The 61,880-nt window shown below is 42.8% G+C and overlaps 1 protein-coding gene across 1 annotated transcript; it reads left to right on the top strand.

The window, feature by feature from the left end:
* Positions 1–1,256: 1,256 nt before the first annotated feature.
* Positions 1,257–49,160, top strand: BMP7 (bone morphogenetic protein 7). The gene is made up of 7 exons (XM_032993603.2): positions 1,257–1,773; positions 26,015–26,207; positions 37,161–37,309; positions 42,132–42,329; positions 44,159–44,235; positions 44,902–45,012; positions 46,314–49,160. Exons 1-7 carry the CDS (start codon positions 1,257–1,259, stop codon positions 46,461–46,463), a joined length of 1,395 nt encoding a protein of 464 aa, XP_032849494.2. The 3' UTR covers positions 46,464–49,160.
* The last annotated feature ends 12,720 nt before the right edge of the window (positions 49,161–61,880 follow it).

The following is a 61,880-nucleotide window of genomic DNA, read 5'->3' as shown; positions in this document are numbered from 1 at the left end:
TTGTGAAATTACCTCAGGGTGGATTCAGTGACCCCGATAAACCCTTCTGTCCTGCCTTTCCCTTGCTTTCCAAGTAAGATTTGGGAAGTAGTAGTATACATTTGTTATCGGAGGTTATTATTATTATTATTATTATTGTTGTTGTTATTATTACATACTGTTGCCATAGACATCTACCTGGACTAAGCAGGACTGGGGCTCCATTACTGTAGATGTTATACCCACTGAGTAAAAAAAAAAAAAAAAAAAAAAAAAAAAAAGTCACTGCTTTAAAAAGTCGACAATTCATCTCAATACAGTATTCCACAAAAGCATGTACCAGAGAGCAGAAGGGGAAGGTGAGAGAACAGGATAATGTAATGGCATAAACGACCCGTGTGCACAGGTTGATGGTTTCGATCCAAGTAAATGCTGCTGGTTTTACGACTCTTCTATGATAACTTCCCCCTCAGATTTCTAACGCTTCTCCATTAACTCTCCCTGCTGCCAGCTGGAAAAAGTGACCCGGGGCTCTATGCACACAGGCATACATGTCTACGTGTGTGAATATATAATCATCACATTTTAAATAATTTAGTGCTGTTGGTTTTGTCCTGGACAGTCTCTCCCCATCTGTACTTCTTCAAAAAAGAAGGGTGGAAGAGATGAATAAAAGCATGCCTGTGTATGCATGTTCGTGCAGACAGAGGATATACTTGCATCTATAAACTCCCTGGGAGTTTGGGCCCCTTCCTTATACATAAACCACCCTCCCTCCTGGGGTGTCTTCTCCTTAATTACGTTCACGTTAATTGAGGCACTTGGGACGGGCTCACCCTCTCCCCCAAGCCAGCAGCCTGCACAAACATCCTGCAAAGCAACCTGATCAGACGTTCCTCCTCTCGGCGCTCGCACGGATTTCTCTCTCCCAAGCGGTTTGGAGCGGGCGAGCGAGCGCGCTTGGGTTTTCCAGCCTGCTCCTCCCACCAGAGACAACCTCCCGCTGCCTCCCCGCCGCGCAGCGCTGCACACACGGCTCCGCCGCGGCGTGCGGGACGCGGGCACAGCGCGCCGCTCCCGCTGCCGCGGAAAGCGCCTCGGGCCGCCGCCGCCGCCGCTCCCGTCCATGGGCCGGGGCCGCTAAGGCAGCGCCCCCCCCCCCCCCCCCCCCCCGCCCCATGAGCGGGCTGCGGCTCCTCCGCGGGGGCTGCCGCCGGCCGCCGCAGTGAGCGAGCGCGGGGCCGCGCCGCCCCACTCCGCGCCGCTCCGCGCCGCGCATGCCGGCGGGGCGCGTCCCGCGGCGGGGCAGCCCCGCGCCCCCCGCGCCGCCCCTCCGCAGCCGCCGCCGCCGCCGCGCCGCGATGCCGGCGGCGGGGCGCGGGCAGCCCGCCTCCTGGCTCCTGGTGCTGGGCGCCGCCGCCCCCGCCCTCTGGCTGCGCTGCGTCCTCGCCGACTTCACGGTGGACAACGAGGTGCACTCCAGCTTCATCCACCGGCGGCTGCGCGGCCCCGAGCGCCGCGAGATGCAGCGGGAGATCCTCTCCATCCTCGGCCTGCCGCACCGCCCGCGGCCCCACCTCCACGGCAAGCACAACTCGGCCCCCATGTTCATGCTGGACCTCTACAATGCCATGTCCGTGGAGGAGGGGGCGGCGGGGGCCGCCGCTGAGGAGGGCGAGGGCTTCTCCTACCCCTACAAGCCCATCTTCAGCACCCAGGGGCCGCCCCTGGCCAGCCTGCAGGACAGCAACTTCCTCACCGAGGCTGACATGGTCATGAGCTTCGTCAACTTGGGTGAGTGCCTGCCCTCGGCCAGGCCCCGGGGCTGGAGCCGGGGTGCCCGGGGAAGAGGGTGGGGTGTCGCCTGGCCACCAGCGGGAGCGCCGGGGCCGGTGGTGCAGGTGGCCGCGGTGGCGAGCTCTTTCGGCAGCGGGTGGGATGGGTGGCAGCCTACTTGGGCGAGGAAGGGCAGGTAGCGGCCCATGGGAAGGTGGCTGCTTTGCGAGGCGGCGGTTAAACGGCAGCAAGGCGGAGAGGGCTCTGACTTTCCATCACAGCATTTGGACGGGCACAAGCTCTCGCCGCGCTCCACCCCGCACGCCGACGCACAGAGGTCTCTGTCGCCTTCTCCCTTTTGATAGTTCCTTGACACATCTCAGAAATTGGACTTGCAGGTAGGAGTTGGATGGGATGATGAGCAGGGCTGTTCCGCATCCCGCACGGCCAGGGAAGACACAAAGCCCAGGCAGGACCACGGGGCCCAGCACGGCTCCCGGTGCCACCAGCGCTGCCCAGACGGATGGTTCCCGGCGGCACCCCAGCGCCGCGCTCCCTCAGCCCAAGGGGCTGAGCAGCTCACACACGTTTTCCTAATGGCTTGAGAGGGATTCCACAGTAAATCCTTATTTACTCCTGCAGTTGTTTTTTTTTTTTTTCCATTGACCCCGGTTTATGCAGCTAACTTGCCTCCTTTCACAAGCACATGTGGATGGGTTTATGCAAATGATACGAAAGTTGGCATGCTTTGTATGCAGCTCACTAGGCCTCCCTAATTGGATGCCACAGCCCAATCTGATTTCTATTTGCTTGCTGTAGATTGCACACCCGTGTGGACTGACTTGGCCGGATTTGAGTAAAACATTGTCGGGATGAGCATTCTATTTTAAATAGATAATTATAGACCTGGTTCACTCTATCCATTTTTAGACCTCATCATGTGCAGCTCTGAAACCACCACACGTACAGATTGGGTGCCTGCAAGTTCAAGACAGAAGCTGCATAGTATTTCCAAAACAAGATCGACTCAAACTGTGTCCCAAACAAAGGGACACTCAAAGAGCAAGAGGAGCCCACCTCTGGCACGTAACCCGCTGGGGATTACAGACACCCCCACCGCCAGTAAATCCATTAACACCTTTATGGATGTCACTGTTCTGGACACTTCCACTGTCTGGAACTTCAGAGGCAACAAAGATTAAATCACCACCTAAATCAGCACCTCTCTAATCCCAGCGCTTTAACTAACTGAAAAAGATCGGTAGCTATAAAGGCTGTGTGACACAGGTTAATAATTATTAGACACGGTAGCTATCCCGGCACAATTCTTGCATGATAGGGAGACACGGGGACGCTGTGGGAGATCTCTAGTTTGCATGGGCTGCACCTCCTTATTAACTACCATAAGCTTCACAGTGGGAAGCTCTGAATTGCATCTGGCCCGGGGGCTGCGCTCTGTGAGAGTGCTGGTGCTTTCCATTTGGAATTACAGTGTTTGTCTAATTGCTGCTAGATACTTAAGCTGATCAGCAATGATACATTTAAAATCAAATATTTGAGCAGCCAAAAGTACCAATGGCAGTCAAATATTTGACTTGAGAGATAAGAGTGATCTTGCTAACATTGTTCTCTGTGGTTCTTGGGTCCTACGCCATGTACAACCAGAGCGCAGGGAGAGTCCCGAACAGAAGACACAGGATGTTGAAATAACGATAGCGAAATTCACACTTCTGTTTCCATTTCGGTAGAGAGGAGATAACCTTTATGAAACATGTAAGTACCTAATGGAAGGGAGTTCAGCTCTGGGGGAGCAGCTCTGCTCCTCGGGTGTTGTTATTTACTGCATACCTTTCACCAGTGAAACTGCAGCGCTCCCGCCCCGTGCGTCCTATGTAAGGAAAAGTCACTTTGCAGCCCATGGAAGTTTTACATGAAAGGAATCAATATAATCGGGTCCCCAATTATTTTGAATACAAAGGGTTGGAATCGATCCATAAGCTGTGAAATAAAAAATAGATTTTGGATATGTCTGTTTCTACGTAGGAACTTTTTATAGAGCAGGTTTTACCTGTGTAAACTGTACGTACTCAATAATTGATATCCTGCTGCGATGTGATGATTATAGTGGATATATTCATTCATTTTGACTGGCTGGGTTTTGTAGTTGGCATAGAAAACCAAAAGTGTGCTTTATGCAAAATAAAATTACCATTTCCTTTAATTGCTGTCAGCGTGGTCAGTGAGGAATAAGAGCTCAGGCAAAATCCAATTGTTTTAAGAAGGACATGTGGAATTATTACCAGCAAGGCACATTTTGGAGGTTTATCTGTACTGTTTTGTTCCCTTGTCAACAGTGCATGCCAGGACGAGTTTAAAAAGGACATAGATTTATAATAGCTTTCTTCATCACTGTGCACACCTTTCATCCCATTATAGTCATCCGTCTTTCATCTTTATAGGACAAAGACAGGTTTGTTTATGGACGTTTCAATGAATTAGATCAGCTACTCACTCCCGTATATAGTCAAATACAACACCTGCTTTGATATGTACAGTTTTCCTTACATTCAGGGAAAATTAGAAGATCTATTGTAAAACTGATATTTTTTTTGAGACTTTCTACAATGATCCCTTTTAAAGCAGATCTGAATTGTTAAATGTAGACTGTAGTAAACTGTGTCCTAGTTTTGTAAGAGATACTCTGTGAGCATTGCATTTCACAGGTAGGCTTTTATTACTATACTAGAGCCACCACAATGAGGAAGTGTCACAGAATAGTAAAGTTTCATCTTGGAATGGAGGAAGTAAAAGTGAGTAAAGAAATAATACTTTTCAATTTCAGTAAATAAAACATGTTGTTCCAGGCTTACAAATGCTAATCTACAAAAACACTTTTTTGCTTTATTCATAGTCTTCATCTGTCTAGTCATACAACTTCAGAGGAAAAAAAAACTAAAAAAGAAAAGAAAAAAAGATTTCTATTGCAAGATTTACTGGGCTACATAGTAAAAAAAAAAAAAAAAAACAACAACAAAACCCCCGCACATTGATTTCTATGGAGGTACTGTGTATATTTATTCCAGAGAATTTATGCTGGGTTTTGGTAGAGAGGAACCAGAATACAGGTGCTCCATTTCAGGGTTATGTTGCAGGGAGCTTTGTACTAAGCATGTAATGTTACAGTAAAATCTTGACAATTAATTAGATTTAGATTTATAACCACTTAATTCACAGGCTACATTTTGTCTTAGTTTACACCTGTGCTAAGATGGATGGGGAATGGATTTGTGTCAAGAATGAAGTTACATGTAAATTAAAAGAGAGTTTAGCCACAGTGGTCTGACTAAGTTAGTCAGTTAATTACTGGCTAATTTTATAAAATTTATTGCTATAATTTCAGTATTTGGAATTTAATTTCAGATTCTCTCCAAGTACAGTTTACAAACTGATCCATTTTAGGAACTGAAAAAAACGCAAAGCATTTTTTGCACAAGTTTAATTTCAAGTTTAGAAACAGCAACTAAGGAGTAAACATCCTCTAGATTACTTAGACCCGCTCTTCTAAAAATAATTGAGTTGTCCTTATGTGGGTAATCTTGCCTTGGTAAACAGACTTGCTTAGAATATTTTTTAAAAGAGTCGGCACAAGTGATATGCAATTTGTTTATTTGTCTGGTGGCTGATTATAAAATGAACAACATTGTTCAATCCTGGCAAAAAATAAGGGGGTTGGGGGGGGGAATTAGTCATTCTTGGAAGGAGCACATGAAAGTGGCTTTTGTTAATGTAAATCAAGAAGCTGAAGAGCCCCCAAGTTTCCTTTTATTTCATACCATCTGGCTATCCTTTTTGTTGACAAGTGTTTGGCATAGAGAACCATCTCTTTGCCCTTTAATAACAGGCTTTAACACTGTAGGGTATTAGAAAAAGATTCTATAACAGTTAAAAAATTTCCTTCGGGGAATACTTTATAAAGTGAGCACGGGCTGCAGGCATTTGCAGCTGTAACCTGGCTTGTGTTAAAATTTGGAAGGGGCTGCCTTGCATTCCAGCTCACTACAGGCCTTCATTGGTGTACAGCCAAAGGTTAATATAGATGTCACACAGTTTTTCTTTGGAGAGCCTCAGATATAAGAGTACGCGTACAGCTGTGTTTTTAGTAACCCTTTCATAATCACTTCTTTTAAACCTCATTTTCCTGCTTATATAAATCAAAGATTTTCAAGGATATTTGACCTGGATTTGAACTTACTTGATCTTCACATATTTCCCACTTGAAACAAAGCAGATTAAATGTTAGCCCTGGATGCCTGGTCATGATCACATGGTTTGTCCATACATTAGGCCAAGCCCTCAGCAAGTTTTGTTTTTTTTTTTTTTTTGTTTTTTTTTTGTTTTTTTTGTCTCCTCCACCTAGCGCTGTTATAAGCTCTCAAGCCTGAACAGGTACATCCTGTAATTGTTTTGGACAGTATGGATATATACAACAATTGGTGGTATAAGATTAGCTAAGGTAGGAGGCTTGCAGCAAACTACAGGTATGAAGTATGCTGACCATGTAGTAAGTATTCTTTGAATGTGCAGACCTAGAGATAAATCAATTAATTTTCTAGTTTTCAGATGCAAAATGGCAGGACAGAAACTATTTGCCTCTGCCGTATGGGTGCGGTGCTAGCAGAGGACAGAGCAGTCAGCCGAGGACAGATGTCCTCATGCAAGGAAAAAGGACACAGGAATTGTCCCCATCCGCTCGCACGCTTCTGCGCGGATTTATCCCAGAAGCAGGGTCTCTCCTCTGTTCCCACACTGGCTGTCCTGGGGAGGCGAAGCCCCCTCTGGGAACTGTCGTTTAAAAGCCAAAATACAGCAGCTTGTAAAGAGCTTTGAAGGAGACAAGCCTTGATGTCCAGATCTTGTGATGGCTGTAACAGGAGCTAGGCACAAGTGAAGCGTACAGGACCTGCTCCTGCCCGTGCCCCGCTTGCCCTCCGGTTTGTGCGGGTGTGTGCATCCCTCCCCCCCCCCCCCGTCACCCCTTTGGCAAAGGAGGTTACCAGGCGTAGGTTTTTATCTGTAAATAAGCTTGAAACACATTTTTTGGGCGTGGGGGGGGGAGAGATGTGTGAGAGAAGTTTACACAAGTGGTTGGAAACGTTAATTAAAAAAAAGATTATAACTATTAAAGACTAGTCAGGGCTGTTGACAGGTTCCTTTTAAATAGGACACTGCCATGTTTTAGTTTAATACATTCTGGCAGTGTCACCGGGGTTAAGGCTAATACTGGGATGTGTGGATCCTGTCATGTTATTGTCAGGAGGAATGCAGGGATTAGGTTTAAAAGTGGCGGTGGGTGAGTGGTGCAGCTGTGTACACTTATTAGAAAAGATTTAAGTCCCACTGGTAAAATCAATATATTAAATTGCAAGAGCCTCTGTTTTTAATTAGTTTAAATCAAATATACTGTTACTGCCATTATGGCTTCTATCCTTGGACCAAGTGAGGAAATGCTAATATTTATATGGAAACTGTTAATTTGTGGTTAAAATGATAACACATTTAGTTTTACGCATCTAATTTGTTCTAACTTGGTGAATACCAGTGAGAAGTTGCAATGGTGGATGAAATCATCTGAGCAAGAACACAAGTAAGCAAGTTTTGATAGCACACTAGGTAAAGAGACTACCTGTTGATACATAGCATTAAGAGACCACGATATTTTAAGCCCTTTCCAGCGTCTCCAGCAGTGTCCCTCTCCAGCAGTCCTCCTCTCTGGGGCCTGCGTCAAAATACTTACACAAATTAACTACATGTATGTATCTAAAATATATGTAAAAATATAAATATATATGTAAAAATAAAATGTGCTATTATAAGCATATATTTCTTCTCTAAAGGGAAAGAACTTCTAATGAAATGAGTGAGCTGCTTAAATTAGCTTCAGGATGAAGATTTTCATTCTACAACTGTTTGAAGTAAATGGGACTAATCACATCGATAAAGTTCTGCACACACATATGTTTGGAAAATGGAAACTCAGGAGAAAATTCTTGGCTAGGTCTTCATTGGTGTAAATTGTCAAATTTCTACTGAAGCTGGCCCTATGGTCTCATTTATACAACTGTACATCCAAAGTAATTCCCATAAACTCCTTCTTGATTTACACTAGCACAATTGAGAACAGAATTGGGCCAAATAAATGCCCCTGTGTTGAAATAATGAGCATGCAGTAGTTTCTGCTAGAGCTTCAAACAGTTTTCTCTCCTAATCTTGAAATTGTTTTTGAGGGAGGTTTCCTTTGCTGCAAATAATCAAAACATGAACTAGCTCCTATTAGTCACTGCTTATCATTATTAGCCCAATCCATGTTGTTGAACTACAGCTGAATTCTCATCTTTGCAACAAACAGAATTTAACAAATAATGTTTGACAAAAATGTGAAACTGATATTTCTTAATACAAGACATATTTCATATGGAGAAACTTCAGTGATGAAAGATTCCTGGTATCAAAATATCTGAATCACAGTACAAATAAACAGTGTGTTGTAAAGACTGTGGGGCCAAATTCCGTGCTGGAGTAATTCCACTAAAGTCAGTGGAGTTGTGCCAGAAGATAAACTGCCATCTGGATTTTTTTGGTGTACATGTGAAAAACCCACAAGTGTTTAAGATTTTGTCAGTAAACATATTTGCTAAGAGAAACTTTGCAGGTAGCAAAGTTTGAACCGATTTGAATTCAAACATCTCTTTCGGAAATCCTTACTTTGTTGATGAAAAATACAATGTTTGGTGGGATCTTCTTTATTTGGATATATGATGTATATTTCCATTATTTATACATAAATTTACCTGATTTACAGCAGCTAACGTAAGATGATCTTGGGTGTGATCTCATATGTGCAAGCCCCAAAATACCGTGCCTTGCACGTTCTTTTAAACATTTGTGTCGACTACATCTTGAAGTCAGTGAAAATCCTTTAGTGATCCAGATTGAGTGGATTGAATTAATGGCAACTTTGAGACTACAAGTTTTAGTGTAATTGCTTTATTGTTTTGGAACCAAGATGCTTACAATCCAGTTCCTGTGCAAACATGTTTAACGTGTGTTAATGTGTTTCAAAACCAGACCCTCTCCGCAAAATTCTGCTTTTCATTAATTGACATCAGTAGCATGGTACAGTATTTCAAAGCACTGGCCAAATATAAACTGTGTTTCTAATTTCCTTACTTTCCTGTGTTTGGAATGCCAATGTTAATTTGTTCCCATGGAAGAGTGAGAGCTGCCAACCACAGTTTTATATAAATGGCTTTACAGTGCAGGGCTGCCAACATTAAATGATACTTAGGAATTTTCATGACATTTTGTATTTAATGCTTGTGTATGTATGTGTGAGTGAAATAGAGAGAGATATATGGGATGTTGAACAGCACAGCCACTGATGATCAAGGCAGATGTTGGAAGAAATTTATCCTTTGAGTAGCTGTTACTTAATGTTTCTTCTCTTTTAAGATTTCTTAATAATATATCAGATACTACATAGCATATTCCTTCTGCCTAGAAAAAAACATTTTGTTTCTAACTGTCCAAACAGTTCTATGGTTCCCTACACCTCCCACAATTTTAGTTATTTATTAATAGATGAGCAGGACTTTTGTTTATGTTGTTATTCTGATCATTATGAACTAGATTGTAAGAATGTGATCTTACTCAGCATGAGAAAATGTAAAAGTAGAAAAAGCTGCCACAACTAAGGAATAGGGGGATTAACTGATTTCTATTACGACTGCCAACAGATAATTTTTCTTTAAAAGAACAGGAGTAGCTAGATAAAATCATTTGCTTTCTTAAAGAAATTCAAGCATAATCAGAGTTTCTTTAGTGGTATATGCTGTCTTTGTACATGAAACAAATGTGGAGTTCCCTTTAAACAAATTTATTTTAAACTGATGGTGGTGAAAACAAGGTCTGTTTATGTATTTCTCCTTTTATTCCTGGAGGATATTCAAAATACAAATTGTTCATGTTTCAGTAGATTCCTCTTAATGAGTGCTATGGTTTATCTCCCAATTTTCCTATTTTATTGGAACAGGTGCAGTGTCTGCCATCTGTGCCAGCCCTGCGTTATACCAACAAACAAAGTGTTGTTTTGGTTGACTGGATTTAAAAGTCTCCTGAGAGTAAAGAAATGAAAGAGAAAGAATTTAGAAAGTGCCTAGTGAAGGAAAGGCACTTCAAGTAATGTGCTTTGTCACTCAAGTCTTCCCGTAAATTACCTTAAACTATTTCTAAACTGTTTGAAAAATTTTATCCGTAGAGTATTAAGTTTCTGTTGCAACTCAGAGGTCCCACACTATTCTTTATCATCCTTATCCTACCGCAGTAGCTTCCAGATTAGACTCTTTTGTTGTCAGGTTGAATTAAATTTTACAGGACTAAAAATGCTTTTTTCTTTGCCTTAAAATAGAAGAATTGTAAAGTTTCAGTTTTTCACTGTTTCTGATTCCATCTCATTTTAAAGATACTGGAAATAGCCATCCCAGTTTAAACAAGATTATGTTGTAATTAGACAGACAAACTCATAATTATTTAAGGGCTAAACCAACAACAACAACCCTTTCAGGTTCATTTTGACAGTGTTTATCCAGTGTATCTGGAAAGGCTTACAATTAAAGTGCCTGAAGGGTGGGGATGAGATTTTTCAGTATGCAGTCAGTGCTGTCGGGTCCACCTGGCATGGGAAACTATGCAGGCTTTGTAGTAGAGAAAATCCTTTAACTTAGATCTTCATGGCAAGCTCTTAAAAGCTACCTTCCTTTTTTTTTTTTTTTTTTTAAAAAAAAAAAAAAAGGGAGGGGGAGAGGGAAGGCACAGCTTTCCTTAAATAATAATTAAAATGAGCAAGTGCCTTGTTACGCTCTTTATGATGAGGGAATATTGTCGCTGATCAGACCGATAATCTCTCAGTGGATCATTTTTTACAGTTTTGCCTGTTGTGCACAACTGTCTTTCAAATGAGCAAAAAGTTTCCTCTCGTTAGGCTGCAACCTCCCAACACGCGATGCTGGTCTGAATTACACCTCTGCGCAAACCCACTGATGTCACCAGGCAATATCCTCAGCTGGAGCAGCCTGGCACGGGGCCACCCCAGCAGTGAAGTCACCACGGTTGACACCATCTGAGGAGCTGGCACCGTGTCTGTACCAAGTTTGGGGAGCCGTAAATCAGGTCGAGCTTTGACACTGTTACTAGAGTCACGGGGCCAAATCCTGCCTTCAGTCACCTCGTTTTGCTGGCACCGGTGGGGCTGCCGTGGTTCTCTGATTTTACCAATTGTTCTTCCCACAGCACAGTGGCAGTAAAATTTTTTAAAAGAGACCAGAAGAACCCTGGGAGAACTACTAAAAAATGCTCATAAAATAATACAGCATCAGTAGTTGGGAGTTACAATTCCGACGGAGAGACAAGTTTCTTACTGAGTAAGGATTAGGAACAGGGCTGGTAGTATTTCACTGCTTGTGTACCTGAAATGCCCAGTGACTTTAACAAGTCCTTCTGCACCCTGAGGGGATGCAAGTTCAGGTTTATCGTTTAAATGGAAGATTAAAAATTACAGTAATTTATAAATCTGAATTCTGGTGCTTACAATTTAGTAGTGTTCAAATATCATTGTATCAATATTTTAACAATTTATTTACATAAGCCAAGTATCTATAATAACATGACTGATAATCATTCACTAACAGGAACCAGTTCCTAATCGTATCTGTTCTACTCACATGCTTGATGCTAGCAAGCTGCTTCTCCCCTGATTCTCAAAACTTAATTGCTTCTATCACAAAAAAATATTCTGAGCATTTTAATCATGCTACTTTTATTTGTTTATTACTTTGCAGTAATTATAATCCCACAGGGACTTTTTATATGTTAATAAAGAGTACTGCACATCACTTTTCCTGAAGCTTGTGTGGCACTGTAAACATCATGCTGAGTTTAAGTTCCCCTTTCTGACCATATCCTTAAAAAAATCCAGCATTTGTTAAGAGAAAGGAGGAGATGTTTTTCTTTTTTCTTTTTTTTAACAAAAAGAAATAGAAAAAAAACAGAAGGAACTTTAGCCTCACAATTTGCTAGCTACATAAAGCAGTAAATGTTCAGTTGAGGCAGGGAAAACACAGAATTGCTGGAGATTGGTTGTTTCCTTTTGGAGGAAACAATAAATGTGCCCACTTGTATTTTAACAACATTACTACTGGGCCCCTTAATTACACAAATATACTTGTAATAAACTGCTGAAGAGAAGAGCTGAAAAGGAATCATTCGGCAGAGATCTTTCTCTTCAACTCAGAAAGAAGCTTTTGAGTAACCACTCTTTTAAATCTTGGCCCAAATCAGAAGATGAAGATATTTCAGCACTATGTGATGAATCATACATCTCCCGAGACAGGTGAAAAGGAGAAGCAAATCAGACATGTGGTGTAAAACTTCTCTCACTGGTGTGAACACAACTTTGACCTCTGAATACAATAGTTCCTGCAACTTGGTGGCATGCATTATAATCAAATTACAAGAATACTAGACTCCATATCCACAGAATTCTCTGACTGTTAAGCTACATTAAAACCTGACACAGGGAATACAGAAATACATGAAAGAATCCTGAATGATGCAGAAATGCTTTCAAGCAACCCCCAAACATTTTTTTAGAAAACAGTAACTGTCATTTTGCTCATTAGTCCACAACTGTGTGATGAGAGCTGTTTCGCTGAGAATATTACAGAATAGGGGGGAAATCCAGTGTGTCTAATACGCTGGAAGTCTTTCCTCCCCATACTGGCAGTTGTAGTCCAATAAGAGAGTAGGCAAGAGACCGAGCTGGAGAAGAATGACTTGTGTTCCTGCTCCTTGAGAGACACTTTCAGAAATGGCATGCTCTCATTTCTGTGCTATTTTTAACAGTTGCACGCAACAGGACATGAACTGCGTTCCCTTCATTCATACCAAACCGATGTGAGGACACGAGGGTGTATTACAACAGCTGATCTTTTACCCCAGAACTGCAATTGCAAAATTGTGTTCGAAGACACACAAAAACCAAAACAAACCAGAAAATGCTGTTGTTAGGGGCTGACTCAGGAGGCCTGGATGGCCCAACCCTAGTGAGAGGCTCAGTGTCAGGAATCCAGCCCTGCGATCCGCAGTGTGGTATGCAGGGCTAGGTGCTGCTCATGTCACTGATGGTCTTATCTTGTACCAAAAAAAAAAATTCCTCTTGTATAATAGGGATCGTGGGTGGGAATTAAACTGAAAATAAATCTTCTAACCTTCAGATGTTGTTACACCAGGGGTGTTGGCCACCAACATTTAGAGTGTAAAGGGAACAGGCACATGCACACACTCTATACATGTGTATATGTATATATATATACATATATGTCTTCCTGAGGACATTTCTGAAATAATAGTTTAAACTTTTTATCAGTCTAAGACACTAGCATTTTACATGTACTAACAGATTTTACATGTACTAACTATCAGTTTACAGATCTTTAATATTCATAGCTCTCAGGCCCATATACCAAGTTACTAAAGGAATAAACAGTCCCCTGCCTGTTTCTCAACAAAAATAAATGTGTTGCACAGCAAACATTCCTAGAAAGCAAAAAGATCATACGCAGAAGCTGTGAGTTCCATCACAGGCAAAAGGACAGCGAGGATCACGGCTGGGCAGTGACCTCCTCTCCAGTGCCCGTGTCCCAAGCCCAGGAGGCTGTGCTCGGTGCCCCACCCGATCTCAGCTATCTTGCCAGTACAGAGGAAATATGATGATCTCAGAGAAAAATGTGAAATAGGTTGCAAAGTCCCACTTTCATGAGGAAGGGCACTCTGGAGTATCATGTTAAGCAGTAATTCAAGTCTCGAATGATTATTTTCCAAAATGTTTCCTCCCATCCCTCCAGACACTGTATTTCTATCTAATAATCCTGGTTTATAAACTGTGTGAATATCACTGGACCACCCACATACAGAACACCTGAAAAACATGCAATAGATGTAACAGTATGGATGCAAGATGAGCTCTGCTCTTGCAGGGATTTCCCCTCCAGGGCAGATGGGCCTTTCCCCTGCATAGTTTGTTGCCCCCTAAGCTCCCGGCATTGCCTGACCGAGAAAGGCACAGATGTTTGTTATTGCATAGACAAGCTCAAAAGGTCCAGCCGATTGCAGTCTTATGGCACAGCACGAAGTGTATACATTCCAAGTTGAAATTTTGCTGATTACAGTCAAGGGCTAAGATTCTTATCTGATCGCCGCATGTCTGATATCAACTGGTTATTTTGTAATATCCCACAAACTACTTTCTCAACAAAAGCAGATTCTGGGATTTCAGCTGAGAAATCCAGCCAGTCATATGGTTTCAAACCTGGAAAACTGGTTCTTGAATTATTTTCCTTTTATCACAGTAAACCACAAAAAAGGCTTGATTCCCTGTGCCTACACCTCCCGCCGTGTTCCTCCCAGAGAGCCTGTGCAGGTGTAGACCCGCACTCTGGAATATTTGGGGGGGATGCTGGTATTGTTGTGGCAATATAGCATTAAAGGAGGATTAATTAGATTTATGCTATTTATTTGGGCAGCTGTTCAGTAGATGAAAGGAAGTCTAATGCAAATGAAATGAATAAGCCGAAAGAGGCCAATGTGCGGTCACTTCTCCACTTGTGTCCCTTAGCATGGCCAGTGCAGAAATGGGCACATTCCTATGACAAAAATGAGGCATTTGAAGATTCCATCAGCTGAACTTTCAAGTGTTGCCAGTAGATGCACAATATATACATGTGCTTTTAAAAGACTTTTATTTTGAACTCAAGATGTGAATCTATGGTATTAAGGAAAGCAGAACAATCCTTTATTTAGCTGCACCTGCACCTTAATGCCTAATGAGTTTAGTTTGATGGAATCCAGACCTCAGGAAGGATTATAAATTCTCATTTGATTTCATTTACTTCTAAAATACCTTAAACCAGCTGTACCAGTCCAGAATCCAGTCCTTCCTTCTATATCAGTTTTGCAAATGTTGTTGAATCTTTTGCTGTATTAAGTAACTTTATGCTATATAGTAATATACCAGTAGTAATAAGGAACAGAAGGCAACTTGAAAAAAATGATGTAGTAGAAGATAATTAGCAACATATAAGCTTGAAAAGCACCAGTTTAGAGCACAACTTTCATAAAATTCCTCATGCTCTGGAAGCAAGATTTGGAAAAAACTGAAGCTAAGTTGGTAGGCAATATCGTCTCTCACAGGCCCAGTGTAAGGCAGAGGAGTCTGGCCTTGCAAATGCAGATGAACACACGCTCCAGGGCATTAGTGGTACATTTAGCCATTTCTGTCTGTTTTGTATAAACACGTCAGAGACGCTTGGGCAGTGACCTTCCCAAGATTACTGACTCAAGCTGTTTATTATGAAGTGTAACTAATTTATCAAATACACTTGAAGCCTTCTTAGTTTGCCCCAGTGTATTTACTGGAATGCAAGAGCATAATTTGATGCTCTTGCGTCTCTGCATGATCAAATTGTTGCATCAAAGAGTTACTATATCAAAATTTGTTTTTTCTTTGCATGTCCTCTGCACATGCCTTCTTGCAGATTTAGGTGCCTGTGCTGCAGGCTCCCAGCTTCCTGCATCGATGCTTAGTCCTTCCCTTGTACAGACATCGGGGTGTGAGCAGACACCTTCAGAAGAGCAGGGGAGCTTACGGTGCTGCTGCCCTCACCCTCAGAGGATGAGCACCCTTCCAGACTACCAGTCACTAGCGGGCTGTCTTCCTTTACCTGAGGTTAGGTTAGAGCTGGCTAAAAACCCTTCAGGGAAACTATCTTGCCTTCCTTGATCTGAAATATGGTCCAAGGTGAAGAACTGTTTCACATTTGGAAGCTTTCAAGAATGATCTGGGTCTTTTTATTCCAAAATTTACATTTTGTCCCAAATAGCCCATTTTAGGTGTCCCTGTAGTAGTCTCTTGTGCTGCATACACGTTATTTCTGACCAGATCTGTTCAGCCACTTGTCTCTCCTTCCTTGGGCCTGGGGATGTGTTTCCATTTGCTCAGTGCTGTGTGTACAAGCAGACAGGGCAGACTGCTGTTTTTTGCATCAGTGATTTTTTGAGAGGCCTCCAGCCTCAGAGCAGGTTGCAGGAAGCACCTTGGGCCCCATTTGTCTGCTGGTTGGACTGGGGGATTATGTTTCTCAGTGAACCATATTGTCACTAACTTTTCTCCCTCTTTGTGCTCTGCAGTCTCCTCCCCCTTGAGACACCCATCACCTTGCTTTTTCCCCTACACCAGTACTATGCTTTTCAGTGCTGTGGCTGCCACTGTGATCTCCGCCACCCTGACCCTCATCTGTGATTCTCCCCCTCCTCCCAAGGCTGCCATTATCTCCTTGACCCTTGGATGCACTGGAAAAATGTGTGACTTGGAGTTCACACCTAACGCTGGCACAGCTTCCCTGTGAAGTTGGCCTCACCAGATACAACTCACTGTCTTTCAACAGCACCAGGAAAACAGCCTTGCTGTCCCCCAGATTACAAAAAGAGAAAGCAGTGTAATGTAGCAGTCATCTCTGTTCAAAGAGGGAAAAGAAAAATGTGTTCCTGCATGTCCACATACCTCCCACAGCTGCATCCCGAGGATTTAGGATATGGGGGGATGTATTAGACAGCAGCACACCTCTGTTCTTAAGCTGTCCATGTTATGCATTATGGTGCAGACAGAGAAAAGAAAGCTGGAGTGATGATGAGCTTCTGCCTGGCATTTTGCTCACTGCTCAGTTTGACTACAGGGGCATTTCTAGACAAGGGTGCAGAGAAGAGCTAAGATTACCTTTGGTGGGCAGGAAACTTTGCAGCTGCCTCAGCCTGCCCTGTGCATCCCACGGTCCCTGCAGGAGGCCCCAGCTCGGAGCTGCTGTCCAAGTGCATCCCTATCTTTCAGATACACAGAGAGATGCAACAGCCAATCTGTCGGTGGTGCAGCTGCCGAGGGTAAATACCAGCCTCAGTTAATCCTGCTCCCCATGACAGCATGAGAGCTTGAGACATTTTGTGATGGCCGCAGCGCTGGCCAGCTGGGATGACATAGGAGGAGCCATGTTTGGCAGCATCACCACAGTCCCCAGCTTGCCTCTGTCTCTCTGGAAAAATGCCACCCCCAAGCTTCTGGGAAAGGGAGAGCTGCTGGGGGCAAATCCCCAGATCAGCACTATCCTGGATCCCCCCCCTTCCCAGTGAAGGAGGGAAGAAAAACAAGATTTGAGAGGCTGATGAGGGAGGCCCTGCAGGAGATACTGGATTCCTGGAAGAAGGTGGAAATAGAGGGAGTCTGTCTAAAGGAACAACTTCATGAACTCCCATTTATTTCTTTCCCCTGTCACCTCCCCATTTCTCCATTCCCTCACACACCCCAAATCCCGCAGCAATCCTAAATGCATTACAGCAGCTTCAGATGGATTGCAGCACTATGTGCTGCCGTGTTTCACATGCGAAGGCCATGAATAAGGTATTCTGAAGAAACACAACTCTTCCTTGCTTATTTAACTTTTCTTTCCCTAGATACACATACAGACACTGCAAACTCAGCATCAGGATTCACACCACGATGGGTCTGTTTACTATTAGGAGAGTTTCGTGTTCACAGAGCAGTCCCACGTGTAAATTTTTCACAATACCTTTCATCTAGTCTGGCTCTGATTTCAGCAGAGAAACCACAGCATAAATGGGTACCAATCAGGGCACACTCGGAAAAGAAAATGGATTACTTGTGCATAACCTGCCCCAATATTTCATGGATGTTCTTTAAGGAGAACTAGTTTTGCCATCCAGCATTGCCTGAAAGTCCCTGCAAAGAAATGCCGGCAGGGGAATGTTTCCACGTGCAGAAGGCAGCATGCACGCTTCTGTCTGTCCTTTCCCTCCCAATTATTATGTTTCCCCTTTGCCATCTGCCATCCTAAGGAATTTTAACTGTAAAGTCTCCCGGGTGACACATGGGGTGAGAGGATGTGGTGACTCTTAGCATCCTCTCGCCCCGCGTGTCCCAGCTCCCGGGAAGCAGGTGGCTCCGCATCCCTCTCCGACGCCCAGCCTGAGGCGGGTACGGCACTAACCCTAATGCTGGAAGAACATCAGAAAGGGCCCAGGCATTTTTTTAGGGAAATACCAATTTCTGCCCTGAGCAGTCTTTGCTAGCTGAAGTTTAACTTAGTCAGGAAGAACTTGCTGCTGCTTTGGAGATAATTAAACCCATCTTCCCTCAACCCGCTGTTTGTACACGCACAATGATACCATTGTTCAGAGTCATGCAACACATATGCTGACATTAAAGTGTTTAATCTTGTAGTACAGTATTCCATTATTTTTTCGACATCTGTACATGATAGAAAGGGTACGTATTAAGGGATTTGTTGACAAAGAAATGGCTAATACTGATACATGTGTGGACTGAAAGGATCTTTCCAAGTTGTGTTCAGCAGTAGGGAGAGTGCTCCTTCCCAGGCCTGAAGCCTGGCACAGATGTGATATGCACTGTTGCTATTACCACTTTTCAATTTATAACAAGGAGTCAGTGTTTAGAAGAATTTTGGAAGCTCCCTGCTGGGTTTGTGGCTAGGTGGTCTTGCTGGCAACACCACCTTCATGCTGAAAGCTGAAAAAATGAAGTGATGGCTAAAGGAAGAATATTAACTCCAGAGGGCTTTTTTTCCCCCCTTTCGAAGCAAAAATGCTTACCCCAGATCGCTTTGCGAGTGAGCACTAAAGAATTTCAAACCCCCTTGTTTCTAACCTCTGGGGTTGGAGATCAGGATTTATGGAGCCTGGTTTTCATCTCATTTGAAATTAATGCATTAGTCCTGCTTTCCACTCGTGGACGGGGCAGAACTTTGCCTTGCCACACACAGAAGTTATCATTTTTATCACCTTCACCTCCCTTTACTCAGCTGTAAAATGGGTACATGAGCACTGAGCGCCTGGGTGCAGGTTCCTTTCTGCTGAGTGCTGCCTTGGCTCAGAGCAGCCTCTTCTGCAAAGGGCAGACCGGGGTGAGACCATCAGCCCCCGGCTTCAGCAGAGGAGCCCAGCCTCCCCCAAATGCCTGGGTATTATGGGCCTGTGGCTGAAGGGACAGGCGGTGTTTTTAGAAGTGGCAGGATGGCAGCAGTCCCTGATGGTGGGATGCAGTAATGAGTTATAGAAAAACCACAGACTGTATTTTTAGTAAGCTTATCTCACAGATCAAAATCAAGGGTTTTTCTTTAGGTTTCTCTGAGAACCTGCAGTAGCTTTTAGATGGGTTGGCAGAACTGTAACCTTCCAATGTAAAAACACCCTCCAAATACTGTTTTTATTGTTCTTTACAAAATAAATAAAAAATCCCATCATTCAACTCCAGACATTTTCTCTATTACACTTATAGGACTCCCAATTTATATTCTTTAACTATTTATTCAAATATTTCTTTAACTGCTGCTTTAGCTCCCTAATGTCAGCGTGTAAATCTTGTAGCTGAGAGGATGAAGCAAATGAAAACCAATCACAGAACTTTGCATTACCAAATACTTGCCATTATAAATTTACTGCCACTGCCCCTGTAACTCTTGCTGTCAAGCACAATGAGGAGGGAAACATGTGCCTTAGCAGACTGTGGCCTGGCATGACACTGTTGCAATCTTTATTATACTCCTCCTTTTTGTCAGAAAAATATAAGGACTGACCTTGCACTTCTTGCTCAGTCGGGAATCCCGCTGAGCCCAGTAGGCTCTTTCAGCTGCAGAGACCGCTGGATCCTTCCCCTAATTGGTTTCCTACTCCTCAAACCTCACTAACATAAGGCAAAAAGGCCTATATTTCATAAGCGACATGGTTTTATCCACCAATTTAGAGACAAAGAAGTGCAATTTATAGAGGGAACATTTAATGCCTGTTAATTAGAATCCCATCAAGAGGTCTCAAATTTGGCATCCTGAAAATTTACAGCACATTTTCACAACCGCCGCATGCTGAGAGTGCCAGGGGTGGCCCTGCCCTCCCTCCCGCCGTGCTGGGAGGCCCCCGGTCCCCCTCCTGCCATCGCTGCTCTTGGGGCACTGCGGGGAGCGGGGTGAGGATGGGACCCACCTGAAAACTCATCTGGGGAAGGGAAAATTATTTTCCAGTTGAATCCATTTCCCAAGGGAGACAGCAGGGTGAAGCATCGATAGGAGTGGACCTTCTCTTCGGAAGCAGTAATGTACATAGACTGAAAATGCTCCTGGATCCCAGGTGGAGCTGGTGGTCCCAGGGCAGCTGGTTTCTAGGAAGCTCATGCTCTACACTGAAATGGTGCAAGAGAGTTTCTGAAGTTTTGGCTTCGATCTCAAGCGGTGGTGATGGAGGGAATTAAAGGTAAATTTTCCTGAAAAATTCAAACGAGGTTTTGCATTGCTGGATAAAAGTGTGACTCAAAAGTGTGGTTTGCCCTAAAGCTAAAATCAGTCCACTGGCTCACTGGACAAGCCAGACAGCCTTCAGCCATCTCTGAAGAAATAATGCTCATTTTCTGTAGCTCTGCACCCATCAGAGGGAAAGAAGATAAAGACTTTCATTCCCGCTAAACTCACATACATGACTTCTTCAGTCCCTGGGGCCAGGCAGGCACAGGTAGAATGTGAAAACCTGTTAGACCTTGATGCTGGAGTGTGGCAGATTTTTTTTGGCATCCAAATCTCTGGGGGGTTTCTTAGGCAACTGCTGATGGCTCTGCAGCCGAGTCTCCCGCCTGGCTGGGAAGTTCAGGCGAGGGGGTGTTGTCTTTTGGAATCTATTTTCCTTTGACTTATCTTTTAGTCTCAGGAATTCAAGACCTTTAATCTATTTGAGATTAAAGTCCTTTACAAATCCCTTCTGGCCTTTTTTGGGAGTAAAGAAGTTACAGACACCCTACTGCACATTCCTTTTGGTGCTTTTTTTCATTGTAAATGAGAAACAAGTAGCACTCTAATTGTTGTGAGTACTACAATAAATGAGACAACTACTCTTAAAGTGCCTTATAAAAACAATTAACATATTATCAGGTGAAAGTGTTAACAGGAAAATTTAAGTTTTTACTTGTTTAAATATTCAAAATCTATTCCAAATGCATCACCTAAATGTGCCAGGGAGGAGGAGGTATGGAATTACTGAAGCTTTCCCAATTTGGCAGCCTAAGCACAGAATCTGTTCATCTGGTGTCTACTTTGCTTGTGAAAAAGATTTTTTACATCTTCAGAAAACAAGAGTGTGAAAATAGTTAGGTAGATTGGCAAAAGTAAGGCCTCCCAAGAAATCCACTGAAATCAGTGGAAATATTTCTACCGATTTCCCTGAGGTTTGGATTAGATCTTTAACACTTCTGTAATAATTATTTGTTAATACAGTCATTCCTGGTAAATTGTTGCTGTGATTCACTGGTTCTTTGCTTGACACATGGAGTTAGTGGTGGATGGACATTGTGCTACTGTGTTCGGTACTAAGGCTAAAACAGTATGGTTTCTTTGGTATGTGTAGAGAGAAATAATAACTACTGCAAGCTATGTCTCAACATAATCTTTGCTGTCATGTGTCATGCCTTGCCCACCATCAATCCATATTAAAAAAACCCAGTGGTCCTACCAGCGTTTACAAAATTAGCTCAGTTCGGCTTTTCACTTACCAGTAGTGATTTACAAAGTAGCTGAAAATAGTTTGGGCTCATATTTCTAGTTTAAACATATTCTGTTGTGAAAACAACCAAATGTGGGATCAGTTCAAGTTTCCCAGCTTTATACTGATGTGTAATTTTCTTTAGAAGTTCAGGTACCCTGGGGTGTTAAACCAGGATCACAAGACTTTCTGTCCAACGTTACTTTTTCGGTACTGGTTCCAGCTGTATTGCTACATGTTCTAGCTGTAACTATGCTTTTTCATCTCTGCATCTTAATGTTTTCAAGTTTTGTCTCTAAAAAGAGTATACTTTAGAACATGTCAAAACAAGTACCAGGGATTTGTTGACATTTTATCTCCAGCTTTCCTGTATTTTTGGATCTGATATCTGGCTACTTCACACCTGAGCACATGTATCCATCGTGCTTTCTTTTAACCATCCCTGCTGTTGCACAACTATGCTTTCCTGCCTCCTCTTGCATCACCACGATGCCACAACAGAGTCGGTTTGAAGAGACAAAAGACTTCAGAGAGATCAGAGCCCTATCTGTATCAGATAGATGAGTGCAGTCTGTGCGGCATTCAGATTGTAGACAGATAGCCAAAGCCAGGTTTTCAAAGATGCTGATCTTACGTGCATATTTGCCACAGAGGTGTGGCAAATTTACTGATAACCACTAGCCTATGTTCTTGTTTTGTTTGAATTACCTTAATTGTTCTGCACGCTTTTTGGTGTCTTGATTATTTTCTCATTAATCTGTTGTCTGCCTCCATCCTACAGCTCTCAAGTCCCATCATCTTGACCATTCCTTTCCCGGAGGACTATGCCAAAGGGAATGTCTGGTGATCTCCACCTGCTGTAGCTACAATTAACTGCCACACTCACCATGCCCAAGAGTTATTTTGCACCAGCAGATTTTGAGCCATGTGTTAAATTAGGTCATAATTTCTCAAGAGTGGTTGTGCCTCCAAAATGGGAGACCACTTCTAGAAATGAGGAGAGGTGCATTTACACATGCATCACCTGTGAGTAACTTTGGATTGTTTCTTTAGGAGAGGAAATCCACTGCTTTCCCACAGCTAAGGCACATAGTCTGTTCCATAGTGGAATTATTTTTCAAGAGTGTTCTTCCTTTTCATATTTTACAACCTTTGATTGCACATCCAGAGCTTTGGCTTCCTCTCCAAGCAGCTGCCTTGCCAAGGCATTTGAATTGTGGCAGTTTCTGAGCTGGAATTTCCAATGTTTGAAATTAAGAACTGGGTTAAAACCATTCACCAAAAGCCTTTGGGTAGTAGTGATTTGTAAGAACTATGAACCTGGGACAAACATGAGTTCAAATTCTTTGGGCAGAAGGGCTATTAAGTATACCCAGCAAATATGCATATTTCTTGATGACTTTTAAGGGAGCATTTAACACATAGTGCCTGACAAACAGCTGAGATTAAGTCCTTCAAGAATGACCAAAAGGTTCTCATTATGGTTTGTTGCATCAATAGGGATCGTGGATTTTATAGATCTAACAGAGTAACTACAGTCTTCGCCAAAGACCTGTAGCAATTTGCTTGATTGTTTCGGTGAACACTTAAGATATCACTCTCCCACCCCCCCCCCCCCCCCCCCCCCCCCCTCCTTGTTTGTTTGAACACCCCCCAGACCTGTTCCCGCCCCCCCCCCATTTAAACTCCTCAGGTAATCAATCGGAAACAACCCTGTTGTAGTATTGTCAGAGGTCACACCCATCAAACCCAGGGAACTCAGACTTCTTGAGTGCTCCCCTGCTTACCTCGTGCTGTTGTGCTTAAGGTATTACTGGGGTCTAGAAAACGTGCATGATCGTATATACTGTACCATATGTTCACAAATACCAATGCACAGCAGCATGAATTAAGGATAGGATTTCAGCCTTCATAACGAAGAGTCTTGCTTTTATGAGTTCAAGTCAGACCCTTAACGTTATTTTAACATAGATTTTGGTGTTTAATTATGTAATAAGATTTACTGCAGTCATCTAACAGATGTTGATTCAGGGTCAGTGTTTCTCATAAATTAGTTCTGAAAGGATTTGTTACTTCTGGGTCAGCAGATAGGTCCAGAGTGCAAAGAAAAAGGGGAAAAACAATAAACACTGAGTTGAAGGGTTTCTTGGGATTCTTTCTTCAGTTACATATCCACATATTTTCATGATCTTAATGACTATAGCCACAGGAATGTTTGCTTTAACACTAAAGATGGCTCAGCCCAAACCCCTGTATCCAAACATCTGCAAAGCATGGGAAAGTTCAAACTTCGGGGCTTTTTATTTTATGACCCTGGCTGTTAATTTTTCATACTAATATGACACATTTTTTCTAGGGCTCTGCAGTGGGAATCACTGTGAACTCTAGCAGCACCCGAAAAAGTTTCATCTTCATGTGTTTGTTGTCAGACTTTGTGTATGAAGTGCAGCTAAAGACTGGTGTCGGCCGATGTAGTTGTCATCACATATGTACACTGAAAAGGTGCACCCACCCTCCTTCGAAAATTCAGCTTTCCTGTGTGTTTGGAAGGAAGTCATATTGGTACATCCTACTGCTAGACCTCTCTGTAATACACTCTGCTGGTGATGTTACCCATAATGTAACTAAAACCACACAACATGATACTCATTCTTCTGTAGTTGAGGTTAAAGGAGCTATTCCATATTAAAATTTTTTTTCCTCCCCTCTGTAATTTAGGTGCAGACAAATTCCTTTGAGACTGAAATCATACTCTTTATATCTTATTCTGCTGAGAATACTTTGGAGGAAAGGGATTGAGGCATATTTAATAGTGTTGCTAGCACTTAGAAGGCAGAGTTTTAGTCTGCCAAGTGTTTTACAAACACTGGTGAATATTCACAATATTCCCCCACTTCAGGATATGAGAGACTGAGTGATCTTTCTGAGGCTGTACAAAATGTTATAGCTAGAGGTGCAACAATAACTTTGTTCATTCAGTGCGTGCTAAGACTGTTCAATCTACAAAACCATTTGCTGAATTTAATAGCCTTCGTCTTGGAAAGTTTAGGGATTTCTACCTCTAAGATGAATCCCAGCTATTAGTAAGAGCTCTGAAGTATTTCCCTGAACAGCAATCACACAGTGGCAAACTGCGAGCACTGGACTCCTTGCAACAGTAATGTGCAAGAGGAGGAAGAGCCCGTGGCCAGCTGCTGAATCTCGGCCAGCAAAGCAGCGCTGAACCTGCTCTGTGTAAGTGCTTGGACACAGCCGGGTTCCCGGAGGCTCCTCACTCCATCCCGGCCACAGGGGAGGCCCTCGCCAGTGCCGATAGACATTTGTACCGTGCAGAGCTGTAAATTTAAATAGCACTTCCCAGACGCAGGCTTGAAACTCCTCTTTTTCAGGAATAATTCCATTTAAGTCAATGGATTTACACAATGGATTTACTGCTGCCAGAAGAGAATCAGGCCTGTAGAAAGACACACATTCTTTGCCAAGAAAATCTCAAAGCTAACTACTTGAATTGTGCAGTCAAGCTGCAGGGAGGTCAAGTGGACAGACGACGGGACTGGGACATACAGGAAGTCCCTGGTTCAAACCTCAGCTCTTAAAATGTCATGTGGTGTGACCTCTGGCGAGTCAGTTCATCCCCTTGTACCTCCGTTTTCCCATTTTCCTTTGTCCAACTTGTCTATTTCATTTGGAAATTGTTCCAAGAAGGGTGCTTCACTTCATGTGTTGGGATGCGGCACTGACACCTTACCTCCCCCTTGCTGGAGGACAGTCTTGAAGGCTTTGTTTCCTCACAAACACTCACCCTCATCTTCAGTACCCACAAGCAGTGTTATACACTGCCATTAGCTGTCCATCAGAAGACAGGCAGACATGTCACACGGTGGCATAATGCACTGTCCTAACACTGTCTTGGGAGGACTCTGGCACTTTCTGTTATTTCACAGTCAGGGTTGGGAGGTGGAAGAAAGTCATCACTGAACATTTACTTCATAGCCCCGATTGCTAAGGATGCTTCAAAATGAAAGCTTTGACCCTTTGGAGCTTGTGATAAATTCAGCTGGCACCAAATGTGTGTCACTGGCATGAAATGCCTCAAGGACTGGAATTTGTGTATATATGTGTGGGTATGCGTGTGTGTGTAATTTTCAGAAGCAGAGTCAGGCCAAGAACCAGCACTCCTGAAAAGCCCCATCTGTTTCTTTCAGCTCCTTCCCACAGCAGCTTGGTCGTTATCGGTGGCAAATGTCCAGAGTCACTTGTCAAGCACAAAGCTGCCAAAAATCATTAAAACACAACGGTCACCCACACCCTGTACCAGCCAGCTGTAAAACTGTTTCAAAGAGAGTCTGATAAACACATATATGCTCATAATAGCCCAGATAGAGTAATGTATTTCCTATGTGCTTTAATGAACTGAACAACAGCATGAGATACTGCAATCAGATATTCTTGCCCTTTTCTGTTGTGGCAATTCACAAGCTTGTTTGAGGGCGAGGGGAAAGGGAACAAAGCAGGTGGCTAATGGGATGTTTTTCTGTTTCAGTGGAGCATGACAGAGAGTTTCACCATCAGCGCTGCCACTACCGAGAGTTCAGGTTTGATCTCTCCAGAATCCCAGAGGGGGAAGCTGTGACGGCTGCCGAGTTCAGGATATATAAGGATTACATCCGCGAACGCTTCGATAATGAAACATTCCAGATTAGTGTCTACCAGGTACTCCAGGAGCACCCAGGAAGGTGAGTGACCCACAGGGAAATCCCGATGAAAGCGCAAGAACAGTTTGTTCCTTCAGAGAGTTATGTCCAATACCGCTCGAAACACTGGGGCCATCAGCAAAAGTGTCTGAAGAGCTGGATTTAGGCGTCAGGTTTGCAGAGTGAAGTCTCAGTCAATGCTAATGCAGTGGGCACGTAGCGGCTGTGTGTGGTCAGCCACCGAGGGCACGGGGAGAGCGAGCCCTGCGAGCCTCCGCATGCCCCAAGGAGCATCCCAGGCACCGTCGCTCTTGTCCCTGGGAGCACTCGGTAGCTGAGGAGCCAACAAGCCTGGCCGTGTGCCAGTGCAGGAAAAGATCATAAACTCAGAGTATTTAAAGATTTCTGGAAGACCTAGCCTCTTCCTTCTGCTGCTTATGGATCCTGAGGTGGCAAAACCACATCTGAATGCTTCCTTTCTAATTGTAGCTTAATTACTAGCCTTTATTACCGAAGGCATTTGAGATCCCTAATTAACAAAGACAGATGACACCATGCTTTTTATACTGACTGATTGTTTTGTGTGTGCAAAACTACAAGATGAGCTATTAAATCCTTTCCAAGAAATTATTAATGTATGCCAAGTTCCCTGACAAATCCTCCAGGGAACTTGAATAAGAACATATGTTCAGTTTTCTCATCTGTTTCTAGTTCCAATTAATCAGCAATCCCAAACCATTTATCAAAGGCACTTAGTTTCATTTGCACATATTTCTTTTACATACAAATCCTACCAACAGTGAGATTGCATTTATTTACATGTAAAGTATTTACAGTCACATGCTAGTCAGAAGTTATTCTTTAGGACTAGTAAATATGGGCTAATAATACTACAGCCCTAATTTAGGTTTATGAAAAGAGAAACACTAGGGATTTAAAAAGGGGAAAGTCCAAAAGGGTAAGAAAAAAATAATGTAATCGGGACTCTGGCTTTATATTTTTATAAAAGCTAATAAAAATACATTAAAAAAATGAAATATGACAGAAAACCTTATCAACGTTTTTAAATGGTGAGAATTTCTACCAGCTTTGCTGTTTGGTAGAAGTATTTAACCACTGGTGTGTTTTCTTCCACATCTGAAGTTCTAATTTAATGGCTTAAAACTCATGGTTCTCTTGGTATTTCTAATGACACAATTATTTGCAGGGTTTGGGGACTATGCTAATATTAATCTATTTTCATCAAACAATAACACAAACTATAAATTTTAACCTGGCTTTCCTAAAGGAGAAGACAACAAGCCACAGACGTGCATAGGACCCATTAGATGTCCTGCTTACCATAAGCATTTAAGTTTATTCTATCTTAGGCCCTTCCAGAGATAGAAGCTTCCCTTTGCTGTATTTCCTAAGTAGGTTGTTTAGGTACAAGCCTGCAGGGATGACTTTTCACTCTTGGGACGAACAGAAACAAGAGATGTGTTGGCAGATGAAGAGGCCCAAACCAGTGTGCCAGGGCATTAGGGAATTGCCAGAAACTTGTTCTTGGAGTAAATGCCTTTCCTCATGAGATGCCAGGGAGCTTTTTCAGATCCTTATGAGCAAGGTAAGTGCCCACTAGGAATCTTACTGACAGAGTTAGGATGACATTTACTACCTTAATTTTACGATGATCCAGAGGTTTGTTAAAACTATGTTTAGAGAGGGCTGCAAGGTACCCACTGAGGATAGTTATGTGTGCAGCAGCAAGTGTTTCTGCAAACTTTCTCCTTCACAAATTATTATTCCTAAACTAAAAATGTATGCAAAGGGCAGACATATACATGAACCACTGGCTGGAAGAGGTGAGGAATCTTGCTAATTATACAGATGTTCCAGCTACAAGATTAGATGCAATTTTACTGCATCATATTCACCACAGGAACACTGTTTTTAATGAGTGTTCATGCATATTCACCCTTTGCATACATTTTGGCACAGGCAGTGGTGAGTTTTGAACAGTTTGTCCTGAAAAAATATTCCTGTTGGTTTGGATTGACCAAAGGTAGAAATATTGTCACTAACATTTGTAAAAATATTTGCTCTTTTTCTGCATTTTTCCACTGACATTTTCCAACCGGCTCTGTCACAGACCAGTCATCCAAGTCAGTGTGTCATTGGGCAAGTGGAGAAAGAAAACAAACTCTCTCCAATGTTGATCAAAAAACACCCATTCACTTTGATGCTTCCTTGGCTGTTTGTCTCACCCTGAGCAGGCTGGAAAGTCAGACCCATCTGACGTTGTTAGCAACAAGAGCAAAACAAAGCCAAACCCTCCCCCACTACGCAGGCAAGAAAACCTTTGCTCGTGTTTGGCTTTGTAGATCCCTCTCCCTCCAGCATGGCAGGTACGATGGCCAACAGAAAAACAAATGGTTTTCCCTCTCCCTGTGCTCTTACGATGGTACGAGAGCAGTGGGATCTCCCAGGAGATTGCTGGAATTGCCTTTCAGGATCTGAAACACCAGGTATTCTCCAGGCTTGTGCCCCCCCCACCATGCACGCCTCCTGTTTAAGTGCCCCAAGGCACAGAAGCTCAGTGCCAGCCTCCCCAGAGGCAGCTGCAGCATTATCTCTCCTTTGTCACACAGCAACACACAGCAGAGATCAGGGACAGCTTGGGGGCCACAAAACCAGCATGGGATGCAGCTAGAAAGCCCAAGCTGAGACTGACTGGAGATTTTTTCCTTTGAGGGTGAAGAGACCATCACATACACTGAAGGCTTTGTTTTCAGTTAAATAAAACTCAGATAAACCTCCAGTTTGGAGGGTGTGATGGTGTGCCCTCGGTTCAAATAAACCATAAGTACGAGCAGTTCAGCAATTAATGACTTGCTTTACGAGTTCAGACAGGTTGGCAGGTATCTAACCAGCAACATCTCTTGTCTGCAATTTATTGTTTTGTAAAAAATACAGGCATAGGTCTTTTCAGACAAACAGCTGCACCCACGGCATATTCCTGAAGTCCTGCCCCTCAACAGTACCAACTTTTGAACACAGGGTGGAAACTCTCCTCCATCCACCTGCTCAGTCATGGGCGGACAGACAGCTAACAACCCTGGCAGTAAGAATGGGAGCCCAGGCCTGTCCTTCATAGCAGACAGGATGCCACTCTGGACTTTGACTCACAGAAATTATATCTCTGTCAGACTGAAGATATTATTACAGGTGCTTATAGAAAACCAGACTACATGAGCAAATAGTCTTTTTAGCCTTTCTGAATCTATAAATTCATTGCAAGACGAGCTTTTCAAACTGGCAATATCTCCTTTCTAAAAGGCATGTACAGCATTCTTTAGGCACAAAGCATCAGTTATTCACTTTAAGCAAACAAGTACATTCATGAACAAAAATGTTACTAATATCAAAAACACTGTGAAAAGAGTTGATGCTTTGACTAATACAACATGTCTCAAAGCTCTCGTGTGCATAACTTCAAGTCCAGTGACTCACGTCCAACTTCTGTTTGGTCTTCATGGTTCACTCACCCAAAAGCCTGGGAAAGAGTTTTATAAAGCCAGCGACTGGCTTGAGAAGGGCTTGGTCCTGAGTAGCTGGACATCAAGTCCCTGTTTTTGGTCACAAGCCCTGCTAGTGGGATTTAAAGGTTGCCATCAGGGAGCTGGGTGCTGCTCAAGCCTCCATCTCCTCCCTTCTGGGTGCTGGGGGAAAGCAAAGCAGATTCCAGTGCTAGGGAGCACACATCACAGGACACAAAGCTTGCTACAAGGTGTTGAAAGTCATTTATCTCAGGCACCTACGCAGAGAATGTGTCAAAATAAAGGATACGGATATGAGCCTGAGACACATGAACTTTGATACTTTTACAGTGGAATCATGAAATTGTTTGTGAACTACTTTGCAAAAGAAATACCCATTACCCTCAGACTCTCCACTATTGTAAGCAATGGCCAAAGTGACAGTTTCAAAGGAACTTAAGCACTGAAGAGACACACAGGTATGTAGTGGGATTTCTAACAACAGCTAAGCAGGTTGGACACCTAACTCCTATTGTAATTGATGGGAACTTGTTTATTTTCAAAAATTACCCATGCAGTTCTGGGGCAGATTATCAGTCAGGGCATCATCCTCAATTTATTAACCTGAAGCTGCAGAAAAAATGCAGACTGTATAGCTCCCCTCAACATCAGAGCTTGATCCTGCCCATCTGTCTGCACCTTCAGAAGCTAAAATACCTCGTCCCAGAGTTACATCTCCGATTTCATTGGACCCAGCATTTGCACTGTGGAGTAAATCCCAACCCCTTTGAAGTTGATGGGAGTTTTGTTACTGGAGAGAATAAAGCCAGGTACTTGACCAGCCTTTGGTAATTGAAATGTAGTTGCTACATGTTCACTTTGTGGCCATTATGGATTTCACAGGCTTCAAAGGCAGTGAATGATTTGAATGCTCATGTTACCAGCCCTACAGAAAAATAAGATCTTGCACGATGCATTCCTGGGTTTGACTTGCAGCTGGAACGCTTTAGTTTGTGCTTCAAAATACACCACTTCTGCACCCAGATCAAACCTGAGCCCCTCTCCAGACCCCTTTCTCCCATTCATTGGAGTCTGTTTCCATGTTGTGGGTTGAAACATGTAATTCTAGTAACTAAGAAAGACTTAGGCCCACCCAACCCGCGAAGCAGATGTGCCTTCTTTTTGGAGCTTTTTTAAGTACTAGTGTGATCGTTCTAGGGATGGTGCAGCAAAGAAGGGTATAGTTTGTTTTAATGTTGTGCCCCAACACCATGACGGTATCTACAAGTACTAACAGCATCTAGAAAGGTACTGACAATAGCTTTGTTTATTTTTTTTTGGTGACTTACCTGCAAGTCTGTTGATAACTGTACTCATATCTTAGCAAGTAGCAGGGGAACTTTAGCATGGAAACCCTGTAGCTCTCCAAGAACAGAGCTGCATCTAGTTATCTCTTTCAGACCATTCCTAAAAGCCACTGCAGCCTGCAAAACTTCTGACAAATCTTGAACTCACTTAGCAAGGCACAACTCTTCACAGGCACTTGAATAGCTGCAGGAGGCATTCTGCATACCCCAGCGGGCTCTTGCTCAGCAAAGTGATGCACTAATGAACAGCGATTCAATGCTGAATAGAAACAGCTGTATATAAAGTGTCAGAGATATGTGTATAACCTAATTTCTTTCAGCACTGCTTTTACAAGAGGCTTCATATTTAGGAAACATGTTGCATCTCTGTAACAAACTCCTACTGCCACTTCTAATCAGTCTTTGAAACCTAGATCTTACCCTTCTCAGGAAAGGGAACACGACTACTAGAAACACACAAAACGGAATTAAGAATCTGCTGAAATTTTAAAGTGAATTTAATTTCTCCCAAGATTCAACAAAGTTTACACAGATCTTTTTCACTATCAGTACAGCCAGTTTTCAGGCCAGTACTTGGAAGCCACCTCCAGCAAACTGTATTTCTGTTGTGGCCATCCCATCACCTGGACAAGACTCCAGGCTGCATTTGTCTGGTGGCTCCTCCCCGGGGGCACAGGGAGGGTTTTTTATCAGTGGGGAGGGAGAGGGAAGGATAAGCAGGGGATCCAAGGCGCGGGGAAGGGAAGGTGTGGGAGGAGGGCTGCATCAGGTCTGTGTACAGAGGGTGTTGCAAACGTGCCAGGGAGAGGCCCACAGAGATCCTGGGGCCCTCTCAGAGTAGGAAAGTCTGAAAAATATTTTCCTAAGCTTGTCTTTGGACAGCTGCAGCAGACTTTAAGCAATGACACCAAGCAAACTGGAATCTGGATACTGCAGTTTTTTAATCCAAACAGATGTCTTCTAAACCCAGATCTCCTCTCACCCTCCCAGGATGCCCTTTCTGCCTTCTCTTCCCTCCACCTGCTCAGACCTGGACATGAATTGTCCCTATCCCCCCATGCCAGCTCTGTCCTTGGGCTGCCTGTTCGTAAACTTGCTGTCTTCCATCATGCCTGTGACCCAAACAGTCCCTCTAGGGTTAGAATACCAGTCAAGAGGATAGGATTATGCTCCTGGTTTAGTGACTGTGGTTTACATGCTGAGTCAATAATACATTTAACATATCCACACCTCGTTTCCCACTTCAAAATGGAAGTGGGAGGGTTGAACCATATTTGTAAAGCCATTTGAAGTCTGTTGCAAGGTGTCACAGTCTGGTTATTGTTTAAAACACTATTAGATCTGTAATTCCTCAAACTGGGAAGTAGGGATTAAAGCAGTGCAGCGGCCGGGCAGCCTCAGTATGCTGGTTGGGCTGGCAGGTTACCTGAACACAGGCAGGGGACTGCAGGACCCGCTGGCAGTGGCCCTTGGCTGGCTGCTGCCAGGACATGGCCAGATGAGCCAGAGCTCCAAGTCTGCAGCCAACCCAGAGTGCCAGCACGTCGCATAAATCAGCCTGTCTTGAAATGTAATGAAAGCTGCCGAGAGTCACCTTCACTGCTGCTGCCTGTCCTTGTTTCCCATTTATTTTTATCCCACTTGCAAGTGCTCATTGGTGTTTACTACCACTTGTTAACCAGCAGCTTGAAATAACAGAGCTGATGAGGCGGATGGGGAAAGCGAGTGAAGAAAATGGATGCAAAAGCAGGAGCTGTTTGGTAAGAGGGCTACCCCAGAGCAGTGTAGAGCTTACAGCATTGTAGTTTACAAACAGGAGTTTTGTCTCCTGTTCCCTCTTGCTATTGCAGAATTGCCAACTCTCATGTTTTCACTGTCTCTCTCGCTAGTCCATGTTCTTCCTTGTGCCCCAACTCATCAAGGCAGATGATTAGGGCAGATGCTGCACTTCTGATTTTTGGATATGTTTCTAGTGTTTATGGCTTCAAACCAAAGTGCCTCCTAGAGGCTGAAAAAATACCCCAGCAGAAGGCAAAGAGTCCATACATACTATTTTCATTAAATTTCATGGTTGTTAATCCTTTCTCTTATCTTAGAATTACCACATTACAACATGGTAACTCTCTTCCTTGCTGTTTCCTTTCAGGATACTCTTACTTGCCTTTTCTGTATTTTGTCTCCCCTTATTTCTCCACTCATCTTCACAAACCTCACTTCTTCCAGTCCTTTTATTTTCCACTGATCACCTGTGATTCCTTTTCTTACCTCACTCATGCCACCAGCCCTCCACAGCCCTTTGGCAGCTTCAGCACTTCTACCTCCATAACTCCAGCTGCTTTCCACACGATCTCGCATGCATCCTCCCCAGCCACCCTCGCTTTGCAATGCTTGTTATTCATCCTTGAGTCCAGAAAACAAGTTCACTAAGGAAATTTCATAGACCACACAGCAGTTATTGACCTGCAGACAAATTTTTGGGAGTGTTTTCTAATGGGAGGTGACTCTACTTTTTGGCATTCAGTGCCAGACACTACCAAAGTGATCAGCAGACAAGCGCCAACCTCCTGTTCTCGTCTTAGGCTTTACTGACAGCCCAATGCTTGAGAAAACTGAGCTGAAAGCCCCGAGTTTTATCGTTGCTAAAAGCTTTGACACTCCCACTGATGTCAGTACTTTGAACACTGAGCCATTTTGATGTGGTCTCAACAAAACATACTTGTGGTCTGGATCCAGACTTCATAATTTATGTAACTCTAATCTAGACATTAACATTTCCATGTCCCAGCTTAATTTTCTGTAAAATGAGGATCATGTGCCTTTTCCTATCTCTTGGTCTGGTAAGAGGCTCAGTATAGTTTCTCATGTGCTCTGAAATTCTCAAATGAATGCAGGGCCAAGGAACCAGAGTGCTTTTCTGCCTCCTGGTTGCAGAACCATTATTCACATCACTCCAAGAATGCTCTAAATATGCATGCAGTTGGTAGGTAAGGTACCAGAGAGTGAGATGTACACTAGAAACCTTATCCCTTTGTGCTTAGATCTTTATCTCAAACCTAAACCCAAACCAGCCACATTAGTTAGACTTAACTAGCACTATCCATATGGCAAGTCATTAGATGGAAGCCCTCAGAGCAAATTTTGTTTAAGTCTAAGCAGAATAAAATTCCTTTGCCGTGTTTATTACGTCTTGTCCAACAATGATGTCTAAAGGGCTTGCTGTCTGTTAGCTAGTGATTTAACGTTGTTTGCCATAAGTGCAGAGCATTTCACTTAAAGAGAGGTTATTCTTTTTAAAAAGAAAAGAGGTTTCATCAGAACTGGCACCACAATCTCAGAAGCCTCTTCTTGCAATACCAGAGTCAAGTTTTGCATCCCATCCCTGGCCACTGCTGGTGGGACAAAGTGGAAAGTGCTAATCCAGGAGTGCCTGAACTCCAGAGAGCATCTGACAGGGGGCCTTTTTGGGTCCAAATGTTCCAAGTGTGTGTGGGAAGGACACTTCCCTTTAGTGGGTCCTTTTGATCTCTCCCACTTTGGGCTTCCCCTCCAGGCCTATTGTTTGCACATTTCTGTAACTACAGGAAAACAAACGCATTATACAATTTCCCAGACTGACTCACCCTGGTACTTGATGCCTCATGTTGTCTGGTTACCCTGATTGCATCACGTCAGCATGGGAAGCTTAAAGGCTGGTTTTTCTGAGTAATAATACTGCAGTTGAGCAGTAGCTAAAAACAAAAAAGTTATCATTATTGCTATTATCTTCAACCTGCAAACCATAAGGGAGAAAAAACAAGCCAGCCAAGTCCCTATTAACTAAACCTTGTGTGAATCATGAGTTCCAGTCAGGGGCCATGCTTAAATGATGCAGTATGTGAATATAAAAACCCTTTACTTCTGGAAACTTGGACTCAGCCATTGGAACAGGCCAATCCGTACTACTCCCTCGTCCCTGGTTCCTCTGGGATGCGTTTTGTTCAGTGTGTTGTAAACAGGGAAGGGCGGGAGGTGTCCATGCGGCTGTGTCATGCACTGTGGGAACAGGGCCATTGCTTCTGGGTGGGGATGAAGCCCCAGGAAGTTTGTCCCCTGGTTAGAGTTCAAGCATCTTGCATTCCTGTAACTAATGTGTATGTGGAGGGAAGGGCTTATCCATACTGTTTATCTTCAGCTGTCCTAGGTGCACCCAGAAAAACCAACTGAGCTCCAGAGAGCAGCTCCCAACACCTGGGTTGAGCCTCTCCATCACGGCACCATGGCCCCTTCCTGAGCCACCCACTTTGACTGCCCAAACATCTGCCAAAATACTCTCCATAGGATCCCCTGTGCATTAGCAAGAAAGTGTTGCAGTGAGTTCAATTCTGATGTAGGGCTTCTTCCACAGACCAAACCTTTGCTTAAAAGAAAGCAAAACTCCCCTTTCCCCTGCCTTTCTCTATGGCAGGGGCATGCTGGGCAAAAGAAGGAATTATAGTTGTTATAAACCTGCGCCTGCAAAACATCTCTTGCAAGCACTAGACCTTGCCTCCTCTTTCTGATTTGAGCTGACACAGAAAGCCCCTGCTTTCCCTCAGGCTGCCACGTGCAGCACTAACTGCTGCCTCCACAGCCTTGGCTGTACCTAGGTATTCAGCCATACGGTATCCAAAGATATCGTGCACTGGTGAAGAAACGACAGGATCCTCCTCGTACGCACCCTGGGTGATGTGCTCATGTGCTCTGCAGGAGCTAATTTCAGAAGTTTAATTTCATGTAAGGCAGCACAGAGCCAGAGGCGGTGACTTCTATTAGCTCACGGAGGAAACCCATCATCTCTTACATGCTCTGGCCCACAAAGGTTGAAAGGAAAGCTAGATAGTAAAAACACTGCTATAAAACTCCATTTCTGTTTTGACTTAGCTGTGTGGGACAAAAGCCTCTTAATTTCTTGGTATCTCACAGGGAAAAGAATCACTAAAAGCTACGAGATAAAAGCCTCTGTACAGACAGCACTTCCCAGATTCATTTTTGATCACTTGATACTTCATACAAACAAGAGGCACTGTGTAAACTAAGTTAAATATATATATTTGCACTGACAAATCAATAGTGACAAAATTAATAAGGCCTTCTTTAAGCTTTGAGGACATGATTAAAGGGTTTTCCAAGGATATTTCTTCATTCAAAAGGATGTAATTACACTTTAACAAGTTATCATCCTTGTACACTGTAAGTACAAAAGCAGCTCTTATGGGACTTGTCTAGACACTTACACTGTGTTTCTTTGTTCTTTCTGTAATTTTTTATAAAGGAACTGCACCACTGTCCAATTTTTTCACCCAAGTTTTATCTCTTTCTTAATTTCTGATAAAAGAAGATTCCTTCCTTACAGAACCCCTGTTTTCTGAAATTTTTATTTCACAGAAATTTTCCAGGAAATGTTTTGTGAATCCAGGATGGTTTCACCCTTTTCAGATGCACTAAATCCTCTCTGTTTCAGATCTTTCTCATTTTCTGGTATTAGTTCTTCAACTGAAATAACTCAGCAGGGGCCTTTAAAAAAATTAAGCAACTAATTGAAAGAAAATTGCCACCCAAAGTAACGTAGACCTGTGACTATGCAGAGTTCTACTGCCTCAATCAATTACCTGTAACCTCAGACAAATAAATTTTAAAAACCATTACATATGTTAATATATGCACACCAGTGTTCCAGCTGGCTTTCACCAATGCTACAGTTATGCATAAAAGTCAGGAAATTATGTGTGGAAAGGATAATGAGCAGCATTGTCTGCCCAATTACCAAGTTTGCATATGCAAACAATAATTTTGCAAATCTGTGCCTGGCAAGCGTTTTTTTTTCTGCAGTTGCATCAGCAGCTCTAAGGTCAACTGTAACAGGAAAGTAAATCAAAACCACCTCAACTCTGTTTCAATCCATCCTCCCTTTTTTGAAGAAAAGTGCTTCATCTGAAGGTGATTGGACAGGAAAGCACACCAGCCCAGCTCCAGCATAATCTGCCTGTCACTGAAAGGCCGACCAAGAGTGTTGCTTAAAGGATGTATGTGGATGCCCAAAGAGATACCAGTGGAAAGCAGGGGTAACTGGGAATTACACGTCTTTTTTTCAGGGATTCGGATTTGTTCCTGCTCGACTCTCGAACAATCTGGGCTGCAGAAGAAGGATGGCTGGTGTTTGACATTACTGCAACCAGTAATCACTGGGTGGTGAATCCCCAACACAATCTTGGCCTGCAGCTGTCTGTGGAAGGCATTGATGGTGAGTGTCAGGCTCCAACATCAATCAGTGAGTCTCCATTTCAGGTACACGATTCCCAGCCAGCAGAAGCCTTAGGCATTCAGTACTCTTTCCTTTGAATTGGATTTATTAAGCGTGTTTTTCCTGAATTTGCCTAAGATGGAAATAATAAGAATAAAAATAGTCTGTAGACAGATTTCAGTTTACGGATATACTCAAATGCTTTAACAGATTGGTAACCTGTCTGCAGTCATTTCAGTATTACCTAGGTACATATCCCCATCAAGGTATGTATATGCTGCTGGCTAATTCACAGGTAGTGCAATCCAGTCGAGGAGAAAGGAAGAAACTTTGCTGTGTGCAAAAAGACACAACTGAGTGATGTAGAAGGCTGGTGTTAATTGGCACAAAAGTACTTTCAAATTCAGAAAACAGCTAAGAACCATTTTAATTTCCTTTGTGGCAGTAGAAATTACTAGTAAAGTCATGCCTGGTCTGGACTCCAAGGTCTGCAGTGTGCTTATGGCACAAACCTGAGAGGTTTGGGAATGGGTGGGAAGACCTGGCTCTGAAACATCTCCAGAACGGATGTGTTTAGAATCAGGCAGGGAATTTTCCTAACCAGGTCTTAACTAAAAAGTCATGCTACTTTGTCTTAAAGTTAAGATTCCTGATGCTCACTTGGAAACGTGCAAGGAAACCAAAGTACCCTGGATTTTCCAGGGGGTTCTGAGGACCTGGGACCATCTGGAATTGGCTGGCTGCCCCACAGAAGAGATTAAGCAAAACCCAGCTCAAAACTATTATAAATATTCTGAATGTAGTTATCCAAGGACATACTTTCATTCTCCAGATATGCATCTATGATATCACTTGCTATTGGTTTTTATGCAACCCTCTGAATGCTTCCAGTAAGTAGCATTTTGCATAAAGGCTGTGCAAAGCAGTTTTGAAACAGGCAACCTACAGAGAATCATTTACATGAAAGGATGATTTTACTTGTGAGACATGCACACAAACTGGTGCACAGGGTTTGTTTTAACCTGCCCTTTCTGAGTGATCAGTGAATACAGAATCCTGAACACAGATACAAAGCAGGAGCTTCACCGTGGAAGTTACTAGTTCCCCACCCTAATAACAGATGCCTTTTGCCATCTTTGTATAGAGATTCAAATTCAACCTGATTTACAAATTAATCTTAACTCTTAAAACAGTAAGGCAAATTAACAGCCAACACAAGCTTAACCCATTTTCAAACACTTGTTCTTGTTTTTAGTTTCCAGTTTGCCTCCTAAATGAAATACTTGGAAGTACAGGAGTTGTGTCCATGATCATGGCATATTTGTTCAATTATGGTTCACATATAGGAAAACCAACAAGACCCAGCCCAGAGTCCACAGAAAAGCAGTAGCTGAAAGTAGGATTAATATCTCTAAATACTGTGGATACTACAGTATCACACTCTTCTACCAATAAAGTCTTCTTATTGCTCTATCCTCCTCCATCGTCACCTAGTGATTTTACAGCAAAAGTCAATCCTGGTTTTCAGCATTAAGGAGGAAGGCAGCTGATTTATGAATATGTTACAAACTTCAGTGGAGACTTTTCAGGGTCCATCCAAGGAAATGCTGCAACTTTGCACACACTTACAGTACCTCTGCTCAGATGGAGCAATTAGAAGCGAACCCTTAAAAGCATGTAGCCAGATCTATCACAGAGAGCTTTCAAAGACAGAAATTCCCAGGTTCAGTGATAAGTGCATTCTCATCTGTTATTCAACTCAATGAAAATTAGGAATCTGATTTCTTTATGCACTCATGAGAAATCTAGCTGAGTTTGTATATGATTTTTAACCCTTTGCAAAGTAACTTGCTGCTTTCTCAAAATAATTACCAAAATTCTTTAATTGGTGTGTCATTAAAGTTAGAAGAGCCAAATGCAGTGTTTCAAAAGTAAATACAGAGATACAGGACCTGATTGTCTGCTTGTCTTCCGTAACCAAGTCCCCTGGCAGCACACCTTTACACTCATGTTTCTCCATCATACATATGAATTTTTCTTTCTATTTTGAATGGCAAGGACATGTCCTTCTTTGCTCCCCAAGTTTCATTTTGGATTTAGATCAACTGTGTGTGCTAACAAGAAAGCTGCTTTTACACCTGGACTTCATATGAGAATCATATGCTGCAAGCACAGCAGGATTTTGATGCAACACTATACGCTTGGGCAATCCCCAAAGCTTTAAGTGAATTAGAAAAAAACCCCACTTTTCTTTATATCTGTCATTACATATAGAGATCTGTAATCATGAAGCCAATAGAGTCTATTTTTAAAAAATTCTGACATCACAAGCACTGTCCAGATGAAATTATACAAAAGAAATTAAAGTGATCTTTGTATTTCTTTGTAATCTTGCCAGAGAAGTCTATCAAAGTGTATAACTAGGGTGGAATCAAAGGGTATTTATTTACTCTTCAAAAATGGGGATCAACTCAAGCAGCAAGCAAAAGAAACGTTCAAGTGACTCAGTAGCCTTCAGCGAGCTCTCAGCCCAGCATCCGATACGCCTTGCTCGGCAGCAGCACATAGGAACAGCAGCTGGCCCAGTTATGTGTACTTAGTTTATTACTTAAGATCCCATTTTTGGCAGTATTAAAAGAGCAGTTTCATAAAAGCAGAGAAAGCTGTGCCTTCTGGTTCAAGAGCACAACTTTAGTTCTTTTGGGAGAAGTTTGTCATTGTCTAATGGTGACTACACGTGTCCTTGTGTTTAACCTTGCTTTCTGGATGTATAGGAAAGTTAGAAAGTGGGGTTTTCCCATCTTTATTAAAAAGAAATACGCTACTTCGCATACAGATCATTACATGGCTTTTTTCCCCCTAAGGAAACACTGCCACCATACTGGTCTTGAATATGACATGCTGGTGTTACATGAGGAATTCATGGGTCCAATGCTACATATTGCTGCACTAATGCAAATCCATTAAACGTATCAGTGTGAAGCTGGGTCCTCTCACTGCATACTGCTGACCTACTCTCTAGAGACATGGTAAAGGTAAAATAATTTACACAGCCGTAGATGTACTTGGGAGTTTAAACAGCTTTGGGAAGCAGAAAGGCCTCTCTGAAGGGGCAGGAAAAGCTGTAGCAGCAGTATTCAGTGAGCTGTAACTCCTGCAGCTGAGCTTGTTTTCAGGAAATAAAGCTCCGATCTGGCAAAGCCTGAGCACAAGCGGAACTACTTATATACTTAGCATTAGCCACTTGCTTAAGCACTTTGTGGACTCAGCCTCAAATGTTTAAAATGAAAACTGTTTGGATGAGTTTCTGGAAAGTAGCTTAAGCAGAAGGTGAAGAAGTTGTTGATGTGTGTCCACGTATAAATCTACATACATGCGTTTTTGCATTTGCTATTTTTGCCCAAGCTTTCCTGGTGCTCTGTCCCGAGACTAGTTTTGCTTTATCTAGTTTGCAAGGCCTGGCCATGTTGCGCAGTTGTCCTGCTGCCAAGCTCCCATTAAAAAGCTTCTTGAGCCAGTCCTCTTTGCAAATCCCATATATTGCAGCTTGGGACTTGCTCCCTGGGCTCCACACTTTTAAAAAAACAGAAAATGGACTCCAGCTGAGGCCGGTCCTTTTCCTGGCCTTGAGCTTTGACCACAGCCCCCTTTTTCTGGGCCTGTCACATTTACCAATCTTTTGGCCACATGCAAGAGCAAAGATGGAAACAATTCCATAAAGACAACAATTTATAAGCCTTGACATTTACTTTATTCATCTTAAAACCAGCAGTTATAGGATAATAACTAGAAATACTTCAGGTTACCAGCTTGTTTTCACATGGTAGTCAGAAACTAGTAAGATAATGACATTTTTGTCAGTGGGCTGTAGAGCCCCTTGCCTGCTCTCCCTGCCCAGGCTGCCTGTCAGAGCTTCTCTAAGAAAGTGTCACCTGTCCTTTGGCATATTTGATTTGTGGCTAACAAGGTCCAGCTCTGTCCTTAGCAGAAGGATCAGAAAACCCATTAACATAACTTTGATTTAGCAGCAGTACTCAGTAGCTTGGAACAGAATATTTCTGGATATATCACCCCTGTATTTCACAACAGCACCCAGACATCCTTTGGAGGCAACATGGAGAAATATTAAATTTCCCACTGCCACCCCCTCCTTGTGTTTTTCTGTGAATAATTGATTTAATTCTACAGAGAAACCACCTAATCATTTTTTACCAAAAATCAAATTCCTTTAAAAGCCTGGGATGAAGGAAGCATGAACAGGAATCAACCGTTTCGCAGTGAAGTTCTCGGCACTACTGTACCTGATACACAGCAATAAGCAAAATGTCTCTGAATATCTAAACTATTTGTTTCTCTCAGCTACAGTATATCTGGAACTCTGTCAATGTTTCATACAAGGCATTTTTATTTTAAGTTAATAACCTTCCAGTGGGAATTTAGTGTTCCTATGGGCTGAGTTTTATGGTTCCTTTTATAGGATCACTTCAAATTATAGGTTGGTGAACTTAAAGAAACCCCTCTAAAGAATGCAGGAAAAGTTAATGCTAAGCGGATTTAGGGTAAAATAATTATATGTAGGACTATTTTATGTAACTTTTACACGCAGATATAAAATGAAGTTAGCTGTACTGAGCTGCTCGTGTCAGAAGCAGCTTTGCCGATTAAGTCCAGGCCCATGGTGGGATCGATGCATACAGAGATGCCTAGGACAGGAATCACCCTTACCAGCCAGCCAGCAGCTCTCCTCCTCGTTATCCTTACTATATCTGCTGAAAATGAAACGGGACTGCAGGCCCTCTTACCAGTCCATTCTGTTATTAAGGGCAAAGCATCAATCCCAAACTGGCGGGTCTTATTGGAAGGCACGGCCCGCAGAACAAGCAGCCGTTCACGGTAGCCTTTTTCAAAGCCACTGAGGTCCATCTCCGCAGTATTCGCTCCACGGGAGGGAAGCAAAGGAGCCAGAATCGATCAAAAACACCAAAGAACCAGGAAGCTTTCCGGGTGTCAAACATCGCAGGTACAGTACGGGTTGCTGGGTCAGTGTTTCTGGGCATGGGGTAACATGAACACGGTTTCTTCCACATCCAGTCTCTTTGTTGTTTCTTTGGTCTACCACTAGGGTTCAGTTCCTGGTTTGAAACTACTTGGGATTAGGGATTATTCCAAAAATGTTAGAAAAATAATGTTCCTTTGAAAAAATGTTAAACTGAGGGATTTCTTAATCCAATTAAAAAAAAAAAAGGGCACCTAACCAGAAAATCTCCTTTTCTCCAACATGAAATAAATTATTATTTTGAAATGTAAGTTAATTAGATCAAAGCAATGAGTAAGTGATCAGTAGTACACTTCTGTGGATCTGAATCAAAATGCTGTAGATTTTCACAGCTTGTGATTTTAAGTTTAGCCCCCAAAAGTTTCAGTGGCCCCAAGAGTTTTGCACAGAAGAGGAAACCCCATTTGTTGCTCAGGATGACTGCAGCTATTTTGGAGGGAGCTGTTCTTCCTAATATGGAAGAAATCTCCATCAGGCATTTGAAATAGAAATGTGGCTTAATTCTGAGATACCTCACAATAACAAGCCCTTGGTGACCTGCCCAGCGGGAGCCACAGCGCAGGGCTAGCTCTGCTGAGGGCGGTGACAGATTCCAGCTCTATTTCTGCGAGCGCTTCGCTGAACGGAAGGAGATCTTGCCAGAGGTGGAAGGGAAAGGACAGTGTAGGGCACAATATCATCTTATGTGACTCACCCTTCCCTGCGGGTTACCTGCAAGGCTATGGGAGAACTCTTTCCCATTGGTCATCTTGCAGCTTGCCTGTATTTAATCAGGTCGTTCCTGTCCTAGAACTAATGATGTTTTTCTGCAGCCCTGGTGATAGGTGTAGCTTCTCTGACATGCCCACACGTAGGTATTTCTGTACCTCTCACCCAAAATCCAAGAGTCTCTTAAAATGGTTTTCCATGGCTTATGTTTCTGAGCTCTGGGTTTTGGAGTTCCCCGAGCATAGATGGTCTGCAGTTTAAATGTGCATTTTTATCTTCTATTTGCTATATTAATTCAATTCTTAAAGGGATGGGTAGCAGAATTTCTTACTTCTGCAAGGAGGTTAGAAAAGTCCTTGCAACCAGTGCCCTGCTTCCAGCCTGGGGACCCCATGTTGAGTTAGCTTCCAATGAAGAGTTGAAAAAATATTTTCCAGTACTTCTACTTGGGTCTCCAGCTCAGGCTGTATGTCCAGGATGGACGCAACTTAACAACCATGACTACTAGTGCAGTTTTACAGCTCCATGATTCAGACCCATGCTTTATTCTTGGGCTTCAGCATTGTCACCCACTGCAAGAAGTCTGTAATCTGGATCCAGCTGCATTGGACAGAAGAACAGATTCCACATTGTCTTAATGCCATACATTGCTTTTGTAGGCCTGATGGTGCAACTATCAGCAGTAACGGAGGTGATTCGAAGGCAGGAATTTAGAAAATAGGTAAAGGGTGCCTTTCCTTATCACAGGTTCTCCTTTTATATAGTAGGCAATAATCGGAGAGATCTGCTTTTTGCTAAAATGAGATCAGAGGAAGCCTAGAAAAAAAACAAACCAAACAAAAAAGCTATTTTCCCAGGCCTTTTTTTGGCTTTTCACAAAAAGCCAGAGGGGCATTTTATATGTATTGAACCCAGCCATTATTTTATGACTAAAACTGAAAATGTTAAAAAAGCAAGCCACAAGTGCAACAGATGAGCAGTGCTGCCTCACTCCCTGTTGGGGCATTGCTGAGGGCTGGGGGTGCTGGGGCACACAGTGAGCACAGGGCAGCCCAGCCTTACAACCACCCACTGTCCCCATGCAGAAAACAGCAGCAGCGACCAGCGACAAGCCTGCAAGAAGCATGAGCTCTACGTCAGCTTCAGGGACCTCGGGTGGCAGGTAAGGGCTGTGCATGACCGGGGTGTCAGCTGGGGTGCCTTTGCACATTGCTTACTGAGCTACAATAGAGAGATCAAGCCACTAACTGGATATTTTCTTTTTTTTTTTTTTAATATCTGAGGAAAAAAAATTGTATACTGCCTTTAGTATGCTTAAGAAGTGCTTCTGCAAAGTTGGGGTATACAAATATTTAGTGTGAGACTGGCTAGAGACTCACGCTTATGTCTTTTTGAGAAACTTTGGTCCTGAAGTTCCTCTGGCGGTGCTGAACGTACACACGGCTTTCCATTTTCATCTGTCAATTCTTTTAGACCTGGTTAAAGACATTTTTATTTCTGAGAGCTTGTACCTGCATTTCAGTGATGGGTGAAGCAATCCTTGGGGACAGCTGGGAAGTCACTGCTGAATGGATAAACAACTAAACCCTGAATTTCAGTTACCCTATGGGCATGTTTGCAAAGTTGGATATGCACATCCAGGAAAAGCAGCCACCTTAGGGGTGTAGAAGATAGCATTAGAAAGGCCAGTGTACCAGATTTCTATTTTGCAGGCCACTGTAATTGTATGTGGATGGATGAACTGATAGATATGTGCTTTTTTACTGTTTATTTCACTGCACAATATTTCTATCTTTCTTCACAATCTGATGTCTTGAATTTAATCAAGGACTGGATCATTGCTCCGGAGGGCTACGCTGCATATTACTGTGAAGGAGAATGTGCTTTCCCGTTGAATTCATACATGAACGCTACAAATCATGCCATTGTACAGACACTGGTAGGTGCACTGTAGCTCCTAGCAGAGAGTTATATCTGGTAGGTGCTACTCAGAAATAAGTTTACACACAAAAATATCTCTAAGCTAACAAGAGAAGGAAGGTCTGCATTAGCTCATTAAGATGCCTGCAGCATCTGGCTCAACATGTCTAGCCAAGTGACCTGAATTAATAGTTGGCTAGGAATTACCCTGTCTTTTCTGCAAGCATTGACATGCTTTCTCTAGTTTAAAAGGGCCCTATGATAGACATCTTAATGGTGGTATTAGTCCCACTGCATGGGAAGGAAAGAGCAGGACGTGAGCTCAACTATCAGCATCTCTTGGAAAAACTCTTAAGGATCCACTGTACAGTTCCACCAAAAGCGGATCGGGGACAGACCAAGGAATGGGTCATTGAATCCCAAAATTACACAGGCCAGCTGCTTCGTGTGCGTGTTCGTTTTATGAAATTGCCCAGAGACATCCAGATGGGAGCCCCGAGCTGGCATGTCCTCATGACACAGTGCCTGTGCTCAGGGGGACCATTGGCTGGGAGCCACCCAGCCCCAGCTGTGTCACCAAAGCCAATGCCCAGGCCAGAAGACACACTGGTCCCTGAGCAGCCCAGCTGTGCAGCACCCCCAGCTTCCCTGCTTGGATGCCCTCCCCTATCCAGCTTGGGTCCAGCTTAACAGCCCAGGACCCCTGCACAGAGCTGCAGGGTATGAGGAACCCCACTGCACCTTTTCATCTACATCCCATGTCCTGTGCACATCTAAGGAAAACACTGCAAAAAGTGTTAGGGAAACTAGAAGTGTCTGCATTTCCAAAGGAAGAAATATCTGTGTTTTTCTCCTAGTAGATTGCTGTTTATCTGCTTTTTCCCCCTCTCCTTGGAGGCTCCACAGCAGGGAGCACAGGGGACCTGGAGCTCTTGGCTCCAGCTGGGTCTTGGTGCTGCCAGCCACAGGGACAAGGGCCCTTACCCAGGGCTGATGGGGTTTCTCACAAAACCTTGCCTGCACATCCCACAGAGTTTATCATAACTGGTATACTTCTGCAGAATGTTGACTGCACTGACAAATGGGAATTTACTAATGAAAACCTGCCTCACTGAAAGATTTCCAAGTAGATCTGATTTGGGTGCGTGCGTCAGCCTCCGTGCATGCAGGGGACATCTCAAGACATTTGTACACAAACCCAGGTGTTTGAAACATGTTGAGTGAGTGTATGGGACAGACAGAAGGTTGCCTGGGAAAGAAAAATATGGGGGAGGAGAAGGGAAAAGTAAATCTTAACATGCTTCTACTTTCATTCCCCAGGTTCACTTTATAAACCCAGAGACTGTGCCGAAACCCTGCTGTGCTCCTACACAACTTAATGCCATCTCAGTGCTCTATTTTGATGACAGCTCCAATGTTATCTTAAAAAAATACAGGAACATGGTGGTACGAGCATGTGGCTGTCATTAGATTTGTAGGAAAGAAAAAAAAAAAGTTATTTGTAAAGAGTGTTTTTTTACGGCTATATGGGGGAGGGGAAAAGGTTAGCACTCCAGCAATGGGTTTAAAAAAATCCCAAACAGTTTTTAGAACCAGGCTTCTGAAAGTTCAGACAATGGAACAGTTTCTGGATCTAAGTTGCATTTGAACACATTTTGTTTTAGTTTATTACAGACAATGAGCTTGTAAACTGAAACAAGCCAGAGAAACCATTTAAACCCAAATCTGCCTCCAAAATTGGCTTCTATAATACATACTTTTGCAAATGAGTCTTTCTAAAGATTACAAACTCACCAGTGTTGATTGTGAGTTAAAAAATAGTAATCTATCCAAAGTGAGAACGTGCTGTGACTAATAAGCATGTGTAGTTCCTGTAACACAGTTTGCAATAAAATAAGTGAACAAAATATACCTGGAGTGAACAGGTATTTTGTTAGAGAATTACTACTTCCATCTCTCTGTTTGCTTCAATTTTATAATCAAAACCAAAGATTAATTACATGCAATTTCCAGTTTTAAACTATAGTAGAAAAAGCTGTATCTGGATTGACACAAATTCAAAGGACAGATCAGTTTAAGGAAAACAAACAAAAAAAATTAGAATTTTCTAATTGATAAATAAAAGAAGAAACTAATTCCAAAGAGCAAGACTTTTGGGGTATACTTTTTTCTGTCAACAGGGAAGGAAATTTCATCTAGAAAGAATCTGAGTTTTCTATGAACTTGAAACAGGAAAGCAGCAAAACATTAAGAAACAGGGATTAAACCTAACGTTAATGTTTAGCTGGGGTATCCTAAGCAGTTATGGAGTTGTGAAAGCCAGCTTAAGATCCTGCTCCTGTTTGGAAAATGTCCATTGACTTCACTCACAGAACAAGTTCCAACACTTTTTTGAAAATGTGGAGGCTCAAGTGCAGAAGGTGCTTGTAAGCTGAGGTGTACACCTTGCAGTACAGGCTCAGCTAGAAGCAAGCTAGGAAACCTTACTTCCCAGGGTCAGTCTTTATGAAACCCCTGCTCTATTATTGGCTTCACCTTTTAAAAATAAAAAATAAAAAAATCCCTTTCAAGAGCTACACCAACAAGCTGGAACCAGGAGCAAGAAAACATTCCCTCAAGGCTTTTGTTTTCCCTTCCTTTAAAGTCACAGGTTACACAAACATCACACTTACATAGTTAAAACTCAATTAAAGTTGTTGTGAAGAATACAAAGTAGCAGTAACCAATCACAAAGCAATTCAACACTTTGGCATACGTTACAATTTAAAAAGTAGGATTGGCATAAATTTCACCAGGGAGATAAAAAAGAAAACTGTCTAATAAAACATGAGGTCCACAGCACACCGAGCCCTCAATCTCCAAACTTCAAAAACCTAAACCTCCAACAGATGGGTCCAGAACATAATAAATCCCTGGAGATGGTTCTCTCTGCTCAGTGAGTGGACAGGGTGATGCAGGGTGGAACTTGGCTCCGTATCTTGCCTTAGAGGAGAGTTAGAGAAAGAAGATAAATGAACGCAACCACCCGATTCTGGAAATCACTCAGTGCTCTTCTTCCTTTAAGTCAGATCAAATCCAGACCAGATGCCTCACTTTAAAAAGAATAAGCAAAGGAAGAAAAAAATTACTGTCTATGAAATAAATTGGAAACTTGTTTCTGATGGTCTAATTCTAATCTCACTTAAGTCAATTGGTGTTTTCCCAGCAGTTTTCTCAGTAGCAGGATTAGGCTCATGGGAAAGTGGAAATCTCTCCATGACATTGGTAGGTTTTGGACCGGGGCCTCGCTGAGCAGTTGCCATGTTGCCAGATGTGCCCGGCTTCCAACCCGGGCGACTCAAACATCTGCAGGACCAGCCTGGCTGTGGCACACACGCCCCGCAGGCGTGACTCCAGCAAACTTCCCAACTGCCCCAAGGTGAGACTCTGACCACACACAGCCAAATAGCAGGACAAGAGCCGAAGCCAAAAGACCATCTCTCCCTGGAGCCTGCAGACAAGACCATCTACAATAAACAGCCAGAACTGCCCTCAGCGCATCGCTTATTTAGAGTGAGGTATTGAAGTCACACAGGTTGGAAGTGTCTTCTGACATTGTATACATATATACACCAGTGCTTCGGTAAACCTCTTAAAGGAAGTTAAGGCACTGCCTAGAACGTTAAAAGCTAATCATGCCTAAACTTCCAGTATTTAGTAGTCAAGGATTAGTTTTCATTGCAGGTGTTTCAGTGTTGGTGGTCACTGCGTTGGTGTATTGCATTTTTAACTTGGACCACAGTATCTTGCTGTACAGGATTCATATATTAAATATTATGTGGGATTGTTTCTGTTTTGTTTGTTTTGGTTTTTTTTTTAAACACAAGAACAGGAGTTCTGTTGCTAGGTTCAACATCAGCTTCACTGTTTGTACATTTTTATGTAAATAGTTGTCACAAGCGGAAGAAGAATTATTTATTTCCATCTCTGAATTCCTTTTCAATCACATTCAGGAAAAATGATTCTCGGTTCCTAAACACATTTGTTTCCTTATTTAAGAAAATATTTATTAACAGTTGGCAAAAATGCGTACACGTTTCTGGTTCTTTTCGTAGAGCAGTTGTCAGAAGCCTTTTGTACAAACTAGTTAAATAAATCATTGCAACTTTACAAAAGATATCCCAACAACATTGCGTGTCTGTGTGGTTATTCTCCCTGTAGTCAAAGAACCTTTTTGACTGGGCAATATTTCATCTTGAGCCTATGTTTTCATGTAGATCAATCTCTATGTACAGGCAAAATCAGCACATGTTGCTATTTGGTGTGACTCCTTCAGTCCAAACAGCACAGAGAGGGAAGAATACAATAAAAATATGAATATGCTTTGCAGACTGCACTGCAAAGATCCATGATTGAATTATAGTGCAGCTGTCAGCAGCTGTTTCAAAGAAGCAGGGGGTAAATTAGTTCTGTTTACTGCTAACATAGTTCAGAGATTTAGTCATCCCAATAAAATTATAGAGGCACAAGAAAGGAAAAAAGAAACTCCAAAGGAACATCAGCCAAGAAGCTGACATTTTCTAATTTAGATTGTTTTAGCATATTTCAGAGATGCTGCTGGCATGAGGTTTCCTACTGTGGATACCACACCGCATTGCTATGGAGGCAGCTGAAAAAAATAGTAGTCTAAATCCCTGTATTAACTAAACATTATATCTTCAGGGCATAACAGCAATTTTGGGGTTCTTGTTTACTTTGAACTGTGAGCAGTTGTGCCAGTTTATGTAGATGTATTTGCTGATCCAGAGGCTTAAAAATCGGCATTTTGGAGTTCAACCACCATCTTTCACAAGCGATTACAAATTCATAAGTAAATTTGCTTCATGCACTGATTTGAAGTCCAGCAAAGCATCAAGTGGAAAGACCTTTATTGACATAAACTGATGCCTACTCGGCTTTTGTACGCCTAGACTAATTTTAGAATGATCCTCTGGTATTTCTCAGTATAGTCCCACTTGTCTGCATTTAGATACAGTGTAAATCAGAGGTGGTTACAGCAAGGAGAGGGAAAATTAAAAAAAAAAAAATTATCCTGCTTTACAGTGCCAGTCTTGCAGCCAACAGGAGCTTTACCACTAACTTCAACACGTCCAGCCTTATATCATGAAATATCAGTTGGTTTCCAGCTCTGCCACAAACACACACAACTTCCTGGATATGCTTCGTAGCAGCTTTTCCAGCCCGGGAGCCAAAACTCTGTTCCCGAGCTGGTTGCAACCTCCTCTCGGTCCGTAGCGCTACTGTGGCTTTGTCTCCTCATCTACTGTTCTGGAAGAGGAATTCTTGACATGAATACGTATGCTGCCATAAACTGGCAGGGCCATAAAACTCTAGTGAACCAGCTTCAAAACAGCTAGATTTATCTGAGTAATGACATTTTAAAGCACATTTAAAACATTTTATAGATCAGTTATTTTAACTTCCTTTCAGGCCAAACTTTGAGGATGTTTGCTTAATTGAGCTGTTTCAGATCTGTTCCAGTACTGACAATAGGATCCTTTTGTCCCTACACAGGAAACTGCCTCCATTGCTGCCAACGTTCATATAATAAAAGATAATGATTTAAGTAAGCCTTAGTGCAATTTTAAGATTTCTGATTTTTTATGGAAGCGTCAGCTGTAAAGCCCAAAACCAGAGAGGGAGAGCAGAGATCGCACAAGCACAGCGCTGCCAAGGACCACGGGATTTCCTCTGCTGCTCTATTCAATCCTTTCAGCTCTGCCTGCAATGGGAACAGACACTTTCTGGATAAGTAAAACCAAAAAGACTCATCTTTTGAGTTCAGAATTCGCATACTCTGTATGTTTCCATCCAAATATCCTGCTTGCTGACTTCCACTGCTTCCACAAACACATTATTCTCTGTATTCAGCTGTTCCTTTGGAGAGAAATTCTGCCCAATTAAGCTAAAAGGAGCCTGTTTGAAGTTTTTATTTATCAGGTAATGATTGACAAGACCTTGAGGCAAAAACTAGGAGCACTTTATACTACAGTCATTCATTACCCAAGTACAAAAGCAACACAAATGGGTTATTATGGCCACTTTGATTTACTCTGTTTTAAATAAAAATATCTATTCCCTTTTTCTGCTTAATGCAATAGAATTTGTATTCCTAAACCAGCAGCTAAGAAAGATCAGAAATTTTGGATAACACACATTTAATACACTGATTTCTTTCCTAGCATGCACACTGTTTTTTCTAGGGTCTGTTTGCTGACCAGGCAGTAGGAGCAGACTTTTTAATTTTAATGTTTTGAGAGTTATTTTGATATGTGAGGTTTCCCACTTTGGGACAAATGTCCTGTTTTCTCCAATTAATAGAATCCTGATGCTTGAATTAATTCCATATGTGAAGACAGAACAATCTTTAGACAGCCTGAGTTTGGTGTTATATCTAAAAGGGAAACAGGACAAGTCAGTCAGATTCATCAACTTCAACTTCGTTTTTGTGTGTTTGTTTGTTTGGGTTTTTTTGTGTGTGTGGGTTTTTTTTTGTTTTGTTTTTTTTTTCCATCAGGGAAAAGTACTGGTGAAACTAGGGGAGGAAAAGGGACTATAGCCTCAGTCCCACAACCCACAGAAAGGTAGCTTTGCACTTGACTAATTTTTGCAGGCATGGTTAAGCATTTAACCATTTGCAGGATAAGGCTCTACATGGGGCTGCTTGAATTAACCTCACCCTCAAAGAATTGGCTTGCTTGTCTGCAATAAAACCCAATCCCAGACCAGTCAGCAGTAATTTGGGGAAAGGAGCATTTGTGTCTGGAACTGGGTGGGGGCGAGTGGCTGTATTCACTGCAGTGTCCGTGGACTTGCCTGTAATTCAAAACATGCACTTACCCTTTCTGAATGGGAAGCTGAAGTGACTCCTGAGTTAGCAGCTCTGTGCTGCTGATAACTTTGGGCTAATGGTCTTATTTTAAGGAGCTCTTAAGAAAAAGGGTGGGATGTCAGTGCCTCAGTAGATCTGTTGTGCTTTAGCACGTCAGCACTTATAGCTCAAGCCCAGGACTTCAGGTTTATGTCAGATTTCCAACTCAGTACATACAGGTTTGGGATGTCACTGTGGTTGTGGGATACAAAAAGCTCCAGAGGCATTGGGAGCCTTTCAGCCTGGATCCCCACCTTCCCCTCCATTGCATGATCTGTCCTGTAAGGTCTAGAGCAGGCAATGGCCCTGATAGTGGCCAGATACTTATGGTGACACCAGCAAGGTGACCTTTGGCTTGGCTAATGAAGGCAAACTGTTGCAGGCTGCTGGATTTATTCCTGTGTTATTTGTTGCTGCTGTGTCAGGTGCTTCATATAAAATATGTGGAAGCAAAGACATTCAGTGTCTGGATTCAGTTATGAAGGGTCAGAGCTCAAAGATATCCTTTCTCAGGTCCCAACAATTTAAGCCATTTTGTTCAGCGTTTATAACAAGCTGTAGACAAGAACAGAGGGGTTGATAGCTATACATCTGTCTGCCTTGGGCAGAAGTACTAGTCAGCCTCTTCAGGAAAAAAAAAAAAAAAAAAAAAAAAAAAAAATGGAAAAAAGATACCCGGGCAATTGCTTCACGAGAACAAATTCCTCATTTTAGCTTCTATCTGACTATATACTAAGCCTTTCAGGAGAACAAACCAACATACTTGGCTCATCCAAAACTGACATATGAGGAGTTTTGCTTCCAATTTGTTTATTAATTTCTCAGTGATCTACTACCGCTACTGACCTATATTTGGCTCCTGAAGCTAGAATCTAGCTCTTAAATACACTGAATTGAGGAGTTGTTCTTTAACAGGGAATCACCTGGCTGGATTGCAGTTTTAGAACTTGGCTAATTACTGCAAGGACATATTTCATGAAACACGCAGGGCTGAATTTTGTAGTGGACAGCAGAGGTAGGGCCAGGCATTTGAGAAGTAAGCAGCTACTACACTTTGCAACTATACAACCAGGTGTTGAAATCCATCTTGCAGTGTTCCCCTAGAAACCTGGTCAGTGGTTTTGAGGAAAAGGAACATGACACTCACAAAGGTTGGGCCACCATTGATTTGGATCAACAGATCTTTTCCTAACAGTGAAGCAGACTTTTTTTTCTTTTCAAAATTAAATGCACAAGTGACTCCAAGCTCAGCCCATCAGTGTTTTGGTTTCACATGACTACTGAGAAATCAACTGTAAAAGCTTGTAGAGTTATATATGCACATACCATGCACAGAACGTGAACTATAAATACTGGCTCTGAGTCTGGTTTAAGAAGCTGCAGTTAACATTGTGTCAGAATAGCCTTTGGAACCCCCATTTCCAGGGACTTACATTGCAGGAGGTGGGGAAGGAATAAATCCGATTTTGTTGGAACATTGCCTACAACTTCTCAGCCATAAAGCCTTTATTTATGGCTGTTACACAGCATGAAGGATTCAATTTGTCCTTTGTTATGAATTTCAGTGGATCATGTAACTGTTTATTTCCAGATATTTTTTAAAAGTTGGTATTTTTGATTTGCAGGAAAAAACAAAGTGTTTCATAGTCCATGCTAGTGGGGATATGCTTAGACCACACTTGATAGAGACATTGCAGTCCTGCAGTTTCTTCCACTGAGTCCACAGAAGAGGATGAGACAAAGTAGTAAAGGATTTTCATGAGGTTGGTGTGCTTGGGGATGAAGTCTAAGCTCTAGGTTGAGGTATACCCCACCCCAAACTCCACCACCTCAGTCTCTTGGTCATGAGCTTGCAACCATTTCAGTCTATAGTCAGGAGTGGCAACCAGCTCCCTCTCAGAGGTGCTGGAGAGACTTCTCAGAAGCAATAGCTCCGGCTTCACAGGAGTAGGTGGAAAAGCATAACTAATTCAAGGCACAAGCTGTATCAACTCTTCCCAGCTTTGAGAGATTTCCTGCTTCTAGTAGCAGCTGAGAACAAGATGCTCAATAAAAAAAAAAAAATATCACAACCAGGATGATGTGCATCTTCAGTGACACACTGCACTTTGCAGCCTGATTCCTCTGCAGTGTCAATGTGGAGTTGCAATGATAATCTTATTAATTAGCACTTGCAAAGCACCCTCTCTTCAAAGTGTTTTTACTGGTAGTAGTTAAAAAGGAAAATGATTGTATTTTGCATTCGTTTATTTCATGTTTCTCATCTGGCTCAAGAACAAGCCTTGGGAAACCTGTTGCTTAAGCAAGAGGTAACAGCCTCAAGTTAAGAGATGGAGACTCCTTCCTGGGAGTTTTGGGAGACTGACAGCAAATTAAGCCCACAGGTCAAATATTATGTTCTCCAGATGGGAGTGACAGTCTTTGAGGAAGCAGGTCTGGTTTTCTGCTGCAACACCTCTCAGAAAATGAAAAGAAAAACATCTCCACCAACACTGCAGGATACTGGAGTTGCTTTTGCTTCATTTCCATGACCATGTGTCAGACATACTCTGATGTCTCCTCAGATGTGTCCCCCTTCCCTTTATGAAAGGGGTAGAAGACTAGGGAAGTATCAAGTCCATGATTCACCTACCTCCTCTTAAAGATGCTCAGCAAATGGAGAGCTGGAACAGATCATGAGGACTGTCATCATCTAGGTCAGTCCCTGGATGATCAAACACAGGATCATTTGTAAGAGCATAGCACAGATATTCTGTGGCCTCTTACCATGCTGCAAGACACAACATCCCTCTTATGCAGATACACTGGGACAAATTAAAAACCTTTAGGGCAAACTACCAAGGAAATATATAAGCTACAGGCTTCCAAGAAGAGACCTGGGATGCTGACGTCTCTACAGCAGTAGCACTTACTAGACAAAATCATGAGCATAGCACCCTGCATCTGGTGGCAGAGTGGTTACCCTTTATTATGAGGGCAACCGTTTTTCAAGTAGGGCTCTGAGGCTGAAGGTAATACTTCCTATTTCTCATTAACAAAGCAAGCATTAATGAGCTTTACTGTTCCCACTGCTTCTCGATGGCACCAGGGTATAGTTCAGATCTCTGGAAAAGGGCAGAAAACCCCCTATACATAGGTTACCACAAGGAAAACTGTTGATACCTGAATTTCTATTTACATAGCAATTCCAAATTCAGCTAGATTTTGATGAGGTTTTATTGTTTTGCAGGAAACACATGACTTCCCATACACACCACAGACACAAACACATCCTGGACATGATGTGCTGTGTGTTCAACAGCTCTTTCCTCCAATCTTCAGTGTGCTATATGGTCACAGAATATCAAATAGAATGCTTTTACTGATCAAGACTTCAAAAACGTGATTTTGATTGATTTATTATCTGTATGACAGCAGTGACCTCAAGGGTGTGTTCTAGGTTCAGGATCCCCCAGTTTTGTCAGCCTCTGGTTGAAAATACATGGGTTAATTGGACAGAGGCATGGCAAACCTCTCCACTTCTGTTCCGTGCCTCTGAAGGGATGGTAAAAATGAGCAACTTGCCAGAGGTCACACAGACATTTGCAGAAGAGTTTACATTTAATCAACATCTGTCACTCCCACCCTCCTTTACCTATGAGAATCTTCTGGGAAAAATAAGTTAATCAATACACAAAAATATTGAGCTACTGCACTTGCCTCTTCAGTCAAATTAAGGAGAGACCTTTTCTGTACAGTGCCGACTGATAAACACTGCGCTGTATATTTTAGGTCTTCATTGCTGGTGCCTACCTTAATTGCTGCTTCTCGTTTGCTTTGGCCTCTTCTCAAAGCAAGCAGCACATATAATTGCACACTGAGGGAGATGTCTGCCTCTGATCTGTCTGACCAGTTTCTCCCAGAAGTAATTTCGAAGCGTCGCTGTTGGTGGTAGACTTAACCAGTAAAAGAGAGCAGCCTTGGGATTAGGCCATCTTCCCAAAACTGAAGGATTTTTCCTGTTCAATAGGATGTTGTCACATTTGGCTGTCAAAACTGTTTATTCTGCTGGGACTTGTTGGCCAAAATGAATTTCAACTGCTGCCTGAAGTTGTACTCATTGAGACCACCTCATCTTTGAGAAGAAACTGCCATATCCTATCTCAGCTGTTAGCTTGCAGGGAGCAGACATGAGCAATGCAGAGCTTAGGCATCACCAGCACGTCCCTCTGGGGACAGCCCACCCTACACACCCAGGGCTGCACACCTCGGTGCCAACACCCTGGGTTTCCCACTGTGCCCTGGCCTCTTTCACCTCCGTCCAGTCTGCTTAGCTCAGGGGAAAAGTCCAGCATATTCACAATCACTCAATGATTTAAGGAGGAGATGCTGCTGGCACGCACCCAAACCCCCACAGCTGCCTGCCAACATAACCAGCTGGTGCCCACAACAGACTGCCAAGCTCACACCTCTGCCCACTCCATTTTCTTCCTTCATTTACTTGATTTCATTAACATGAAGAGCAACGTCAGAAAGTTTGTGGAGATGGGACTGGAATTTCTCAGCTGAGTTTATTTTAACACATCTAGAATACTAGATATCCACCAAGTTATATTTAGAGATAGGGTTACATCTCTAAAAAAGAGGAAAAGTGCCCTATATTTCTAAAAGCCACAAGGCCACAAAGATAGATTATCTGAATTACTGTCATTACCAAAATTGCTAGCTAAAGAAGAAACTTCTAAGCACCGTGCATCGCTCTAGCAGTTTGACTATAGGAACAACTGTAATTAAAAAGTATTTTAAATCATGCCAGTACAAACAAGATCTGGAAATGGAAAATACCATGCTAGTCATTGCATCTGGAAATTAATGGTTGGCATGGAAATGCATGGAACTCGTTGCTCATGCTGCACAGTGAGCTCGGTGAGGTCATGTCCACCACCACTTCCGACTACCTTCAACTACAGGCAAAGGTTATTTCCACAGTCTCACCCACACTTCTGGCAGCCTCCAAATCCAAGTCCTGCTCCTCACAGGGAGAGCTGGCATCACTGTTAAGGGAATGTCAGCTCACAACATCTCCAAGTGCCAAGAAAGGTGTGACATGCAAAGGCCAAGTGGCAACACAAACCCATCAGCCCTGATCCAGGCACCAAGTAGGTGCCTTTCACTCTGTTGGATAGCTTGTTCAGAGATGTAGTGGATTCTTGGTAAGGACCAATTCCTGAGCTCAAGGTGACCCACACTCAGAGATCATACAGAATATTTTTCATTCCTCTCCAAAAGCTCTGAGGGGAATGCAGAGCTATTTTCCTACTGAATACACACATATCTGACAGGTTTTTATGATCCCTGTGGGGAGCCCAAAGTCCAAATTGCCAAAAACACCCATCTCGAGTGAATGTTGTCATTCTCTTGCAAAACCAAAGCAAGATGTAAGTCAAGTAGCGCACAAAGAAGCATTTTAGTGAGGCTATTAACAATAACAAATTTTAAGAGCTTCTTACTAAAAACTTTAAGACAAGGATTTGTAATCAAGTAATTTCCATTTAAAAGTGGAAAAAAAAAATCTTTACAGCAATTTCCAGATTCAGTGTACATGTCCCACGTTTAACAGGCAAGAACAGTGTTTCTACCCAGTCTCAGTAAGAGGAAACAGTTGTGGATACATAGCTGAATTTCATCCTTTTACATCACACCTCATGTGCTACAGCCCTGGAACACAAGCAGACAGCTTCCTTCCCTGACACCACTGTCCCAGTTGCAGGTGTGTATACCAACAGGACTATCTCATCTTTATGGGCTGCGCTCCTTCATTGCACAACATCCCGAGGACTAATCTCCAAATACAATCACCCTGGAGAGTGGCTATCTTTATCCACAGCAGAGCAGCTGTTGTGGACTTCTGTCTATAAGATCAAAGGAAAGCTTATTCCAATAAGCCAGCATTACTCAGAAAGCTGAAATCAGCTTGTGCCGAGATAAAGCTCACCACATCCCGCCCAGGGTTGGGGCACAGACCAGCAGTATCACTTCAGCCAGAACTGCAAGCTGAGCTCTGCTGTCCCAAGGACAAGAGCAAATCACCTTTCAAAGGGAGAAGATTGCTTCCTACTCTTTATTTTTTCAACCTCCTGTTCCAAGAAATGCTTTTGGTCCCCTACGTGGATAAAGCAACACCTGCTCTCCCTTAGAGGACAAACTCATGCTACAGCAACAGAATTCAAAAGTTCAGGATTACTTTGCCTGCAAGGTAGGGAACAGCTTGCAGGAATCTTCTTCCTACACTACGTTGTACTCAACCCTGGCAGTGAGTAGACCACAGAGGGTAGCAGCAGAACAAGGCACAAAACACACAGCCAGCAGGCAGATTTTGTTAGCCACAGCAAATGAGGTGACTGCCTAACCTACCTCTGTACATGATCAACCCCAACACTGGTCCCAACCAAGAAGAAGGTAAAGCCAGAGCAAAGCAAGCACTTGAACAATAGTTAAAATAACATTACTCTAAAAAAGCTGGACAAAACCTCTTCTTACAGGTTCCACACTATTTTAAGCTACAGTCTGTTTGGTGATCAGACCCAACACCCCAGTGCCTCTGCTTCCAGACACATAACCAGGCTAGCTGAAGACCAACAGATGAAGGTAGAAAAGGTTGTTCGTCTGCTGTTCCCCACAGAGGGTGGCAGCTCTGTCCAAGATCAGGTTCCTCCAGACCCTACTTCTGGCCACTCCAGCTATATCCCCACATCAACCACACTGCCATATTCTTCAGTCATTTCAAACTACTATATCATTTTATTTAGGACTACAAAAGATAAAGCTTACCTCTCCGGTACCAGATGTCATCTTTCTTATTTCCCCCACACAGAGTCTTCTCAAGAGAAGCAGGCTGCAACATCAAGGTAGCATCAGCATTTTGTCCTTCCAGGAAAAAGAGAGCTCACACTTTCTCAAAGCCATAAAAGGCCATAAGATTTTTAACCTCCTTAGGGCAAACCTTACCCTCTCCAACCAGGCCTCCAGGACCTAGCTCTACAATTCAACTTCCAAGTGACTGGTTCAGAGTCCTGTAACTCAGCCCTTTCTGGGTACTTCTGATTTTCACCTCATTTGGTGATAATTTACCCATCAGGTTTTCTCAATCACAAGGCATCATTTCCTCTCCCCCAGGTGGTATAGCTTAAGTATGGAGGAGCCTGTATCTGCCCTTTTCACAGACTCCAACCCTTGCACTAATGAAGCAATCATCCATTTACTAAGTGCATGCTAGCGTTCACCTTCACCTAATTGTACTATGTCATTACATAGAATTTCACAGACTCCCTTGCTGGCCACAAGAAGCCATCCACATGCTTGGCCCCACTGTGGGTACTGGGAGGAACCCGCCTCTGTCCTGGCTTCATTTCACCAGGGGCTCTTGCAGCCTAAGACTGTCCTGTCACCAGCAAGGAGAGGCAGGAGGGCCAGGCATGCCTCTGAGCAGGGCCTTGGGCTGCTTTCACATGGCCAGTTGGGGTGTTTATAGTGAAATCACTTATTCCCTGGAAAGCCTGGTTTCAAAAAATGTAGATTTTCGCATCTCATGGCTGGTTTGTAATAAGGATTGCTCCCAAGATGGTCCTCTCCCAAGCTTGTCTAGAAGACTGAGGCAGGGGAAGACTACAGAAGGGTTGGGAGCCCTGCCCGCATGTGTGAGTATATGTGCATGGTCTGAGATGCCCAAGGCTGCACGCAGGAGGTTTGCTAGAGGCATAGAAACCTTTCCACCCTCACACATTATTTGAAAAATCAATTGTAGGCTGTGTTATCTTTCCCCCAGTCCTATATCAGCCTCCCAAGCACTTCCGCATCTTCCTCTAGAGCCATAGCTTGTATGATATGCATCACTTTAATGTGGTCTTTGTTATTTTTGCATCTGGGTTCCACATTTAGGAATTCAGCACTTTGCGATACAGCGGGGGTAGAGTGACAGCGGGCTGAGTTGCTTAACTGGTTGTTTACCAATTCCCCTGTTTTCTGCATATAGATTTTCCTCTAGTTTAAATCTGTAGGCTGTGCTTCCCACACTCTTGCAAGGCTGTGTCCTAACAGTGCATTTGTGAGTCTAAGGCTTGCCTTAAACTACATAATGTCTTAACACAGCCCTTACTATATCTCAAATGATTAACACAAAAGAATATTTCAGAGCCTACTGCAGAAGAAGTTCCTATATTGAACTTTGATAATTGCTACACTCACTTCTGCACTTTAAACAAGATGTAACTCAGTATGATATGGAAGGAGCTGGATCTGGAGTCTTGATCTCTTTCTTATCATCCTCTGCATAGCTTTGGGCAGGAGGCATCACCCTTCAATGCCTCAGTTTCCCTATCTGTAAAATTTTTATTCTGCAGATGTGGAAAAATTTTTAAAGGAACTGATATGATGAGATGGACTGTAAAGCATGCAAAGCCTTGGCACTGCATACAGGAGGGCACAGTGACCGGACTGCCTGGGATGTGCCACTTCCAAAGCGATAACAACTGGGAAAACACAGAGAGCAAGTCAAAAATTGGAAAGTCTTTTTGGCCACCATCCACCCGTCCTCACATAGGCAATGAAATTCCTTCCTTTTTGCTACTTTGTTGAATGGAAAATTTACCCTCCCCAGATATTTGTGATGTGTCACATCTCACAGTCTGGTGTACAGGCAGATCTGCCAGCTGAGTATTTTATAGTCCCATTAAGAGAGAAGAAGGGAGTGAGCTGAACCCATGGCTATGGAGAAATAATTAAGAGGTTTTGTTGAGTAAGATTCAGAAAACAAAAAACTGGAAATGGCTGTCTTAATTGAAATATATTTAAAATTTTCAGTTTTATCAATAATTTTCTTTTTCTCTACTGAAAAAACACCTCTGAAATAAAAAAAATTAAATGAAAAAAAGGTGTTGTATAAATAAAACACAGATGTCAGACATGGGAAAGAATTACTTTAAGTTTAAATTTTCATCAAAATTTGAAGGAAGCTGTGTGAAGAATCTTTACAAACATATTAATTTTTATCAGAATTTTATGTTAGAATGCAGTTACCATTTTTCAGTCTGTTCTCCATAAAAAAGTAAATTTGAACATCCCCAGACCTGCAGTTTCCATAAACCAAGTTTAAGCGTAGATATAAGACAGTTCCTACAAGCCAACGGCAAGGTGGTTGTTTGATACCGCCAGAGCTGGATCTGTTGGTGGGAAAGGCTAACACAGCAGCTATTTTAAACTTGTATCAGTTTAAAAACAAAGCGCGTGTTTGGCTGACTTTAGGAATGGAGGAAGATTTTGGCTCGCTCCTTAACTGTTTAAGGGATTCATTCATTCATAGAAAATAGCGGGCCTGCATGGGTCAGCGAGTTAGGAAACAGGGGTATCCCCGCCGGCTGCAAGCACAGCTCTAACGGATGGAGCTAGGGTGCCTGAAGCAATGTCCAGAAAGGGACAAGTATTGGGCAAAATTATGAACAAAGAGAGCTAAAGTGACTGTCAATTGGTGCTGGGGAGATCTGAGGAACCAGTGGGACTTCTCTGTCACTCTTTTTTATGTTTGCACGACAGTGATCTGGGACAGACCTAAATCATCCGCATGGTTTGCCACTGTCTCGTACATGCTCCTGAGTTCACATTTCTCAAGGAAAGTTGACACTACTTTGAAAGCTTGTCTTGTTTTCTCTAATTCAATCCGGAAAGCATTCATATTAATACCAACAGATACCGCCCACACGCAAATCAGAAAAATTAAAGGGCATTGCAAAAGTGACTGTTTCCAGTGGTCAGATTGGCTGCAGACGGAAGCAATTCGAGATGCATTAAAACTAACAGGCTGTAATTGTCCAGAAGCATTGTCTCACAGTGCAACACTTCTCTTTGGCTCTTCAGAGAGATTTCCTGGAATTTTTTCAATTGCTCTTCTGCTTGAAATATATGCTACATTTCGATCTTTTCTTTCCATGTCACAAGAGAATGAG

The sequence above is a fragment of the Tyto alba genome, unplaced genomic scaffold (genome assembly GCF_018691265.1).
Source record: "Tyto alba isolate M040663 unplaced genomic scaffold, T.alba_DEE_v4.0 Super-Scaffold_33, whole genome shotgun sequence".
In the NCBI taxonomy this organism is placed as follows: Eukaryota; Metazoa; Chordata; class Aves; order Strigiformes; family Tytonidae; genus Tyto; species Tyto alba.
This window is presented reverse-complemented; position numbering and strand designations above follow the sequence as displayed.

Coding starts and splice junctions, on each gene's coding strand:
- BMP7 (XM_032993603.2), top strand. CDS start 1,257: ATGCCGGCGGGGCGCGTCCCGCGGCGGGGCAGCCCCGCGCCCCCCGCG. Junction 1,774..26,014: donor CATGAGCTTCGTCAACTTGG/GTGAGTGCCTGC, acceptor TTTCTGTTTCAG/TGGAGCATGACAGAGAGTTT. Junction 37,310..42,131: donor GTCTGTGGAAGGCATTGATG/GTGAGTGTCAGG, acceptor TCTGTTATTAAG/GGCAAAGCATCAATCCCAAA.